At 52.5% G+C, this 60,948-nt stretch overlaps 3 protein-coding genes across 8 annotated transcripts; 1 reads left to right on the top strand and 2 right to left on the bottom strand.

The window, feature by feature from the left end:
- Positions 1-287: 287 nt before the first annotated feature.
- UFD1 (ubiquitin recognition factor in ER associated degradation 1) lies at positions 288-20,391 on the bottom strand. 2 transcript variants are annotated; one of them, XM_032653870.1, is made up of 12 exons: positions 20,237-20,391; positions 17,575-17,707; positions 17,176-17,208; positions 14,395-14,516; positions 11,900-12,030; positions 9,852-9,924; positions 6,785-6,853; positions 5,988-6,053; positions 5,666-5,713; positions 4,969-5,057; positions 4,161-4,242; positions 288-1,094 (listed from the first exon to the last, which is right to left on the bottom strand). In XM_032653870.1, exons 1-12 carry the CDS (start codon positions 20,237-20,239, stop codon positions 1,020-1,022), a joined length of 924 nt encoding a protein of 307 aa, XP_032509761.1. In that variant the 5' UTR covers positions 20,240-20,391; the 3' UTR covers positions 288-1,019. The 2 variants fall into 2 exon arrangements, with proteins under 2 accessions (XP_032509761.1, XP_032509762.1); XM_032653871.1 differs by having other exon boundaries at positions 295-1,094; positions 17,601-17,707; positions 20,237-20,374.
- A 613-nt stretch (positions 20,392-21,004) lies between these two features.
- Positions 21,005-44,995, top strand: CDC45 (cell division cycle 45). Of its 5 annotated transcripts, XM_032653864.1 has the most exons (20): positions 21,021-21,145; positions 21,259-21,318; positions 21,972-22,064; positions 23,169-23,306; positions 24,114-24,260; positions 27,664-27,719; positions 28,837-28,885; positions 29,920-29,981; positions 30,819-30,869; positions 31,893-32,012; positions 33,253-33,384; positions 33,554-33,652; positions 34,299-34,460; positions 39,601-39,739; positions 39,814-39,897; positions 40,392-40,510; positions 41,830-41,906; positions 43,431-43,496; positions 44,479-44,533; positions 44,810-44,939. In XM_032653864.1, exons 1-18 carry the CDS (start codon positions 21,095-21,097, stop codon positions 43,493-43,495), a joined length of 1,704 nt encoding a protein of 567 aa, XP_032509755.1. In that variant the 5' UTR covers positions 21,021-21,094; the 3' UTR covers position 43,496; positions 44,479-44,533; positions 44,810-44,939. The 5 variants fall into 5 exon arrangements, with proteins under 5 accessions (XP_032509756.1, XP_032509757.1, XP_032509755.1 ...); XM_032653865.1 differs by lacking the exon at positions 44,479-44,533 and having other exon boundaries at positions 21,005-21,145; positions 44,810-44,995; XM_032653866.1 differs by lacking the exon at positions 29,920-29,981 and having other exon boundaries at positions 21,020-21,145; positions 28,814-28,885.
- A 2,433-nt stretch (positions 44,996-47,428) lies between these two features.
- CLDN5 (claudin 5) lies at positions 47,429-48,826 on the bottom strand. Its single transcript, XM_032653878.1, has one exon. The coding sequence runs from the start codon at positions 48,689-48,691 to the stop codon at positions 48,035-48,037; it is 657 nt and encodes a 218-aa protein (XP_032509769.1). The 5' UTR covers positions 48,692-48,826; the 3' UTR covers positions 47,429-48,034.
- Between the last annotated feature and the right edge of the window lie 12,122 nt (positions 48,827-60,948).

Here is a 60,948-nt window from a genome sequence, read left to right as displayed (position 1 = left end):
CTCCCTACGCTCCCCAGAAGCCCCCAGAGGAGCGCTTTCCTAAGGGCAGGGTGGAACGAGGGGCCCCTGCCAGCAGGCCTTCCTCCTGCCCAACTGTCAATCCATGTTGGAACCTAATCAAACACTTAGAGGCAATTCAGGTTTTAGTCACTGCCTGTTTTTATTTGAAATTCTTGATTTAGAATTGTTTTCAAAGAGAGGAAAATAATTGAATTAACATGTCGAAAGAGCTCGTATTATAGAAATTGAAGACCTGAAACTAAATTAATACTAGTAAAAAAAATAAAGACAGGCCAGCAGAACTTTGGAAAATTTAATACATTAAAACTGGGAGTGGGGGGTAGGAAAGGAGAAAGAACATATCTTTAGCTTTCATTTATTCTAATAGTCACATTTGTGCTTCACCACAAAGTTGTTTTACAGTAGAACAGATTCATTAAGGAGCCAGTTATTTCCAAATGAAATCAAAGTTAGAAATGCTTTCAGGTCGAGTTTTCCTTCTGAGGAATGGTTTCTTGGGGGGAAAAAAATCAATATGGAAAATAAAAATGGAAACACCCTTCCTCAAATACTTAAATTGCAGCCAGAGTAATGGGATGACCACTATAGAGCACTTATCTGTTTAAACCACTTTTTTCCAGGTCAAAGGCAACAGCTAAGCTATGACCTGGAGAAAGAAAAGATAAATGAAAAAAAGAGAAAGACCACCACAACTTAGAGCAATTCAATCCCTTCACTGGTTTTTAGCAGGAATCAGGGAACTCTGCTCCAGCTGAGGCTGTGGGCATGCCCCAAGGGCTGAAAGCAAGGACCGTGAGTAAGGGATCTCAGAGACGGCCTCCTCTTTCCCCAAATCACGTACACAAACTGCTGTCCTGCTGTCCACTTGCAGGTGAAACCTGGTAATTCTTAGGTAACTCTAAACAGACCTAAAGTGACAGAGTGTCCCTGTCAGAGCCAGTAACTAAAAGCCAGCATGTTGCAATTATTTTATTTTCCAATCAGCCAACGGTCCCAACCTATGGCTTTCTTCCCTTTTTACGCAGAGACTGTCCTTCTCCAGAGAAAGCGACGAATCTGCCTCCAGCTTCATCCTGAGTGTGAAGAGAAAATACCATTTTCAGAAACTCCTTGGAAGTTTAATAAGAAATGCTTTATTCTGTTGACTCATGTACCATCTGCCCATTTTCCTTACTCCCACATTCATAATAAGAAATGTCTTTGAAATAGAAATGCAAGTTATAATCTACTGAATTGAAAACAAAACCATGGAATCACAACTGTCTACCATAGCCTTTTTTCTCAGGTTGAGTATATATCCTTTTGCAACGGTATTACATTTTCAATGTAAAAAATACAAAATACACCTCCTAAAAGAAAAACCACGCCAAAGAACATTTCCAGTCACTGTTCTGTATATGCTTACATAAACTATTTTCCTACTTAATTCCCCAATCTCAAGGCAGTGCGCTGCTCTCGTTCCCTCTAATTCCATTCCGTGGACAGGCAGGTCTGCCATCAGCTGTTACTTCCAAGTCTGCAGTATTCAAGCTGCCCTGACAGGCAACTGAATGTCTCTACATACAACTTTGATTTTCCCTAGAGGTTGAACTCCTCGTTAGAAGGCTGCTCTTATTTTTGAGGCTTTTTAAAATGGTGACTTAGCAGCTCTCACTCTACCAAACTATCCTCCCACCAGCAGAAAGACGGCTTGTTTTTTCTGAACCCTCGAAAACAGCAGGCATCTTTCCACGAGCTTTGCTGCTAGTCAGGGGAAGCGTTTGTGGAAGAGGATCCCGAGCTCCCCAGCACACCCTCCCCCTACACCCGGCCCACCGCCTAATGCAGCTGGTGTTTCCAGTGGGGCCCATACAAGGTTCACATGGTGGTGACCACGCAAAGGTGAGTCGTGGCTGAGCCAGGCAGCCTTCCCTTCCTTCAGGGCCCTCCGTCTGTCCTGCTGTCAACACCGGAGCCTGCTTTTTCTCTTGTGAACACTTCACCCGCTTGAGGAAGGTGTGTCTTCTGGGAACTTCAGTCTGTCCCACCTGGATGGGCTGCTGCCCCAGGGCTGCACATTGCTGTGGGGATGCCCTGCTTCCTGGGTCTAAGGCTTTCTGACTTCTTTTTTTTTTTTTGGATTTTCTGACTTCTTATTCCTTCTATTCAGTGGGTATGTCTTCAGTAGCTTCCTGAGAAAGGGTGCGTGAAGAGATCTTCAGGGACTGAGAATACCTACCTCTCCTCTAATATGGCTCACTGACAGGGTGGTTGGTGTTAGATTGCTGGGACCACCGGAACAAATCACCACAAGCTGGGGGCCTGGGGAGACATTCACCTCCTCACAGCCTGGAGGCTCGGAGCCAGAGATCCAGGTGCCGGCAGTGTGGTCTCTCCTGAGGCCCCTCTCTGGGGCCTGCAGGGGCTGCCTTCTCGTTGTGTCCTCAGGCCTTTCCTCTGTGTCCACGTCTCCTCAGAGGGGAACGTGGCCCATCTTAGTGCCCTCCTTTTAACACACTTCTGTAAAGGCCTTATCTCCAAATATAAGCACATTTTGAGGTGCTGGGGTTAGGGCTTCAACACAGGAATTTGGGGGACACAATTCAGCTCATATAATTGGGCAAAGAATTCTGAGGACCCTGCTCCACTATGTCCTGGCTTGTGTCTGGCTAAGATGGTGCCATTCGTGACCCGTGGTAGAATCTCCACCTCCTGGAGACTTTAGCGTCTTTCCTTTGCCCCAATTTGGAGTTGTTTCCATCCACTGCGCTGGATGCTCAGTGGCCCCTTCTGACCTGCCAACGGGGCGTGGGCCCCTCCGTTTGGAGCAATTATTTCCCTGGTGGTTTCTGCCCCTCTGGTGTCTCTGATCTCCCATGACTGGGGCGTTGGTACTGGAAACCTGCCTCTGGCCTTCACTCTGGGGTGAGCAGGCTGGGGCCTTGCCTGGGCTCGAATGGCCAGAGAAAGCACCTCCAGCTGCAGCCAGCCCACCCGCTGCCAGTGTGTGGGAGCCAAGTGGGGAGGGGACGCCAAGTGTGGCGGACTGTTACCGCCGTGCTGAGGGCTGTCTGGGGACTCTGTGATGCCATCCCTTCTCCTGGGGGTGAGGCCAAGTGCTCTGGGACAGATGCTCAACCTTCACCCCAGGTCCTGCCCCCTGGCTGCCCCAGCCAGCTTGGGACGGGACATGGCTTTCCGTGGTCTATCAAGTCAGGTGCCCTTGGCCTCCTGCTCCAGGGCTCCCAGAACTCTGCCTCATTGTCACCATCACCTTGTCACCTGTTCCCCAGGACAGGCAGCGTGAGCGCACCTGAAGGCCCACCTCAGTCACACATCTCTCCCTGGACATCTATTCACGGACACCCCAGCCTCCCCATCCCTGCAACAATCAAGGACGAGGGGGCCCGAGGACACAGGCCTGAGCCAGCAGACAGGCTGGGGGCAAGCAAAGGCCTGGTGGGGACCACGTCAGCTCCTGAGACTGGAAAGGTGCCAACACGGTGTCAACTTGAGGAACGTTAAAGCCAAGAGGGGCTGTGAGTCTCTGAACCGCCCCCTCTTGGTCCCTGAGGCACCGAGCATCGAGAAAAGCAACCAGGAGAGCGAGGATTTTAGGTGGGGTGTTCTAGAACCACCAACAGAGTTACAGCTGCCAGCGTGGGCGGTCTAATGGCAGGCTGTGCCAGGTCTTTCGAGCAAGTTTCCAGCACCTGGGAGAAGTGCCCACAAGACGGAAGCTCCCCTCCCTGCCCCCCGGGCCGCAGGAGGCCGTTTCTGGAGTGCGGAGGCACTGAGATGGCCGTGCAGTGGCCAGGAGCTCTGCCCCTGACCTTCATGCACTCTCAGGCTCACTCCTGGGAAATGCAAACAATCACAGCAGCTGCCCCAGGAGACTGTCCTGGGGATTAAATATTTCAGTATAGAACACATGGCCTGGGGCCTGACACCCAGCAAGGGCTCAGGGAGCTGAAACCTTGCTGGTCACTACCGCAAGGGGACACCAGAGCCCTCACAGTCTCGACAGTTGGACCACTGGGGAGAGGAGGGGCCCCAGAACAGAGAAAAATATGACAGAAACACCCTCATTCAGAATGGAAAGACTCTCCTCAGTCACCAGTAGCCAATGAAACTTGTCATGACCCATGAAACATACTCACCTCTTCAACCTTTTTGACCAGTGGACGTGAATTTCTGATGAACGTGATCTTACCAAGTTTAAATTCATAGTTGGGAATTCCTCTATAAAGAAGACAGAGCAGAAGAAATGTTAGTGTCAGGAGAAGAGACTAAAATCCATTTGTGACCATCTGGTCCGTGGCTGTACCCGCCACCCCCCAGCCTCAGGCCAGCCCACGGGTGCCCCCTAGCACCCCCCCAGGAGGGAACGGAAGGCAGCTGGGGCAGGGTCTGCAGGCTCAGGGCCTCACCATCTGTGTCCTTCAGCCTCACATGCCCCCCTGCAAGGGCTACACATGCACTGAACTCACTTCACTCCCTAAGAGGCTGCGTGCAAACCCGTTTCTGGCATTCTCCGTGTGCTCTCACATGGTCAACAGGGGACAGATCTCATCCCTGCCACACCCATGCAGGCCACCAGAGGAGGGACTCTGCTGAGAGTCCCTGGACCAAACAATACAAATACAACTAAGTGAGGCAGCTTCTGCCTCCTCCTGAGGGAAGCGGATCAGTTATTTGAAGTCACAAAGGAGGAAAATGGGCATATTACTAAGTCGGAACCAGAAAGGTCAGAAGTAGGAGAGAGATCCAATCAGGGGCCGGTGGGGCTGGACTGTGGGGGTCTTGGAGAGAAGGCTGGCAATGATGGGGGGGCACCGAAGCACTTCTGCCACGCTGTGTTCCAGCCCACCGAGGAGGGCGGCGGGGCACCCACACCCCCACAGAGCTGAGTGAGGCTGCCCCAGTGTGGGGCCTGGGTCGGGTGGAGCAGAGCCAGGGCAGACCTACCTCTTGATGTCTCCGGGCTTGATTGGGGAGGGGCTGGGCTCTACACCCTTCTTCTTCCCGTCCAGTCTATTCCCGGAGCCGGAGAAGGCCTAGACAAGCAGGCAGGGGGGCCATGAGCTAAGCCCCAAGGGTAGGAGAGAACCACCTCGGGACTGCAGCACCCACGGCCTCTGGGGGTTGCCGGGAGCTGAGGGGAGCTTCCTGGCCCAAGGACGGTGCCTCCACCTGCCTCAACCCCCGGACGTCAGCTGCCAAGGAGGGGTGACAGGTCCAGCTGGGCCCACGGCTCAGCTCTGCAGACCTGCCTCCCGGCAGTAGGTTGAGCCATGCCCACCGGCCCCTCTCCGTTTCCAGGGAGGACAGCAGTGCTGGAGCGTCAACATGCAACTGACTTTCCAACAGTGCAGGACACGGCTTAGAGAGAAAGCAAGAGTGATTACATCTGGTGAATCTACGTGAAGAGTATACGTGTCTGTTGTACTAGTTCAGCTCTCCGGTAGGCTATAAATTTTTAAAAGAAGTTGGGGCTGCCTGGCAGTTGTTGGGAGGATCCAGGAGAAAGCGGATGGAAAAGGGTGTGGAAACTGAGAAGGCGCCGGGTACACGTGTGCGGGGTCCCCCAGGCCTGCTCCCAGCTGAGGTTCCCAGGGTGTCACAGACATAGCAGGAGGACAGACAGTTGCATGGCGGCACTCACGCGGAAGCCCAGCTCCCCAGCATAGCTGCTGTGGTCAGCTTCGCCTTCCTGGAAGGGACAGAAAAACGGGGATGAGCTTCTCAGTGGGGCCCCCAGCTCCTCCCTTGGGCTCCCTCACTGCTCCTGCTGTGCCCGCACCCCAACAGCTGGTACACACTGGGCCCCGGGAGCGGGGCTGGGAGGGAAGCAGAACGTGGCTGCCTCGGTACTAGTGGAGGCCAAACACCGCCGGGAGGCCAAGACACTGGGATGCGCTCCAAAGACCAATACCGGCAGTGGGGAGCTATGCAGAGCTCGGGAGGGACGCGGAGGAGCGACTTACGGCTGCCTCCTCATGCTGGGCTTGTCTCTCCGGCTCCTTGTAGCCCAGTGGAGCATCGAAGTCCACCTGTGTCCCCAAGAAGAAAGCACGATGAGACAGGGCCACACTCAGCCTCCGTGGCTTTTCTGTTCTAAGTTGGGACAACTGTGGGTCCACGTGCAGTTGTTGGAGCCGATACAGAAGGGGCCTTGTACAGTCCGCCCATTTCCCCAATGGTCATGTTTTACAAAATCACAGCAGAACATCGGCAAAGACAACCCAGCCCTCGTCCAGACGTCCCCAGTTTACACGCACACGCGGGTTTGTGTTTTGTTCTCACAATTTGTCATCACTGCAGGTCAGTGCACCCCCTCCCCCCAACCCCCGGGTCAAGATCCTGAGCAGTTCAATTACCACAGGGACCCCTCCTGCTGCCCTTTCATAACCACACCCTCTCCCTCCAGGCAACCTCATTGCCCTGGACCCTGGCAACCACTCCTCTGAACAGACCCAGACGGAATGGAACCCTTCTGCTGGGCATCCTTCCCTGAAGACCCAGCATGCTGGGCTGTTGTGCCCACTACTCGGAGCTGAGCAACCTTCCTCAGCCTCCGAGAAGACTCAGCCCCTCGCAGGGCTGAGATGCTGATGGATCTAGCCATCTCAGAACCAGCAGCAACCCTGCCACCAATCACAAGGTCAGCGGCTTCCTCACAATGTTCCGGCACCATCTTCCTCCCCGTTCCCCCAAAGAATCCCAGGGGTTGCATGACACCTGCCCAGGGCCCCCAGCCGCCCTTCCTCCCGCGGCCACTCACGTTCATGTCACACTCGATGATGGACACAGCCCTGTCAGGCTTAGTCTCCATCACCCGCAGCTCATAGATCTGGGGAGAGAGAAATCAGTCAGTTTTGTGGCAGCACTGGGCCCATCCATCACATGTGTAGCTGCAGCCCCCTACCCGGCTCCTGCACACACACGTCATTCACCTCCACGACACCCTCCCCAGCCACACCTCTTGCTGTGGAAAAGCAGCTGTGGGTGGCTGCCTTGATGCCTGTCACTTAGCTGACCACCTCTCATAAGCGATTCAAATCAGACAAGGCAGTTATGCAGCAAATTGCAAAAGATTCAGTGTTTGCCCCAGGGAAGTTCACTTCTAAGAATTAACCCTAAGTAAATAACTAGCTAAATACTGAAAGAGAAAGTGCTCTAAGAACGCCTGCTCCAGCACTGCTCGTGGCAACGTAGGCCGAAGACGCCCATCACTAAAATGGTTACATGAGTGGGGTGTATTCACGTGGGATCCCAGGCAGCCAGCATTCAGGAAAAGATGCTGAAAACCAGTTATGCTGCTGTGTGTCGAGGATGATCTCATGCATGTAAAACACACACAAAGTCAAAAGGATAGGAACTAAAGGTGGCAGAATGGACTTTTTCCTGCATTGTTTTAGGTTCTTTCTCTCTACCTAGAGTATGTCTTGCTTTTATAATGAATGGTCGGGACAGTCCCACCATTGAAAAAACTGAATATGAGGGAGATGGTCCCCCAAGTACAGTGAGAAGGCTTGATGTCCCCCGTCTGGCTTTACGTTTACTCACTAGTGACTAACAGAAATGAATGTGTGTCACTGTGTGGATGCCCCACCACCTCTCCACACAACACAGGCTGCTTCCAGTGGTTCTGCTGCCACGGACAAGGCGGCATGAATATCCGTGTCTGTGGCTCCTGGGCATGTGGTCACCTTTACCAGTCAGCGTGTTTTCAAACTGCAGGCCGCAGCTAACTAGTGAGTCATAAAACCAACTATGCTGCAAGCAGAACTAGAAAAGAAAAATACTGGAAAACAGTACAGTAGAAATACTAGGCTATGTTGCACGCAGTTAAGGCTAAGGATTTTTGTGATATTTATGGTATACTAGGTGTTGTCATGCTGTATCTAAAATAGTAATCTTAAGCTTTTACACATTCAACATGTATTTTTACTGATTTACCTTTATTGAAGTGTAGAGAACACCTGAATTCTGAATAACCCTCAAGACTTATTCTTTTCCAGTGTTTCAGGTGTCATCTTTTAAACTGCATTTATTAAACACTGTTATGGATTTAAATGGCAATATTTACCACAATTTACCTCACATTTGCTGGTTTACTGGTTCTTCCCACACCTTACTCTTTCCTTCTAGGCTAATGCTTATTCCTAAAGCACATGCTTGTGAAGTTTCACTGGTAAATAAATTCTCTCAGATTTTATCTGAATACATTTTGATTTTACCCTATTCTTTAAAGAAGGTTTGACAACAGTTACTTTCTTGCAGCCTCTGGAGCTCCTCTGCCGCGGGGGGAGGCAACGTTTGCTATTGACAGGCCTGCCATGTGCTGTTCTTCTCTAAGTGCTGGATTTTCTCTGCTCATCTCTTCACGTCTGGTGCTCGGCACCTGTAACTACCTGGCCTGGTGGACACTAAACTCCCTATAAGCGTGGGCTGTAGGCCAATTCTGGAACAACTCCACTCATCTCCTCACAGTAGTTCCGCCCTCCGTTCTCTCCCACTGGGGATTTCACTGGGCACGTTTGGTTTTCTCAGGATCTCCCAAACCTCAGCTGCTCACGTTGCTGCCGTGCTTCTCTGTGCAGACACCTAAGTTACTCCTGCAGATTCAACTTCCCCTTCGCTAATCCTTTGTTGGCTGTTGTTTAACCCTCTGACTGCTTTTCAAATAATCCTGGATATTTTGGATAGACTTTTGCTGCTTGCTAAATTTTATGATTCCACTAAAAATTTTTTACATAGTTATTTTATCTTTGCACCTGAAGGTCCCAATTGTGATTTCTTAAAGGCCTAAATCTGCTTTTGCTGTCTTTGCTTTGGGTGTCTGGTGGTCTTATAAGGAGTTCCTGTTTGCTGGTTCAATCTATAGCAACCCTGAGGGCTCAACGAAACTGGGGGTGCTGTTTTCAGAAAGCCTGGGATGAGGACAGCACCCACCTCTGCATCTATTTTGGCCCCTTTAAGGGCCCCAGTTTCATGTGGATGCCTTGATCCAGACCTTCCACCATGCACTGATGTGGTCATTTGCCCTCAGCACATGCCTGCTGAGTCTTCTCAGAAGGGCCCTTCAGAGCGTCTAGTCTTCCGTACTTCCAAAAGCAGAAGCCCAGACGTGCATTTCAATTCTATGTATACCTGAGTAACTCACCTTCCCTTTAAGTGCAAAAAGGTCAACGATATCTTTCATCATCAATTTTTGTTTCAGCATTTTTTACTGCCTTGATATTTTAAGAACAATGACATTAAGGCTGCCTGTAATTAATCAAGAAAACTTGGGATTCCCTGGTGGCACAGAGGTTAAGAATCTGCCTGTCAATGCAGGGGACACGAGTTTGAGCCCTGGTCCAGGAAGATCCCACATGCCGCGGAGCAACTAAGCCCATGCTCTGCAACAAGAGAAGCCACCACAATGAGCAGCAAGCACACCGCAACAAAGAGTAGCCCCTGCTCGCCGCAACTAGAGAAAGCCTGCGCCCAGCAATGAAGACCCAATGCAGCCAAAAAAAAAAAAAAAAAAAAAAAAAAGAAAAGAAAAGTTTAACGTATTCAGCTAAGTTAGACAATACCTAAAACATCCCCACGAAGGTAAAGGGAACAAGATTATTAGTTTACAAAAAGATATAAAAGTGTGTTTCAAAATCCACAAAATTGAACAGTAGGGTTCTTAGTATCGGATGCTTCAAACAGAAGGAAACTGTCAGAGAACACGATGGATCCCTACATGACACCGGGGAGTAACTGGCGTCTGATCCTGTGTGTGAGAGAGAGAGCGCATAGGCTCCTGTTCACAGCTGTGAGGGCCCTGGCATCTGAAAGGCTGAGACACTCACCTTCTCATTGTAGTTGATGGCAATCACATCCCCGGTGGTCAGACACGCAAAGTTTCTCAATGCGTTTTCTAACCTGCAGACACACACTGTCAAGGCAACATAGCAAGATGGAGCCCTCAAATCTGAAACAAGTTTCCACAAGGCATTTAGAGGACTGGGTCACACTGTGTAACGGACAAACATGTGCCCAGCTGGGGCTCAAAGACACGTGGCCATTACTCAGCAACGAGAAGGAAGCAGCTCTAACACACGGTAATGGGGTGAACCTCACTCTGGGGAAGAACCAGCCACAGAGCAGTGAGACCCCCGCCAAACCCCGAGAAAGGCAGATTTCTGAGGTGGGAGGCAGCCGAGGCTGTTGGGGCTGAGGGTTGGCTGAGGATGGGCATAAAGGGGCACAAAGGCCCTTCTGGGAGGACAGCCAAGCTCTGAATACACAGGGGATGCATCTGTCAAACTCGCTCAAGTGTACGTTTTACTGCATGTAAATTACACCTCAACAAGTTGATTTTAAAAATCCTATGGGAGCACAGGGGGAAAAAAAATTGAAAAACAGATAAGTCCCCTCAAAAGTCCCCCAAAGCAAAGATGTTTTCATTTACACTTTTTTTTGTTTCTATCTTCTGGGTGATAACCCATATTTAGTGGTATGTTTCAAATAAAAATATTTAATAATAAAAATTTTAAAGAAAAAGTAGCCTGTAAGCCCTTTTTATAATAGTAAATAATAAAAAATTCTTAAAAACTGAGTAACCCAAATGCCCAGACAAGGGAATAATGCCCAATCAAATGGAATATTTTAATCATGTCATCCTCGTCAATTTACAGAATTGTTTTAAATACAAAGGTCAAACACAAAACATGGCTCCAGATGTGCCACTGAGACGCAGCACACCTGGGTGAGAGGCTGAGGGCAGAGGAGCCCGTGTCTACATTCACTTCTCTTTGTCAAAGGGCCTCCCAGGCTGCTGGCAGCTTCGTGAAGAGTCTGGGGTACACGCCCTCTTTGCCCCCCTGTGTGCAATGCCAGCTGCAGGGGTGCCCTTCCCTCGACTCCTCCTGGTGACCCTGAGCTGCTGGACGTGGCCCCCAGGGCCCGAGGGCGGAGCCAGCTCTGCACTGCCTGGACTCAGACCCTGAGCAGAGCCTGGCGCACTGCGTCCCATGGAAGGGGCACCCTTTCTCTGCAGTCACGAGTAACTGTGCCAAGAGACACTGTCTCTGAAAGCAACCTGGTATGTGTGTGCTCCAGCACAAGCAAAAGGACTCCATACCGGAGAACATACAAGGGGCTGCAGTGCAGAGGCTGGCAGGCCCCAGTCCCGGGCATGGGCACTGTCCACACCTGCTGTGAGCAGAGCGCCCAGTACCCTGTATGCCCAACACAGGGGGCTCGACATGCCCGTCCACAGACACGGCCAGCGGAGGCCTCCACACAGTCAAGTGGCATCTGGGACATGGCTAGCAGCAGCAGCATGTTCCTGGCTCTGGCTGGGGACAGGGTGCAGGTGGGGAGGGTGGAAGTAGCTTTTTTTTATTAAAAACAATCTGTGTTGTTCAACTGAGTTTTTTACAAGCATGCCTTTTTAATAATAAATAGGTTGAGTGACCACACACACGGGTGGCTTACATTCAGAGAACAGACAAAAAAATCACTAAGACCTGATGCCTTTGCTTTCCTCTGCTGAGAGACAGAAAACGTACTAAGACAGGGCTCCCCATGCCTGAGCACAGGGGAGCTGAGAAACAGACGAGCTGCCCTCCGACCAGAACACACTGGGCTTTTTGCCAGCGTCATCGGCCACCCAGAGGAAGGGCTCCACCTGCCCTCCAGGAAGTGTCCAGAGAGAGCTCAGTATGCTCATGAGGCCCCTGAGCCATGTAGACGGGCTGGCCCCACGCCATTGTTCTCATGTCACAATGTCAATCACGACAAGTGTGTGGTCCCCAAAGCAGGCACAGACCCAACCAAGGGCTCACTGTCGCCCGCCACCAGCTGGCACAGCCCTCCCCAGCTCAGAGGAACACGTTCCACTTCAGAAGGATACACAGCCTTGGGGTTGGTGATGTCCAGGAAGTCGGGGCTCTGGGGCTGGAACTTGGAGTACGTGGCTACCTGCAGGTTGACGCTCTCTACCTGAACCAGGCCCCCCTCCTCCAGCAGCAGGTTCTGCATCATCTGGAAGGGGAAGAAGACAGGAGGCAGTAGGGGTGCGGCCGGGGCCACCACAGTGGGAACGCCTGAAGAAACCACTTGCTGGAAGGGTGCCAGGTACAGGCTCATCCACCAGCTTTAGGCCTCCCAGGGCTGGAGCATTTCCACAGGGACACCTCCCCCCACCCCCACTCCCGCAACTTCACCTGACTCCCAAGGCCCCAGGGCCAGCTGGGCTACACTGGAGGTGGGAGGATGACAGCCCCAGGCAGGCTGGCCTTGCCAGGGACAGCCCACAGCCTAGGCCTTGGGTGTCTGCTCCAGCCTAGGCCTTGGGCATCTGTGGAGCCACCCTACCAGGTAGAGGTCGGATGAGAAATGAGACAGAGAGACAAACATGGGCCCGAGGTCCTGGGGCACAGGGAGCCAGGACCTAGCAAGGACCTGAAGCTCGGGATCCGAGAAATGAGCACCCCTGCGCATCCTGGAATGTGTTTTTGCTTTTCTTATTTCAAACCTTCTTAAAAAAAGCTTCAAACGTACACAGCTAGCAAGAGCCACGTGGGGAGCTCCACGCACCCACCCAGGTTCCACGGCTTTCAGGTCATAGCTGACCTCGTCCGTCCACCAGCGTCTGCTCCCTGCCCATCCACCAGGGCTGCCTGGAGTTCTGGGTAGGATGGAGCCTGCCACTCAGCTGACAGAAAGAAAGCACCTGCTCAAACACTCACTGGGGTCGGGAGACCCTCGAGCCGGCTCTGCAGCAGCAACTGGGAAATCCCAGGCACCACCTGCTCCTGGCAAGAGCTGCAAGGCCAGCCCAGGAAGAGGATGGCAGGCAGCTCCATGCTACCTAGAGAGGCTTCCCCGGGGATGGGATGTTTCCAGGCAAAAGGATCCAATTAGCCTTCTGGCCCAAAGTGGTCTGAGAGCCTGGACACGGGTCCAGCCAAACTCCAAATCTGCAGGTTGGAGGAAAAGCCTTACAGGAACAGTGTCCCCCAGTGTCCCCCCTTCTCTTTCACTAAGGACGGGCCACAGAGGGGCCTGGGGAAGCTTACACTGCCCAACACTTCAGCCACCCATGGCGCTCCACAGATAATGGGACAAGGCCTGGTGCCTGTGACGTGAGGTGCGGGCACGTGAGCAGGGAACCGGGTTGGGTCTGGGCTTTGAGGAGTGACTAAGAGTTCCCCTGTAGTCAAGGAAGCAGCACAGGACACCAGCTGGGCTTAGCACTCAGGAAGGACCCAGGCTCAGGAGGGGCAATGGCCCAGGGGAAATGGGCAAGGGCAAGGTCACCACTGCAGGAGAGGAGGAACCTTCAAACTTCTATTCGTATTTAATCTCAAAATATGAGTTAAGGCCACTCCTTTAGAAGGTTAGCCATTGCTGCGGCGGGGACCCTTGGCTGTGCAGGAGAGATGGGACGCTCTTCAGAGCATCTCCCTAGCGGCAGGGAGGCTTTGGGGTGCGTTCCCAACTCTGCCCGCAGACTGAGGGGTCTCTGAGCACCCCGACATAAATGAGTATGAAGAGAAGGACATAAAGTCCCCTCTGTAGGTTTCCCAATGCTGAGCGTGCCAGAGCTGGGAGAGTGGGGGCTGGGCTGAGGGGGGAGGGAAGGAAAGAGCCAAGCCAGCCTTTGCCTGGAGACCCTCCTCCCTACACGGTCTAGAACACTGGGTTTCCGCATAAGACCGTATAAAGACAAGGGCCCTCAGGCACCTTCGAAGCACTTACAACACTGACTGTGGCCAGCTGTCACAGAAGACAGTGCTTAAGGTCAAAGGGACACGCCCAGGCCCAGGATGGAGCAGGGCAGCCGTGGGGCCCACACACTGGGGGTGGTGGGGCCCAGGCCCCCCCAGCCCCGCCCCCGCAGACTTCCGGCTGCTGCAGGCCCCACTCTACAGTGCAGGCGCGCCGGCCTCTGGACATGGATGGCATCGGACTAGCCTAAGTGCAGAGAGCCTTCATTCCCATGGCAATGAGGCTGAGTGCTTTAGACAGACTCAGGTACAGACAAGTGTCTACATGCACATGCGCGCGCACACACACACACACACACAGTAACAGAACTGGGCAGACAAACTACTAAAGGGGTGAGAAAACTTGTAAAAATCTAAAACTCTGTAATCAAGACCACATGAAAAATACTCCTGCTCCATGGTTTTAAAGAAAGCCTGACACAGAAAATGGCAGTTAAAAACAGCATGGCTGTGGGTTCCAGGCCACCAGGTGAGCAGCCATTCCCAGCTCCGGGCGCACCGTGTCCAAGCTGCACGTGATGTTTGCGGCGAGGCGCGTCCCTCTGCTGCGGGGGCAAGATTGTGCACAGGCGGAGGGTGTCCCTGCCACCCCACGTGGCAGCCAGGGGCCACTCACCCAGTGCGGGAGGTAGCAGATGCCCTCGTCAGCCACAAACTCCAGCACGCCACAGTGCGTCATGCGGTCTGAGTTCTTGTTGGTCAGTTTGAACAGCATGGGGTAGGTGATGTTAAGTCGGCCTGAAAAGGAGAGCAAGGCATGAGGCTCGGCTTCTTCCAGGGAGAGAAACCCTGTCCCCAGACCCTCCCCGGGGAAGTGCCTCCCTCCCCAAGCAGGCACTGGGACCTACGTGGTACTGAGTCCCTGAGTGTCTAACCACCCAGCAGACCCCGCACTCCTGCCAGACCTCAGAAACGTTCGCTGAGTCAGGAACGCAGCACCAGCTTGTACTTTTGAATGTCGGAAATCCCACTTTTAAAAAGTGACGTGTTCGTTTATTCATGAACAGTTTAAGTGCCAACCAGGTGCTGAGCAAAATCCCTCCTTCAGAGGTTTCCAGTTAGAAGACCAGAGCATGCCCAGATGCTCGTGCCGGGGAAGGGTGGGGCCGGAGGCAGCGCAGCCAGGATAGATGCTGGGGGATGTCCTCCAGGGGAGGAAGTCCAGGCAGAGAAAGCAGCCCAAGCAAAGGCATAGAGGGAGGGGAGCCAGGCTGGTTCAGGAACTGCTGGCAACCAGGCGAGACTGGGCACAGGGACCGGGTGTGCGAGCAGTTGGGGGGGAGCAGGAGGGCAGGACCGGTCAGCAGTGTGGGCCTGCAGCAGGGACCCAGTGTGTCCCCTCCCGCCAGGGGTCCTGAGGTGGGGGCCCTGAGGTGGGGGCCATGTGTGGGGTTGGAGGCCTGCTGACTCAGGAGTGCAGGGGGTGCAGAAAGGAGGGGCTGGCGCTGTAAGGCAGGAGGACCCAGGAGAGTCAGTAATCTGGGGGAGCGGTCCGGGACAGACCGACAGGACTGTGTTGCCTTGTGCCAGGCCCTTGCTCAGCCTTCACAGGACAGTGAGGTGGGTACTGTCCTCGCCCCTTTATCTATGGGGGACTAAGGCACACAGGTCTGGCAACGTGCCCCAGGATCACACAGCCCAAGAATGGCCATGCTGGGGGCCAACCTAGGCCGCTGGCCCAGGTCTGGAGCTTGACCACTGAGACCAACTTTAGCCTGTAGATTTAGGCAAACGTGGCAACAAAAGTTGACTCAGTGGCAGGAGGTACGGTAGACTCCATTTGGGATCTCCCGAAAAATTTGGAGAAGCAAACTGGATAATGAGTCTGGGTGGGAGGCTATCCCCCCATCACCAAGGGTGACTGGGATACTGGCAGTGGTGGCCAAGGTCCTGGACGTCAGGCCCTCCGTCACCAGGGCACCTCCCGGCTGTGGAGCCGTGGAGTGGACTGAGGTGGGTCAGGGTGAATGGATTGATCAGGCTCCAACCAAGGGTCCGAGAGTCTTGCCATTTGAAGAGAGCCCCATGTTCCTCAGTCCAGTAGTTTTCAAACTGCATTTTTTTGATTTAGAGAAGTGCCTTGGGGAGTCCGAGTCTTCCACACACCCTCACCTCCTCCGCCCTGAGCAGCGACCCTTTTTACAAACCAGGACTCCCCGTGACATCTCATCTGGACAGCTCCTTCCATGACTTACGAGGTCTGCACAGCACTGAACTAAGCTCCACTGTCCCAATCCCCCAGTCTCCTCTCATACCCACATGCCAACACACCTGGTCTTAGTCCTGGGTCAGCTCCACCCATGAGGCAGACTCTCAGGGCCCTGCTCCCCGCTCTGGGACGACAGAGGGGACGACAGGGGCCTGCCTGAGGGCTGTGCCCCCCGCTCTACCCACACTCTGGCAGAGCTAAAGGCCTCCCTCTGCGGGTGCAGCCACTGCTGCCGTCAGTTAGGCCCTGCTGGCTAAGGGCCACCTCCTGCCCCTGCCTGGTGCCACAGGGCCCTGGCTGTTTACACACACACCACAGGTACCATCCAGGAGGCACTCCTGCCGCAGAGCAGTCCCCACAGATGGCGTCATGCCCCCATTTAAAGGTGAGGACACCAAGGTCCAGAAAGGCCCAGTCACTAGCCTGGAGTCAGGCTGGGCAAGGTGCAGAGCCCAAGCTGGAGCCACACCAGAGCTGGCACCGGGTCCTTACCGAGCTGCCCAATGTGCACCCGACACAGAGCGTGGACCCTCCCGGCCCAGAAGCCACCACATCTCCTGCCTCAGAACCCACACCAAAAAGACCCCCAAGTCTCAAAAGGCAATGACTGTGCCCATGGTCGGGGCATCCTAGTCCGGGTGGAGTGGGGCCAGGGGTGTGAGGTCTCCGAGCTGCTCCCATGGGAGTGGGGAGTCGGGGAAAGGGGGAAAAACATGGCCAATCTCCCAACCCTGGCCCTTTCTTGCTCCTGGTAAGAGGAGGGACGGGGCAAGGGGAGCAGCTCCTGGGGAAGAGGGGTTAGAACTGTGGCTGGAGCTGAGGCAAGAGGCTTGGGGAAATGAAAGACCTGCGCGTGGCGTCCTCTTGGGGGCCGCCACCATCCTTTAGGGGAAAATTTAGTGCGTCCAGCCAAGGACATCGGCTGCCCCATCAGCGTGAAGAGCACCAGTGCTCACACATTCCTTTAGTCCTAATAGGACCCGGGGTGGGGTGGGGGTGCCAGAGGAGTGGACCCAGAGCCGAGCACCCACTGGCCCTGGCCTCCCAGCCCAGCTAGCACCCTCCAGGGACAATTCCCAACCAGCCTCGCCGAAAGATGCCTCTGCCTGGGCGGCGAGGGGTCTGTGCCTGGTCCCAGTGCCCACGTTCACATCACCTCCGTTCTCAAGTCAGGTAGAAAGTACTTACTGAGTTGGTCGAGGGCTGAGGGTGGCATAATTACTGTGGAAAGAACATTTAGGAGATATTAAGAAATGAAAAATTAAAACAATAGAACAAAAGTCAAAATGCACTTCCTGTTATAGCTTAATGAAAGTATTAAACAATACCTGTGAGGCAGCCAGAATTTCATGATTGTTCACAACAAGTTTTACTAGCTATAATTTATTTGGTGAAACCAAATGGCTATCAGCCATAAATCTAATCATAATTAGGACCCCTCCCCGCACCCCTTAGCCAGGACACCTTGACAACATCTTGACGGTAACTAGCCTCCGTCACACATGCAAAATGAGAGCTGCCAAGGACTATGAGCACTGCAGGCCTAGGGCAGGAAAGGTTACGATTCAAAATAAAAACAGCACATACTCTTCCCTCCTTTCTCCACATCTGACCTGTCATTAGGCCCCGCGAGCATGGACACGGAGAAGCAGCGGTACTGCGTGGAGAAGCGGTTCTGGAAGACCCGGGGAATCGGGTGGTCAAACATGTTGAAGGAGAACTGGAAGGAGGGAAGAGATGCTGCAGTTAACACAGAACGAAGGCACGTTTCTTCTGTCAACAGCTAGAGTGGGTCAGGGTGTCAACGCTCAAGAGCAAGACAAACCTGCACCCAGTGAGCACCTCCTGGGAGCAGGACGCACCTCACAGCGGCTTCTGCCAGCTGGCGCGTCCAGTCTGTCCCGGCAACCTCTTCCCCACCATTTTCAGACGGTGCATCTTACTAAAGTATAAAACTGCCCCCAGCAAGCCTGTCCTTCACCTCTTTCACTCCCCGCCCCCCATCCCCCAGGCCTCCCGTCCCCCAGGTCTCCTATGACGGCCACGACCCTGCCGGGCTGCTCCCTTAGCCTGGACCACTTTTCCTCTCCTCACCCCGTTTAGGAGTGCCACTATCTGCCAGGTTCTGGTCTCCAAGCACCAGGTAAACATCACCAACAAAAGAGCTACAACCTCTGCCCCGGCAGAGCTGACATTCAAGACAAGGGAAACAAGAACAGAAAACCATCTGTGTGTCAGTATTCTGAGCACAAGAGAGGGTAAAGGACCAAGAGCTCCTGGGAACGCTGTTTTAAGTGGGTGGTCAGGAAGCACTTCTCTGCAGAGACCTGAAGCCAGGAGAGGGAGCAGGCAGAAAACAGTGATAAGAGCAGGTGCACAGGTCTGCACCCCTCCCCCTTCCCCTGGCTTCCAGGACCACCCTTTACTTGCTCTGGGAACCTTCCCTGCTCTGCCCAGGGCCAGGGCTAGCACCTCTCCAAAGTGCTCTCACGTGGCGCCACACCATGGCACTCCCTCCATGCCTTTCATAAGTAAAGCCTAGACATGGTGCCATCACAAAAGTAAGATCCCAGCTCTTACATTGTAGATTATGATGAGGCTCAGAACACATGCTGCCAACAATCTAGGGTCTTTTCAAAGCACTGCAACTACTGTGACGTGTCAAAAAGAAAGGATATAAAATTGCACAATAGGATATATACCCAAAAGAATTGGAAGTAGGGTCTTGAAGGTATATTTGTACACCCAGGTTCACAGCAGCGCTCTTCACAATAGCCAAGAGTTGGAAACTACCCAAATGCCCATCAACAAATGAGTGAATAAAGAAAATGTCCATCCATACAATGAAATATTGTTCAGCCCTAAAAAGGAAGGAAATTCCAACACATGCTACAACGGTGATGAACTCAGTGGAATAATAACTCAGGACATAATGCTCAGTGAAATAAGACAGACACAGAAGAACAAACACTGTAGGATTCCACTTATATGAGGTACTTAGAGTAACTAGTCAAGTTCAAAGACAAAAAGAATGGTGGTTGCCAGGGGCTAGGGGGAGGGGGAATTGTTTAATGGGAAGAGAGTTTCAGTTTTTCAAGACCAAAAAGTTCCGGACATCCATTACACAACAACGTGAATATACTTAACACCACTAAACTGTACACTTATAAATGCTAAATTTATGGTACATGTTTTTTTACAAGCTAAAAAACTTTTAAACAGACGAGTATTTCCTGACTTGATTCTAACTGTTCACTAAGTAGAGGAAAAATCAGGTACTGATGAGACAGTTTACTAGCAATTCCAAAATCAGCAAGCTGAGCCAGCTGTCTTCCACAGATGCAGATGCAGCTCCTGCTTAAACTCTCCAATGGTTCTCCACTCCCTGGAGCGCCAGCAAAGTAGTTTTCACACCCGTGCCTCTCCTTTTAACCAGAATTCTGTTCGACAAAATCTTGGCCAGAAGCAGCGTTCTGGACGAAAAGAAGGGAGAGGAGTAGGGGCCTCCTCACTACATCCCCCCCATCTAAGCCCTGTCTTCTCTTTGCAACACGAAAGAGGGAAATGGACACAAAGTACTGAACACCGGGTGCCAACCTGCCCCGCATCCACCCACGGACCTGACCTCCCGCCCCGGTCCCACTTCCCTCTACAGCCCCGGCGCCAGCACACTGCCCGGCGCACGGCTGGTGTTCAGCTGTTAGGTGGCTAAACCTGAGGAGAGAGAGGGGACCCGACACTGACACACTAAGGATAAACTCGCATGCGATAAACTCGTGACACCGGCAGCGCCCGGCGCGGTGCTGACACAGCTCTGCAGGCATACCCGGCTTCAAGTCCCCACTGCCCGCGTTCGTGGCCTACACTACGCGCCTCCCTAAACCTCGTGGTTCTCGCGCCGACGCGGCGGCCACCACCCTCCCTCCAGGGGCGCCGCCGGGGCCCAAAGTATGAGCGGTCTCGGGGCCGCGGTGCCCAGGACGGCGGGGCAGGGCCGCAGGCCGGCAGGACCGAGCTCGCGGGACTGGCCCGTGAGCTCTCCTCTCCCCGCTACAGCCCCCCAGCCGATCCGGGGCTTGTTCGCGGGAAGCCATCTCGGGTCTACACAAGCAAAACTGCGTTCAGTTCGGCCCGAGCGGCGGCGGGCTCAGGCCGGTGACTCGGCACCTCTGCGGCCGCCACGTCCGTCCGCCCGGCCCCGACCCCGGCCCCGGCCCGCCCTGCCCGCCCTGCTCGCCCGGCCGCTCACCATGGTGGACGCCTCCGCCTCGTAGATGCGCTTCGTCAGGGAACGTTACGGTGGGAGCCGCCACCGCCTCCTCACAGCAGCCGCCGCCGCCGCCGCCTCGCGCGGACGCCCGGAGCCCACCGGAAGTCCGGACCTGCACTTCCGGGAGGGGGCGCGAGTGCAGGCTGCTGCGAATGAAAGCCAGGCAAAGGCGCGAAGGTCCAAAATTCCCGGAGAGTGAGCGCTCAGATACCCCTTCCTAACGTGTGCACTCTAGAGCACCTTACGTGATTATTTTAAATTACAGTTTGATAGTGTCCCCCTCCTGACGAACTTGGTGCGGCCCACTCCCCTTACTGCCTACACTACCCAGAAGGCACGCAGACCTTCCGGCCTCTGCTGCGGCCATCGAGGACTCGGGCGGAAGTAAGCCACACTTCCGCCCTTGAACTAGGCCGAGAGCCCATTGAAATCCTAAACTGACGCCCTTGTCTGACGTATACATGAATTTAATTTGTGGCGAGAAGGTTTCTTTTCCCTACAGGTCCCAGTTTGGGGGAGTAGTCTTCTCTTCCCAAAGTAAAGATGTCCGCCGAGCGTAGGTAACGGAGTCAGAGTTGAATTGCGCAACCGCGAGTGCGTCCGGCCCGTGGATGACGCTTCTTTGGGGGCGGGCTGGACTATTCCAGCCGTAAATGGCGGAGCGCTAGTGCCCGCCCCTAGCGTGGACCGATCAGAAAGGAGGAAAGGCTGGGAACGGAGTCCCTGTTGGTTGGACCCCGGGCCAATCGGAAGAGCGGTGATTTGGCGGGAGTCTTGACCGTCGCCGGGCTCGCGGGGTTTCTGCGCGAGCTAGGGTGGTGTCTCGCCGCGGTAGCCATGTTCGTGTCAGATTTCCGCAAGGAGTTCTACGAGGTGCTCCAGAGCCAGGTGAAGCCTTTTTTGAGCCCCGAAGCTTGGGGGAAGGGACGAGGACCCGCGGCCGTGGGGGAGGGAGGGGCCGGGCTTCGGGGCGCCGCGCTCAGCCCTTTCTCCCCCGACAGAGGGTCCTTCTTTTCGTGGCCTCGGACGTGGACGCTCTGTGCGCTTGCAAGATCCTTCAGGTGAGGCCCGCGGGCTGGGCGGGCGCGGGGCGCGGGGGAGGAGCGGGGCGAGGACCCCATTCCGGGCGAGAGCTCGTCCTGGGGCGGGGACTCAAGAAGGCTGCTTCCCTGGCGGGACGGCGTTGGGTGGGTTAGAGGAGAACTAGGTAAAAGGCAGGGAGACTAGTTAGTATCTCTGTAGCAACCTGGGCACAGAATGGTTGCATTCGAGAGACCCGTAGACCTGTGGCGGCTTCTCACGTGAGGGGTTTGAAGCGGAGGAATCTGACAGCCGAGGGCACAGTGGTGTCATAAGCGATTCTGGAGATACTCGATTCTTTAGCCTGTTAGGGAAGATCGTTGGTTCGGTTTTGAATATGGTGCAAGGTTTACATGGGCTTTGGTCAGAGGTCCTTGGGTCAGGAACTACTTCTCAGAAGACATAGAAAAACCATCACCTTTTCAGTTTTCTTTTGGTGATTTTCAGCAAAGTTGACCAGATGATTCAGTGGACATTCATGTCCCCATCACCTACTTGCTGACATAAATATTTCACTAACCTTAGGTTATCACGTGTTGCTTGTCTCTCATCTTTTTTTTTTTTTTAAGTGCATTTCAAGGTAGATTGCAGACATCCTAACTGCAATAGGTTTTGAAAAAAAATCTCTCTCCAGGCCCTGTTCCAGTGTGACCACGTGCAGTATACGCTGGTTCCAGTTTCTGGGTGGCAAGAACTTGAAACTGCATTTCTTGAGCATAAAGAACAGGTATGAGAGATGCATTTGAGAATACTTGGCTTTTTTTTACTCAATTACAACTTCTTAACACTGAGCATTCTTTCTATGTATACAATAGGTTGCATGTATTTCTAACTACCGACTTTCTTCAGAAGAGAAAAGTGAGCTATATGTCCAGGTGACTTACTCTCAAATTGTGGAGACAAAATTGACAACAAAATAGAGATAGTGAATATGGACAGCCTCTAACTTTGAACTTGTGTTGCAGATACATTTCATCGTAAGGTGCTTGGAATTTGGCAGGTTGTTTTTTATATGGCCTTGTAAAAATTACTTTAGATTAGACTACTGTTTCATATTTATCTCTCCAAGAAAACGTATCCAGGTTTCCAGCTTGAAATTCAGGAATATACTGTCTCCTTTTGAAATTTAAGCAGTAGAGGCCAGGCCTCCTCCCACCTCTGCATGGAGCTATAATGAGAGATGGGACATCTGAGACCCCACAGCCCCACAGGGAGAGAGTAGAGTCTGGAAGAGGGTCCCTAGAGTTTCTGGCCACATCTAGGACTGTCTGGCAGAGATAAGTCCTCACCCGGTTCTCCTGTCATCATGAGAGGGACCTCTGCCAGTTCAATATTTATAAGGAAAGGGTTTTCTATAGTGATAGAATGTAATTAAAGGGTTAACTTAATATTTAGGTGCTTGGTAAGTGTGGGCTACCTAAGACTTGCTAGAAATTTAACCCTGTGCCATGCTACTAGCACAGAAAGGCAATTTGTCACAGTAGAGTGACAGATCAGAAGAGACTCGGTTATGCATTTGAACTCTTGGTCCATCCACATCACCTTCTTGACCCCAAGCCTGAGACTCGGGCACACTCATCCTCTGCCTGCTCCTCGTTGAAGCCAGGACAGGCATGGAACCCTCCTTACAATGTCGCGGTGGAAATGAAATTGTATATGGGGTTGTTAAAGCACTTGCACAGGCCAGCTATGGCCGTGTTTGGAGCCCCTCACTGTCAGCGCCTCGCCGTGCGTCATGGGCTGCGTGTGTCTCAGCAGGACTCGGGCCTAGTGCTGAAGACAAACAGCCTCCCCCACGCGCTTACTCACAGGGTCCTTGTCCTTTTCTCAGTTCCACTATTTTATCCTCATAAACTGTGGTGCTAACGTGGACCTGTTGGATATCCTTCAACCCGATGAAGACACCGTATTTTTCGTGTGTGACACTCACAGGCCAGTCAATGTCGTGAACGTGTACAACGATGCCCAGGTAAGCCGGCCTTCGGGGCCCACGTCTCCCCTGAGTTCTCCTGTCTGTCTGTCTGTTCCCTTTTATGCTGCGGACAATGTGATGCCTGGTGTTCTTGACAAGGCCCGTGTCCACCTCCCCTATAAGAGCTGGAGCAGCCTGAGGACAGAACCTGGTCTTGTCCATCTTTGATGAGAAACATGACACCTAACCTTGGAGGTGCTCAGAGGGTGTGTATGGAATTCGCTTGTCCTGGAAGGTGTAGGGACCAGAACCTGCCCTGAGTCTGCACTCCAAGCTCAGGCCAGCCCAGCCTTATTGAATATTGGGGGACCTCAGAGGTACCTCCCCTATAAATGGAGCTAGGATGCACCCTGCCCATCCAGGGTGGTGTGGGGACCAGCAGGACAGTGGTGTGAGGCTGCTGTGAGCCTGCCATGGCTCTGTCACACGTGCTCTTTGACCCGTCAGCAGTGGGCATGCATCCACAGTAACAAAGCATCAGCCCTGAAACTCTCACGTGAAGGGCCTCTTTTAGAGACAGGAGCTTTGCTTGCTTCAAGGTCACCGATCTCCGTGTCCTCTGTCAAAGGCTGAGGTACAAGGCATTCGTTTTGTTGGCTGAGAATGTGGCCTAAGAGGAAGCTTTTTTCCAAACTTAATGACTGTAGGTAGTTTTCAAATTCCCGTAGTTTCTATGCACCGAATAGCATGCAGATTCCAGCGACTCACTGTGGCCAATCGAGAAATAAGACTGCGAGAGAAAACGTGATGGATAGTTTTCCATGAATGACAGAGGAGATTGATTGCTTTTTGTTTTAATCTTAGATCAAACTGCTCATTAAACAAGATGATGACCTTGAAGTTCCCGCCTATGACGACATTTTTAGGGATGAAGAGGAGGATAAAGAACATTCGGGAAACGAAAGTGACGAGGGGTCAGAGCCTTCCGAGAAGCGCACACGGGTGGAGGAGGTGGGTTTGGGCCTCTCAACACGGTCTTGAGGAAATGACCACTCCCTGAGGTCAGGGGTCAGCCCGGAGCCTGTGGGCCCAGGCAGAGATGGGAGGCAGCAGGTGTGGGTGCCAACTCTGTGCTCTGCCATCCCGTGGCTGTGTGGCCTCAGGCAGGTTTCTGGACTTCTCTGAGCTGTAGCATCCAGCACTGGTGGCTTCTGCGAGATGTGGAATTACAGGCGGGAGGCGCTGCTCCCCCCACACAAGGGATGAGATTATTCTAGTGCTCGGTGTTGTAAGGAAGCTAATGCCCTCTGGCCCCTGGTCCTTGGTGTGCAGGCTGAGATTTGCCTCTGGAATGTTTGGGGTCCTCCCTTCATCCTTGGCCTGACCAGAGCCTTGGGAGGAGCCCTTCAGGGCCATGTTTGGGATGTTCTGGACACTGTCCATCTGGGGGATGTGTCCTGCTTCCTCACCTGCCTGCTATTTCTAGAGTCTTGGGTCATCCGATTGGGACCTCTCAGACCCACTCTGAGATTTCTTTCCTCTTGCCTGGCTCTTTATCTGTTCTATTTTCCAGCCAACTTTTGGTCTTTATCTTCTAATCTTTGATTTTTTAGAGCTCTTTCTTTTTATTATATAGGTTCCAGGTGTACAGCATTATAATCCAACATCTGTGTACACTGCAAAGTGCTCACCACCATGAGCCTAGTTATCATCTACCACCATATGCTGGATCCTGATCCCCTTCACCCATGTCCTCCACCCCCCAAGCCCCCTCCCCTCTGGTAACAAATCTCTGTATCTATGAGTTTATTTTTGTTTGTTCATTTATTTTGTTTTGTTAGATTCCGTGTGTGAGTGAAATAATATGGTATTTTATTTTATGTTTTATCTTTCTCCATCTCAGTTCACTTAGCATAATACTTCAAGGTCTATCTATGTTGTCACAGTGGCCGAATTCCATTTTTTTTCTTTTTTTATGGCTGAGTGGTATTCTATTGTATATACACACCACATCTTCTTTATTCATTCATCTGTCGACGGACACTGAAGTTGCTTCCATGTCTTGGGTATTGTAAACAGTGCTGCAATGAACATTGGGGTACATGTATCTTTTTGAATTAGTGTTTTTGTTTTTTTCAGATATATGCCCAGGAGTGGAGTTGTTGGGTCATATGGTAGCTCTATTTTTAGTTTTTGAGGAACCTCCATACTGTTCTCCATAGTGGCTGCACCAACTTAGTTCCCAACGACAGTGTTGGAGGGTTACCTTTTCTCCACATCCTAACAACATGTGTTATTTGTGGTCTTTTTGATACTAACCATTCTGACAGCCGTGGGGTGATATCTCATTGTGGTTTTGAATTGCATTTCCCTGATGATTAGTGCTGTTGAGCATCTTTTCGTGTGCCTGTTGGCCATCTGTATGTTTTCTTTGGAGAAATGTCTATTTAGGTCTTCTGCCCATTTTTTGATTGGATTGTTTGGTTTTTTTTGATACTGAGCTGTCTGAGCCCTCCTGATCAGCCCTGGAGTTCCGCAGCCACGAGGGGAGGGGACAGGACTCCACTGTGCGTCCTGGGGAGGGTCAAAGAATTCTTGGGCCCTGGGGGTTTTGTTAGTCAACTTTACTAAGGTATAACTTCTACTCAATAAAATTCACCGGGTATACAGTTCAATGAGATTTGACAAATGTATAAAGCCATGTGACCCCCACCACATCATAATAGAGAACAGTTCTATCATCCCCAAGAAGTTCCCTCATCAGGACCATGACTTGCCTTTTTAAATTAAACTTTGAACTTTGAGATCATTGTAGATTCACATGCAGATGTAAGAAATGAGTTGAAATCACTTACATACATTGCCCAGTTTCCCCCAGTGGTGACATATTGCAACACTATGGCACAACATCACAACCACTGAAATAGTCAAGACACAGGACATTTCCGTCACCACAGGGACCCCTCCTGTGGCCCTTTTATAGCCACACCACTTCCCTCCTGCCCCCACCCCCTCCTTAGCTCCTGGCCACCAGTATACTCTTCTTCATTTCTATAATTTTGTCCTTTTAAGAATTATATAAATGGAATCATATAGTAAATAACCTTTGGGGATTGGCTTTTTCACTCAGCATAATTCCCTGGAGGTTCAGCCAGGTCTTGGGGTGTATCAGGTTGGTTCCCTTTAGTTACTGAGTATGTTCCATGGTGTGGACTGGCCTCAGTTTAGCCAGTTACTCACTGACAGACATCTGGGCTGTCTCCAGTCTCTGGCTATTGTGAATAGAGCTGCTATAAATATTTGTGTGCAGATTTGTATGTATGAACACGAGTCTTCGTTTCCCTGGAATGAATGACCAAGCGTGCATTTGCTAGGTTGTGTGGTAGTTGTGTGTTCAGTTTTTTAAGAAGCTGCCAACCTTTCCCGGAGCGGCTGTACCATTTTACATTCCAACCAACAATCTACAAGTGACCCAGCTTCTCGCGTTACCACTAGGTAAGGAAGCTCCAGGCTCCCTGCCTGGCCTCTGACTCTACCCTGGCGAGGGTGTAGGGAGAGCACAGGTAGAAGGAGGAGGTGTTACAGATGGGAGGTGTTCATCGGGGGAGGCTGGGCTCCACGTGGCCTGCGCTGGGCTGGAGGGGGTGGTCCTGGAGTCAAGCACTTATCCTCTAAAAGTTTCTTGTCTTCCGAGGCTGTTCCTTCGTGGTTCTTTGGCTTTTGTTGGGGATTTTTTTCTTCGTACCTGTTGGTGTTTCCAAGTGGCCGGCTTCTTCAGCTCCAAGTCTGGGATGTATGAACAAAAAAGAAAACCCAGGGAACTCATGCTGTGACATCCCTCAGGTCCCAGGATCCCTGGCTAGTCAGCCTTCCTCTCCACCTTTCAGAATCTTTTTTTTTTATAATATGTGATATTGGGGTTTCTAAGTATATTTAATGAATGTATAGAGAAAAATACACGTACACCATCTTTCCAGAAGCGAGTTTTTAAAACTGCCGTCCCCCCACCCCCTTGCCTTTGTTGTGGGAACTGAATGAGGTTGTGCCTGTGAGATCAGAATAGTCGCTGGAAACGGTGGGGTCTGGATGTACAAGTGTGAGCTCTTTTTAATCTGGTGGGAAAGCCAGCAGGAGGCAGTGGCGGGCTCTTGGTGGATTGCTCGGTGCTGGGATGAAGGACTCGGGGTGTGGCCTGAGCAGGTGCCGGCGGGGTGGGTGGGGGGCAGCAGCGGCCAACCACATCCACGCACCCGCAGTGCTGATGGGCCAGAGGGCCCAGCTGCCCCCTCTGCGCCTCCCTCCCCAGGAGCAGGCTTCGTGCCCTGTGCCTTCTGCCAGATCAGAACCTTCTCCGGCTGTGGGGTGAGTTCCTGGCTCCTTTGCTCAACCCTTTGTTCTCTTTGTCGTGGATCAGGAGATCGCAGAGCGAACCTTGAAGAGGAGGAAGCGAAGAGAATGGGAGGCTCGGAGGTGAGGCTGCGTCCAGCAGCGGGATAGCGGGTCAGCGATGCCCCTTTCTTTTCTATTTGAGGATCACATGTTCGGTTTAGAGCCTCTGCGCCAGTGTCTGCAGGATTGAGCGGGTGGCCCTGCACTGGGGAGGAGCTCAGGGCCCCTCTGCCTCGCCCTCTGGTCCCACAAAGGCCGGGCCTGGCCTGAAGGTCTCCCAAGCACATGCCATCCATTAGCGGTGAGGGCCCTGGTCCTTTGTTTTCATAGTTTTCTAAATGTAGATACTTTTATTTACAAATTCAAGAGATGGCAATTGTGTAAAACTTTTCATAGGAAAAAAGTATGAAAAGGAAACTAAGTTGCACATACCTTCTCTTCCTGTTGCAAGTTAAAAAACAGAAGTGCTTTAAAATGAAAACATTGGAGAGGTTATTCTAGCTTGAGGCAAACCGTGGAGCAGTGCTCTAGAGCTGGGAATTCCTTGCTAAACACAGTCCTTGGAGGTCTAACAGGGTCTGAGTACCCAGCCCCCGTCCTGCTGTGCCCCCAGCCAACCCCCGTGGAAGGACAGTGTAAAACCATTTCAGGAAGTGTAAGGAAAGAAAACTGAATATAACCCACTTTCTCTAATAGGAAGAGATTCTGGCTTTGGGTTGATTTTCCTGGGTTATCTGTACTTGTGCACATTTTACATAATCACACCTAATTCTGCATTTTTCCTCTTAATAGGATCATAGTTCTGGTGGTTCCAAAAGCCTTTATCAACTGCCCAGTGCTCAACTGGCCGGTTCCCCTTCTTTGTGAACTGGAGGCTGGGTCCAGCATCCTCCTGTGACACATAGGCTGCACGCAGAGCCCGTCTTGTCTTGCTTGTTCCGTGAATTCCCTTCTGGGGATCATTTCTTGGCGGGGGATTCTGGGGCTGTCCCATTTCACATATTCTGCAGCCACACGAGGTTTGAGCCCGTTTACTCCCTTCCCAGCCGTTGTATGTCTACACTCCTTGAAGAGTCAATAAGTGAAAACAAACTATTTCAGTTGCGTTTCTTGGGTACCGTCCAGTTTTAGCATTTTCCCCAACATTTGTCTTCCTTTTCTGCTTCCTGTTGAAGACCCGCGTTTTGTGTCATTACAGAAGAGACATACTCTTTGACTACGAGCAGTACGAATATCATGGGACATCGGTAAGTACAGATAGGCGGGATCATGGTCACGTTTGGACTCTAGGGGTCACTGTCCTAAAATAGGAGGAATGAGCACAGGTTTTAGAGCCACGAAGGCCTGGTATGAATTCCAGCCCCACAGCTTCCTCTTTGTGATCTTGGGCAGGGAATGCAGCTTCTCTGAGCCTCTCCTCTTCAGTAAAAGGAAGAGAGCAGCCCTCACTCCAGAGGCAGTTGTTGGGACGGTTCCTTTTACCTAGAGGTACTCAAGGAACAGCAGCTATTATTTCTGTTCATGATCAAAAGTACAAAACAAGGGAGTTTCCTGGCGGTCCAGTGGTTAGGACTTGGCGCTCTCACTGCCAGGGGTCTGGGTTTGAACAAACATCCTGCATGCTGCATGGCCAAAAAAAAAAAAAAGTGCAGAACAGGTCTGTTAGTCTCTGTGCAAGAAGGTAGAACTCTGGACTTACACAGGCCCACCAGCATATATGTATAGGAAGAGTTTCGTACAGAAAACCCAGTGTGTCGACTCTGGCATCACTGAGCAGAGCTCAGGGCCTTGAGGACCCCTAGAAAATAAGTTTCCAGTAAAGCATCCTGTGTTTAGCCTTAGAATTTGGCTCTGGGGCCTTGGACCCTGAGCACAGATCTCCAGAGCCCCTTTTCTGGTCAAGGCCCCGTTGCCCTTTGTGGGATCATCTCTCTGCCCTGGCAAGTGGAGGATCCTAAGCCACAGGAGGGGTGGGTGGTGTGGGCAGGAACGGACGCCCAGCTCCTCAGATGCTGGAAATTCCCACGGAAACCAGTCTCCTTGGCGCTGTTGAAGGAAGCCCAACGTCTCAGGGCAAACAGGATTTAGAGTCTTCTGGTCAGACCCTGATCCTCCCATCTCCTGCCAGGACCCAGCCTGTCTGCTCACGGGAGCTGGATACTTCATCCACAGACAGCCCTGTGGGAAAGACCCTTCTCGCATGGTCCCAGGGCCCCGGGCAGCACGATCCTGACCCTGCCGTGAGCACGGCTGCCCGACCTTAAGCCTGTCTCTCTTGCAGTCGGCCATGGTGATGTTTGACCTGGCGTGGATGATGTCCAAGGACCTGAGCGACATGCTGTGGTGCGTGAGGCCCTCCTATGAGCAGCTGCATCCTCACAGCCAGGGCGGGTCCCCACTGCCAGGGGAGTGCCGGGTGCGGCCCCTTTCTGCACACGTGCAGGCCCTGGTCGTCTTCCTGACTGGGGCCCCCGGCTGCACAAAGACTCCTGGGGGGACTGGGGAGTGTCATGGGGTGCCGAGGGTCTGAGGGAGGGGCCTGGGCCTCTCCACCCTTCCCAGCTGACCCACCCAGCCTTGCTGCCCAAATCAGTTTGAGCGTGAGGTTTGAACAAGGCTGCTGTCGCCAAGCATCTTTGCAACCCTGGCGGGGGGGTAGTTCCGGGACAGGAGTAGCCGCTGGCCTGCCTCTGAGCCTGCTGCTGGGGCTTCCGGCGGGGGTGCTTGGCCCACTGCGCTCCTGAACGCGGGTTGATTTGGGGACTAAAGGCTCAGAGTCTAGCAAGGAGTGTGTTGCTTCACCCTCAGCATTCTGCTCTAGGTCCCGGTTTTCTCCTCTGCAAGGTGACGGTCTGTGCTGAGTCAGAGCCTCAGGACGGCTGGGCAGGGCCAGGCACTGGCCACATCAAGGCCCAGAGGTGCCCTGTCGCCCTGAGCTGGCATGGCGTGCGGCCAGGCGAGCTGGGACACAGGCGGTGTGGGGCCTGCCGCTCTTGTCATAGGGCATCCCTGCTGGGAACCGAGAGCCCCACAGCGGTGACACCGCAATGGGAGCCTTGGAACCTCTTCACCCGCAGGGCGGGACCACTGGTCCAGGGGAGTGTCTGGGTCAGGCCACGCTGGCAGGACGTGCCTGTGAGTGCCGCCCACCCATTCACGGCTCCATTCCTCTCCTTCCAGGTGGGCCATTGTTGGACTAACGGACCAGTGGGTGCAAGACAAGATCACCCAGTAAGGATGCGCTCCCCCGGGCTGTCTGAGGTCGACCGCAGCCGGGTTTGCAGTGGTGGGCTGGGGGCAGCGTCCCTATGGCGCCCTTTGAGGATGGGCTGCCTTGGGCCTGGGTCCTTGTCAGGACTGGACCTCTGGTGCAGTCATGTGTGGCCTTGTGTGGATGCTTCATCCACCTCGGGGGCCCAGCAGGTGGAGCCTGAGATGAGCGGAGGGGCCCGGTCTCCCGGCTCTCATGTTGTCTGTTGACCCCTGTGCCCAGTGGACACAGGGCTGGGAGGAGGGGCCAGGGCCCTGAGGCCTGCCAGGGCGGGCAGGCATGATCTCAAAGGTTGGGGGAAGGCTGGACAGGCCTGCAAGGAGGGCTGGTGTGGACCCGAACCCTTTTTGCCCTTGGTGGGTGGGCTTTGCTGTTCCTGTCTGTCCAACTCCAGGATGTAGACACCTGGGAGGGGCGGAGGAGCTGGTGCCCCTCTCATTCCTGCTGCTCTGGTGCCATCAGGTGGGAACTGTAACCCCGTCCTAGGGCCCCGTGCCTGCCTCCTGGCACAGCCTCCGGCTGCACTGGTTGCAGAGGCCCCTGTGCCCCGGTAGCTGCCCCTCCCACCCTGCCCACTGGAGGGTCCCGAGTCTCACGGCCTGGGCCTAGCCTGCTCCCCTCCTGTGTTGCCGATGGTGTCAGGTGCACAACGCTGGACACCATGCTGGCCTGGGTGGCCCCTCAAGTGGACCTGGATGGGGTCTGCCTTCTCCTGCTCTCCTCGCCAACACTTCCTGTGCTGGGCGTCTTGTCACTATGGGGTCTGTCCACTGACCATGGCTGGCAGGTGGGCCATGGCACCCTCTGTGCCCACCCTAGGGGGCCTCAAATAAATGACGCGGGGCAGCTGCTGCCCAGGAGAGATTGCACGGGGGTGGCAGATGAGGCTAGAGCCTGGCCCTCGATTGCCTGCAGAGGCAGCAGGGGTCCTGGGCCCTGGACAGGAGGGGCGGAGGGGGCCCAGGCTGCGTGCTGTCTTCCAGGATGAAGTACGTGACCGACGTGGGCATCCTGCAGCGGCACGTGTCCCGGCACAACCACCGGCATGAGGACAAGGAACATGCGCTCTCTGTCGACTGCATGCGCATCTCCTTCGAGTACGAGTATCCTCACGGCTCAACCCTGCGTCCCCGGGACGAGAGGCTCTGGGCAGAGGGCCCAGTGGGTGCAGCAGGAGTCCTGGACGTGGGCCCTGCCTGGCTCGTCCATGGCTTTGCCATGTTCAGGAGCATCACGTGTATCAGGGTGCATGGGTGCTGGGCACACACAGGCAAGTGCACATGGGGCCACGGTGGTTCAGGCAGTTGAGAGGGTTCGCAGACTCCTGCCGAGTGGGCTGGGAAGCAGCAAGCGGATGCAATTAGAGAGTGACACTTCACGAGGAGGATGTGGCGCCTCGAGGGGGCGACCCGGGCCAACGGGCCGGCCGCAGGGCTCAGGACAGGCTTGGTGAGGCCATGTCAGAGGGGAGACTCAGCTACCCTCAGGAGAGGGAGGGCTGCCTGGGCAATCCCATGGCCTTGCAAAAGTCCTGGGGTGAGCTCCAGGGAGGGGCTGGAGCTATGGACGGGTGCAGGTGGAGGAGCTGGTTCCTGGTGCTTGAATGTCCCGGGGCTGCCGAATGGGGGGGATAGGCTGTGGCAGCTGTGACGGGGGTCTCGCTGCTTTGGTGGCGGGTAGAGCGATGGTAGGAGTGGGGCCAGCCTGTGCCTTCCCTGGGACAGCTGGGGACCAGTGAACACGGCTTGGACAGGTCAGGTGGGGATGCCCACGACAAGTCTAGGAAGAGGTGCCGGGTGTGGGGCAGCCAAGCTCCGGGAGGGGGCAACCACCAGGAGCTGGGTCCTGACACGTGACATCCAGGGACCGGGGTGCGCCGGGGGTGTGGGCAGGGAGGACAGTGGCCCCAGGGCCCAACCAGCAGGAGGGACATCACAGAGGACAGAGGCCGCCGTGTGCCCAGAGACCCTCGGCGTGGGTGAGGACCATCCTCTTAGCCACACTTGTGGCCCCAGGAGTGAGGAAGAGCCTGTCAAGGAGTGGAGCGAGGATGAGGCTTTGTTGAGGGGATCCCAGCACAGGCCCAGGCAGGTGGAGCCCGCGGGGAGCGGGTGGGAGGCCAGCCTGAACTGGCGACGCCCAGTGGGGCCTCCCAAGTCCTGTGTGGCCACAGGGGCCCCCGGATAATGCTGTGCGTCCACATCTTCCAAGCTGTCTGGGTCATGTTAAACTAAGATCGAAGAGCTCCAGGTCCCTGGGGGGGCTGACTGGTTATGCAGGTGGTGGTCCCAGGGTGGGGGCCTGGGTCACTATGCAGCCACAGCTCCTTGACCGCGGGCCCAGCCTCCGCCTGGCGCTCTATCAGCACTGGTCCCTTCACGACAGCCTGTGTAACACGTGCTACACCGCAGCCAGATTCAAGCTCTGGTCTCTTCACGGGCAGAAGCGGCTGCAGGAGTTCCTCGCGGATGTGGGGTGAGTGAGCGCCGAGGCCTGCCCCCCACGGCCCCCCTCCCCTGGGGGAAAGCCCCCACTCCTGCTCTATCCCACATTCCTCACTCGATCCCAGAATCTGGTCTGAAGGCCAGGCCGGGGCATCAGCCGTGGCATCATGCCTCCTATGACCGGTGCTCCTCCTTCCCAGTCTCCCCCTGAAACAGGTGAAGCAGAAGTTTCAGTCCATGGACGTCTCCTTGAAGGAGAATTTGCGGGAGATGATTGAAGAGTCTGCCAATAAATTTGGGTAAACACATGTTTCTCTGGATTAAGCTTTGTCAAGGTTTCAGCTTTAATCACATTCTAAAAATAATGCAGAAAACAAGAACACATAGATGATTGTGACCTGACTAGCCTTCCCTGAAGTTTTTAGTTCTCTTTGGGTTAAAATTAGGACTTAAGGTGCCTGAAAAGTGTAGAATCCTTACATCCTGGGGCCGAGGTGCAGACCTTTGAGATCAACCTGGACTGTCCATCACTGGACCCTGGAAGGGCCCACTGGGGCCAGGTTCAGGCGAGCTCTGCCCAACCGGGTCTTCTGACGCTGCTGGAGGGACACGGGCCTGACTGCTCCTGGCGCGCTGGGGCGCAGGCAGGAGAGGACCACACCCACATCCCCGTACCCACCCCCCTACACACACACACACAGCTAGCTCCTGCCCTGCCCTGACGGGCTGACAGCTTTGTACCAGGTGCTCAGCACCCTGGTTGAAGGCTGGTGTGTCGGCCTCCTGACTCCGTCCATTCTCTGACTGGAATGGCTAGCTGCAAGCATCATTGGGGGCTGGGGAGGGAGCATTAGTGGTGGCCTGGCCTGTGTGAGAGCTCACCCCAACTCAAGGACACTCCGGCCACGCGCAGAACGACAGCCGTGTCACTTCCTCCCGTTGCAGCATGAAGGACATGCGCATCCAGACTTTCAGCATCCATTTTGGCTTCAAGCATAAGTTCCTGGCCAGTGATGTGGTCTTTGCCACCATGTCGCTAATGGAGAGCCCCGAGAAAGACGGCTCTGGGACGGATAACTTCATCCAGGCTCTGGACAGTCTCTCCAGGTAGTGGGTGTAGCCATGGGCCCCCATCCCCACCGGCCACTCGGCCCTCAGCCCCACACTGCCAGGGAGGCAGGTCACAGGGCCCCGAGGCATGGGGGTGACTGTGTCTTTGCAGGAATCCAGATCACAGTCCACCTGAGCTGGGGGCGCATGAGACACGTGCCCGTTTTCAGTATGTGTCATGTTCTTTGGAATCCTTCTTTCTTTTTGATTTAAAAATTTTTCTTCTTTCTCACCTCCCATACCCCTTCAGGCATTATTGTTTATTCATTCCTGTGTTTCTTCTAGTTTAGTTTTCATTTCTCAATTATTTTTCTTCTAATTTTTTCTTATCTCACTTCCTGAGATGTACTATTTTTTTTAATGTCTTTCAGCTTGTTTTGAAATAGAATTTTATAGTTTTGGTCTTTTGGGGGCGTTTCTTTCTAATTAACCTTCATTGTTGAGAGGGAGACTATCCTCCTTGTTCTTTTCCCTGATGATAACTGAGAGGATTTGATCGTTGCTCATTTTTTTGTGAGTTTAGTCTTCCTAACTTTTTCGGGGGAGGTATGGTTCACACAGCTTTTCCAGCTTCAGAGTGTTAGAAATGGAGGCACCTGCTTTCTGGGGTTTCCTGGTGCATTCCCAAGCACACTTTTTTAAACAGATTTGCTGAGCTATTATTCACATACTCTATGGCTCACCTATTGTAAGTGTACAATTTAATGGCTTTTAGTATATTCACAAGGTTGTGCAAACATCACCACTATCTAATTTTACGACATTTTTATTGCTCCAAAAAGAAACCCTGCTCCCCTCAGCCATCGCCTCCCAAATCTCCCATCTCCCCCAGCTCCTGGCAATCAATAACCTACTTTCTGTATACATAGATTTGCTTTTCTGGACATTTCATATCCATGGACTCAGACATTAAGTGATCATTTACGGCCTGGCCTCTTCTGCTTAGAATAATGTCCTCAAGTTTTATCCGTGTCGTAGCATGTGTCAGAATTTCCTTTCTTTTTATTGCAAATAATAGTCTATCATAGGGATAGACCACATTTTATTTATCTATCATCAGTTGATGGACATTTGGGTAGTTTCCACCTTTTAACGGTGATGAAAAATGATGTGAACACACGTGTGAGTTTTTGTGTGGACATGTTTTCCTCTCTCTTGGGTATATACCTGCGAGTGGAATTGCCTGCTCATGTGGTGATTCTGTGTGTCACCTTTTGTATAACTGCTGGACTGTTTTCCAAAACGTGATTTCACCATTGTACATCCCCACCTGCAGTGTATGAGAGTTTGAATTTCTCCATATCCTCACCAACATGTGTCACTGTCTGACTTTTTGATCGCAGCCATCCTAGGGGTATGACGTGGTCTCACTGTGGCCTTGATTTGCATTTCCCTAATGGTTAATGACGTTGAGCAGTTTTTCATGTGCTTATTGGTCATTTGCATATCCTGTTTGGAGAAATGTATGTCCTTTGTCTCTTGAAATTGGGTTGTCTTTTTTTTTTTTTTTTTTTTTTTTTTTTTGCGGTACGCGGGCCTCTCACTGTTGTGGCCTCTCCCATTGCGGAACACAGGCTCCAGACGCACAGGCTCAGCGGCCATGGCTCACGGGCCTAGCTGCTCGGCGGCATGCGGGATCTTCCTGGACCGGGGCACGAACCCGTGTACCCTGCATCAGCAGGCGGACTCTCAACCACTGCGCCACCTGGGAAGCCCAAATTGGGTTGTCCTTTAATGATTGAGTTGTAGGAACTGTTTTGTATATTCTAAATATGTCTCTCAACAGATACATGATTTGCTAGTATTTTCTCCCATCCTGTGGGTTGTCTTTTTACTTTCTTGATGTTCTTTGAAGCACATTTTTAATTTTGATGATGTTTGGGTTATCTATTTTTTCTTTTGTTTCTTTTATTGTTGGTGTCATAGCTAAGAAACCATTGTCTAATCCAAGGTCACAAAGATTTACACCTCTGTTTTCTGTAAGAGTTTTATAGTTTTAGCCTTTATATTAGGTGTATGATTCACTTGAGGTTAATTTTTGTATCTGATGTGAGGAAGGGATCAGCTTAATTATTTTGCATATGGGCATCTGACTGTTCTAGCACCATTTGTTGAAGAGACTTCTTCTACCATTGAATTAATTTGGCACCCATGTTGAAAATCAGTTGACCATACATGTGGGAATTTATTTCTGGATCCTCACTTCTCTCCCACTGATCCATGTGTCTAACCTTATGCCAGTACCACACTGCTTTGATTATTGTAGTTTTGTAGCAGGTTTCGGCTATGCTGTGTTCCTTGAATTTTCACGTGAATTTTAGGATTAGTTTATTAATATCTGCAAAGAAGTCAGATTGCATTGAATCTATAGGTCAATTTGGGGAGTGTTGCCATATTAACAATATTAAGTCTTCTAATCCATGAACATGGATGTTTTTCCATAGACTTAGATCCTCTTTAATTTCTTTCAGCAGTGTTTTATAGTTCAGAGAATAAACTGTACACTTTTTATTAGATTTATTTCTAAATATTTTATTCTTTTTGATGCTATTTTCATTTTTGGTTTGCTCATTGCTACTGCATAGAACCACAATCAATTTTTGTATACTGATCTTGTCCTGCAAACTTGCAGAACTTGTTTATTAGTTCTGACAGTTTTTTAGTGGATTCTTCAGGATTTTCTATATATAGGATCATGTCACCTGCAGACGAAGATGGTTTTACTTCTTCTTTCCCAATCTAACTGCCTTTTATTTCATTTTCTTACTAATTGCCTGGCTAGAACCTCCATGACAATCCCGGCGTGTTTGATCAGTGCCTTTGCCTTCCTTTTCTGAATTGTCCTTCTCTTGCCCAGTTTCAGTTCCACTTGTAGCCATCTCTCCTCAGCAAGGGGCCCAGAGTGGAAAGGAGCTCTGGCTGGTACGGGGAGCCAGCCTGCTCCAGCCCCCTGGTGATTGCTGTGGCCCTCACACTCACCTTCTCTTGCGTGGTGCAAAAATCTTAAGTTTTGGCCACTGTCCCCAGTTGCCTGGAGTTTCACCTTTCTTAGGTCTCTGCTTCTCTGCTCCCTCCCACACTTCTGGTAGCCAGTTGAGGGTCTCTTCCCACCTGCCTATATTTTGAGGTCTGTGGTGTTCCGCATTCTTTGTGTTGTAAATGTGGGTCCTAGGTCTTTGGTTTTGTAATGTAGTTGCTCTGTTTTTACCTAGAAATATGGAGAAATCAAAAAACTATACTGCCGACTGTTTCCGCCTCCTCTCAGAATTGATGGGCCAGTCTTAGCCATTGTCTGCTGACTTCCTGCTGTGACAAAAGAGCATTCATCCAATTTCTGTGCGCCTTCCCCTCCTGTTGGTACAGTTGTGCCACTATTTTTAGCTCCTTTGTAACCTGAACATACTTCGGTCTTGTTCTTTCACCAGCATCTCTTGTCTCCCTAGTTGGTAAGAAAAGGGTGTTGGCATCCTTCGTTTTCTCCTCCCCCATACTACTTTCGCATGTTCAAGGTTAACAATAGTGGGGTAGAGGACAGAATGTGAGTCGTCTCATCTTTGGCTGTAGGTTGATTCTCAAAGATGAAGATCAATAAATAGTGTTACTTGGTTGCTCTAATAAAATATTCCAGAGTCACTAATGTGCGGTGATCCCATTCCTTTCTGGCTCAGCTCTTTGTTTTCCTGGGAGCTCTTCATTGCCTCCTTTATCATATCCGGTTTTCCCAGCTCTCATTCCCTGAGCCCCTTCTGTCCAGGAGAGCCTGGGGCTCTGTTCTCAGCTCCAGCTCCCTAGTCCTGCCACCCGCCGCCACCACTGGCGGCCCAGACTGTGCCGCTGGGGTGGACCCAGCACATCTTGGGATCCTCATCTGTTTTTTTTACTCCCCCATTTTGCTAGAACATAATTCTTAAGCAACTTTTAAAGAAAGGGCACATGTAAGGTAAACATTCTGAGCTCTTGCACATCTGATAGTATCTTCTGCCCTCATCTGATTGCTGGTTTAGCTTGTGCAGAATTCAGGGTTGCTGCCTGTCTCCCAGCAGCCAGTGGTGTTGATGAGAAGTCTGAGCCATTTTGGTTTTTGTTTCTCTGTAAATGCACCCTCACCCCCACCAGAAGCTTTCGGAATCTTTTTTGATTCTCAGTGTTCCAGAATGTCTAGTGATGTGTGGGGTGGATCTTGTTTCATGCATTAGACTGAGGTTTTGGGTGAGCCCTTTTAGTCTGAGGAAATGCTTTCATACTCTGCCTTTACTGTTCCCCCACACATATGTCTGTTTCTTAATCTTTCTAGACTTCCTGGAATGATTCTCTGTCTCTGATTTTTGCCTTACATTTTCCATGTGTTTGTCTTATCTGTGGTAAGGAAGGTTTTCTTGACTTGGAGTGAATTTTTTATTTGTTGCAACCATTTTACTTTCCACAAATACTTCCTGGTTTCTGATCATTTTTCATAGCATCCTGTTCTTGGTTTACAAATGTGTTGCCCAAATCTCTCTGAAGATACTAATTAGACTTCATTTTAAGCTTTCTTTTGGTCTCCAAATTATGTTTCCACTAGGGCTGGTTTTTCAGGCCACAGGCATTTCTCAAATGTCTGGTGGTCCTCCACATTCAAGGGGTTGGGGGGGGTGGGGAAGGCTGTGGAAGCCTGGCAAGCCTGCTGGCTGGAAGGCATCACTTCATCTTGGTGGTGGGAAGCCCATGTGACACTTTGGGACCCTTACCTCCTGGGTGCAGAGGCTTTGCTCAAAGACCTGACTTCTCCATAGAGGGCTCATTTTAATGTGTTCAGAACGGAACCCTCCTTTGTGTGGGGGAAGGGTAAAAATCCATCTGTCTGGTGGCAGGATCCCTAGTGCCCCCCAAGCCTCTCCAGTCAGAGCCCTGCAGCACCTTCTAGGAGGCACCTCTGCTGGCTTCCAGTCTCTGGTCTTCTGATGCCAGCAGGAACCCACCCCCCCCGCACCTCTCCTGTCCATCGCTGTGGGTTTAGACACTTTTTATTCCTTCCTGTCACCGGAAAGGGAGCTGGGGAGGGAGGGAAGTGAACTGTTGGCTCCACAGCCCCTCTGACCCAGAAACCAGGTGTCCGGTCTGCGGCCAGTGATGGAGCCGTGCGCCTGCCATGTTTCAGGGGGAACCTGGACAAGCTGTATCGCGGCCTGGAGCTCGCCAAGCAGCAGCTGCGCGCCACACAGCAGACCATCGCCAGCTGCCTCTGCACCAACCTCATCATTTCCCAGGGGCCCTTCCTCTACTGCTCCCTCATGGAGGTCAGCTCCCCACAGACACATCCCCAGCCCCGCCTGCTGGCTGCCCCCTGACCACCTACCCCCACTCCCTGCAGGGCACGCCAGACGTTGTGCTGTTCTCCAGGCCAGCTGCCCTGAGCCTGCTCAGCAAGCACCTGCTGAAGTCCTTCGTGTGCTCGGTGAGGGTGGAAACACAGCAGCCGGGGGTTGGGGGGCAGTGGCTGGTGCCAGACACTGGCCTTGGGGTGCGGGGGCTGTTCACCTGCCAGGGGCTGGCAGGTGCCTCCCTTTTCCTGAGCTGTGTTCCTCCGCTGAGCCCTGAACCCTCCACTTCCCACCAGCCCTCGTGCCATCACTCACCACCCAGGTCACTTGGACAAGTGGTGGGGCGGGGTGGGGCCTCACAGAGCACGCAGGGCTGGGGCTCATGTTCAGCGGAGGCGGTGGGGGGCAAGGGCGGGGGGGGGTGGCTGGGGAGGGCCTCCTGGAGGAGGTGACAACTGTGTTAGGACCTAAAGGAGGTGAGGGAGGGAACAGCCAGGGGCACAGGAGGCTGGGGGCAAGCTGCGTGGGGACTTGAGTGTCTCTGGGAAGAGGGAGTCCCTGGAGGCTTTTGGGGAGTGAGGGACTGGGGCTCCTGGGCACTGTGACCGAGGTGCACTTCCCTCCGCAGACGAAGAACCGGCGCTGCAAGCTACTGCCCTTGGTGATGGCCGCCCCCCTGAGCGCGGAGCAGGGCACTGTAACCGTGGTGGGCATCCCCCCAGAGACCGACAGCTCCGACAGAAAGAAGTGAGTCCTGGGGCCTGGGGCTATGGGGGGTCGGCCTCAATGCCAGGCCAGGGATGGCCTTTTCCACCATGAAGCAGGGTGGTGGGGCTTACACACGTGGGCTGCAGGGTGGGACAGCATCAAGCATGCACTGAGCGGGGTCAGAGTGCAGGGAGGTGCAGCAGGCAGGCAAGCCTGAGGGTGGCAGGGCAGTTGGGGCCTCATGCTGAAAGCCCAGGACAGACACCAGTGCACAGGGCTCACCGGTGAGGGCACGTCTCTGGGCTCCAGGTAACCTGGGTTCCTCCCTGTGAGTAGTCTGAGGCCTACTTGGGAGCTCCCACCCCAGCATGGGGTGGGGGGTGCAGGTGTGTGGACATCCAGCTTCCAGGCAAGGGCATCCGGCTCCCTGAGGAGGGCCGGCCGGGGTCAGACGCACGCAGGATGGGCGGCGAGGTGTGTGGCCCTGCGGCCGCGGCGAAACCCTCAGCCCTCCCTGGGCCTGAACGCTCCTCTGAGGAGCAAACAGTTTGCACTGAAAATCTGGATCAGGTCTGGGTCTTACCCTGGGTCTGGATCGGTCCCAGCTCTGCCACTGTGAGCTTTGACCACCTTCTGCGTCTGCAAAGGTCATTGAGCCGTGAGTGGGGAGACAATGGCCTCTGAGACAAGTGCTTCCCTGCTGCCGGGCTGCCTTCCAAAGCTCCCTCGAGGGTCTCAGATCCAAAGTTACATGGGTGGGAGCCGGCCAGGGTTCCCGAGGCAGCACTGCAGCCGCCTGTGTCCTCACTCGGGCTGCCAGTCTGTGCATGGCTGGGCCGGTTGGCGGTGAGCTCGGTGGCCATGCACAGTCTCCTGTGAGGGCGGCCGTGGAGGCTGGGAGCACTCGCCCTCCTCTGCCCGCCTTCTGCCCTCTGCTTTCCACAACAGGCACTGGAGCCCCTTCCCCACACTCCTGCTGTCTCCACCAAACCTCCCTCGAGGCAGCTCCATCCAGGCTGCTCCCCAAGGAGCTCCTGTTCCCCCACCGCCCTGCGGGCCCCTCATCCCTGGTCCCACCTGCTGTGTGTGTCTAGGACCCCATCCCCACACGGCTCCACGGAACCTCTGCCTCTCACCTGCCCCAGCTGCCAGCACGGTGCCTGGGGGGGGGCGGGCACCAGGGGACACGCCCACCTGAGGGCTGAGAAGGGCTCACATGGGAGCAGTAGTGAGAGGCAGTGGCTGTCCAGAGAGTGGGCTGAGGCCTCGGGGCTGTGGCCAGTGAGGAGTCTGGTGTGTCCCTGGTGGGGAGGGTCCACTGCAGGGACAGCCCCCAATGTGCCTCTGTGTGTCCCCAGCTTTTTTGGCCGGGCGTTTGAGAAGGCGGCGGAGGGCACCAACTCCCGGACACTGCACAACCATTTCGATCTCTCAGGTAAGAGTCCGCCGCACTGAGGCCCTTTCAAGGTCAGTGCTGGCCTTGGAACCAGGGAAGTGCCGGGGTGCCCTGCCAGCAGTCCTCTGGCCTCGGGCCCTGTACCCCATCTGGGCCCTGACAGGCATACCTGGCTCTGGCCTTAGGATCCAGCCCCTGAGATCACTTTACCAAGGAGCTTGGGGGTCTGGCCACCACTATGCCCTGACGTTGCCGCATGGTGGCTTTGGGGGGCCACACCTGTAGGCCACCGGATGCCAGTGTGGAACATGGCATGTTTGGCCATATTTACTTTCTGGTCTTCAGATGTGTGGCGCTTTACCCCTGTGTTAGTGAGCCCCAGCTGCTGTAATAAAGCACCACAGAGTGGGGGGCTGAAATAACAGAAATGCATTTCTCACTGTTCTGGGGTCTGGAAGGTCAAGTGTCAGCAGGGCTGGTTCCTCCCAAGGCCTCTCCCCTAGGCATGTAGATGCCGTCGTCTCCCTGTGTCTCCACATGGTCGACCCTCTGTATGTCTATGTCCTGATCTCTTCCTATAAGGTTACCAGTCAGACCGAATCAGGTCGCACCCTAGTGACCTCATGTGACCTGATCACCTCTGTAAAAGCCCACTGCCAGGTACACTCACGTTCTGAGGTGCCGGGGTTAGGCTGTCACCATAGCAAGGTGGGCACCTTCAGCCCATAGCGCCCACCTCTCAGAAAGGACCTCTCACATCACCACTGATGCCTTAACGAGGACCAGTCTCTGAGTCCGAGACCCGCCTTCACCCCATTGCTCTGGAGTCTAGAGCTGGCGTCTTCCTGCCGGGCACACTCAGGCTGTGGCTCCATGGTGGGGGGTCCCCTCCAGCAGCAGCCCCCCACTTCCTGTTTCATGCCTGAGACTGCAGACAGGCAGTGCTGGCCAGCCTGCAGGATGCCCCGGCTTCCCACATGGGGAAGACTAGAGGGCCGGGAGCTGCTGGGCTTCCCCCAGGGGTGGGCGGCTTGCAGGGGGTGTGGAGGAAGTCGAGGCCTGAGGTACCCACAGCTTGCAGGGCCAGGCTGGCTGGTTTTGTCCTGTCTGATGAGGCCCCATGCTTGTCTGAGGCTGATGGCCCCCAGAGATGGGTCAATTTGCACCATGTCCCCTTCTACGGAAGGGACACCAAAGCTGAGAGACTGGCCAGAACAGGATGGAAGGCCGCCTCCTGCCTGACCGCTCGGGTGGGAGGGAGGCCTCTCTGCCAGGGCTATGGTGTTCAGAGTGTCACCGCTGGTCCCCTGGCTGCCCCGAGGGTCCTGCCCACAGACCACAGCCGCAGCTGCACCGACAGGGCAGCCAGCGAGGCCGGTTAAATAGGCCTCATGATCCAGAGCACCCCAGGCCACCAGAGAGCCAAGTGTGCCTTTGGAATGTGGTAGGGGGTTGTTGCCACTGGGGCGCCGGGCAGCGGGAGTCAACTTGGTACTTGGTGGCCTCCCCCAGCTCTGTCCCTGCTCCTCCCGTCCCAGTGATGTTTTCCTTTCATTACTTCAGTGATTGAGCTGAAAGCCGAGGACCGCAGCAAGTTCCTGGATGCACTCGTGTCCCTCCTGTCCTAGGGTGAGTCATGGGGGAGGGGTGCTGGTGGGTTCCCGTGGCCCTGCCACAAAGCCCGGCTTCTACCTGGGTTTGAGGCCGGAGATGGGGTCCAGCGCCTGTTCCCAGGGACGCCTGTCCCCAGGCTGGTGGCAGGACCACAATGGGCCACTTTGAGGGATCTAATTTCATTAAGCTCCTGGGATCCCTTCAGAAGGAGCTGTGTTTACCCTCCTCTTATCACAAGGCGCCGGGTGTGGCCGGGAACGGGGGCTGCCCTTGCCCCAGCGTCAGGCCCAGGGCTGGAGCCCACAGGGTGTCTATCTGGGCTCTCATGTGCTAGACTTCTGAGAAGGCCAAGCTGGTAGCAGCTGCTCAGTGGGGAATTATAAATCATGGGCCCTGTGTGAGCCTGGATGCCTGCGGCTGTCACTGTGACAGTGCAGCGCAACACTCCCGCCAGCACTGTCCCCTGTGCCTCACACACCACCTCTTTCTCAAGGGCCCTCGGGAAATGGGCCGGGGACCTGCTCTGTCTAGTGACCCCTTCTCAGCCCAGGCCACCAACAGCGGATGCCCTGCCCGGCATCTCCCTGAGCCCCGGCTGGAGTCACGGCTGTGTCACACGGGCCCCGTCCAGGCTCCGGTGTGGGGGGTCCCTCCTGCCTGCCCAGGGTCCTTCCTCCATCCCCCGTCCCTGGTGAGCTGGGAGTGTGAGAGCCCTGGTGGGCTCTTCTGAGAATGGCCTAGGAGCCTCAGGGACCTCCCCCAGCCCCTCTATTGGGGGGCACAGGGCTCTGGGGGCAGATTGGGTCTTATGTGACGTCTGTGGGGAGCCTCACCAGGCTGCCCCCATGTCCTCATCTGAACTGGGGCTGACACCCCTTGAGTCTCAAGGGCTGGGCCTCAGCAAGGGCCTTTGTGGGGGGGGGAGGGTTAAATCAAAGGTTACAAATGGGGGTCTCAGGCAGTGGGGCTGGCATCTGAGGCAGACCCCTCCCTGCAGCCTGCTTGGTGATGATCCCAGGGCCATGTGCGAGCTGCCACCAAGACGGCACCAGGTGAGCCAGCGTGGGAGGGTGAGGGGCAGCGTGCTGGGGGCAGTGCCAAGGCTGGACAATCTGCCAGGCAGGGTCTGTAAGGGGAGGAGGTGCCAGGAGCCGTGTGGCCTAAGGTACTCAAGCAGACAGGACGGCGGGTGCTACCCCCCACCTGTCAGTGGTGGGGCTGCTCAGAAGCAGCCACTCAGCACAGCAGTGGGAAGGCCTGGGCAGTTTGTTTGATTTGGGGAACCATCAGAATTGTTTGAAATGTATTTTTTCTTTTCTCTTTTCCAGAGTTTGATTTCCTCAGAAGTGACCTCCTTCTCCTTATTTATGTTAACTGGCTTTTATTTAGATTGTAAGTTATGGACATAGTTTTAGATGCAGGGACAGTGTTTTTAATGGAATAAAATGATTATTTTAGGTTTGGTGCCCCAATCTTGGCTCTGGTCACAGGGCCAGGGCTTGGTTGTTCTCTGAGCCTTGTATGTCCAGAGGGACCTTGATCCTGTGCCCTGGGCACCCCGATGCCCAGCAGGAAATCAGCATGGGGGGCAGCTTCCAGGCTCCCTGGACAGCAGTGGGCAGAGGCCAGGCCCCTCAGCACCTCCACTGACCACTTTGATGCCAGCCAGGACCTGGCTCGGTTCGCCCTCCCACCACTTCCTCCTGTCCACTGGCCTTGGCAGCATCTCAGGTCCACCCTCTTGACCATGTACTCCTCCCAGGCCCACCCACCACATCCATCATCTTACCCCCAGCACCTGCCTGTCCAGGCACCCCCACCTCTGGGCACATGGCAGACACCACCAGGCGAGTCAGGCAGGGATAGCAAGGGCGGGCCCCCAATTCAGGAAGGGAGGGGCTTGCTCAGGGGCCTCGGGGTCAGCTTCGCCCACGTCCTATCGCAGACGGTCCAAGCTGGACCGGCCTCAGCAACCTCCAAAGCCTTCGGAGCAGCAAGAGTTCTCTGTCAGGGAAGCCGTGGGATCAGCTGGCCCCACCCTCCCAGTTGTCCCCAGGACACCTGCAAGGGTTGAGGGGATCTGGAGGCAAGGAGGATGCTATTTCTGTCCTTTGGTGAGGAGAGAGCCATTCACGCAAGTGGCTGAGGCCATCTGTGACCACTGCACAGAGCTCAGGTGCCAGGGGAGCAGGCAGGCTGGAGGGCCATGGCCACCTAGGTGTGGCACCTGGGGCCACAGGCAAGAGTTGGCAGAGTGGTTTGGGCAGCAGTTATGTTGGTGGGAAAAGCCCAGAAATCATGTTCAGGAACTGAGGACACGGGTTAGGGGGGCTAGGTCTCAGGGTGGGCCTTGGGGAGGGGTAGTGGGCAGTGGGGTCAGCTGCATTGGAGCTGCATTGTTCCTCCCACCTGACCTCTGGCAGTGGAGTTTTCCCCTGCCCTTCCCAGCATGGGTTGGGGACAGCAGCCTGCCCGCCAGGGCCCTCAAGCTGCCCACCCTGGCCATCTGCAGAAGCTGAGGGCTGGGCAGCTACCATTCAGAATCCCAGCTGACACCTGGGGCCCTGGAGTCAAGAGAGCTCTGGGCTGTGGAGGAGGCAGCCTTAGGCCTGCGCCTGGGCCAGACACCCTGTACCCGACACTGCCTGGACCCTGTGGCCAGAGCAGAAGTGGAAGGACCTTTGTTCCTACCCCACCAAGAGCCAAGGCTCCAGGATCACACACTTGCTCGCTTGGGAGCTGTTCTAGGTTAGGCTCAGGCAGGGCAGCCATAAAGGCTAAGGACCTCTGTGCCATGGGGCCCATCCCTCTATAGTCATCCCACTGTTGGGAGCTAAGGCCCCCAGATAGTTCAGCCTCCCTAGAAGTTCTGGGATTCAGGGCCATGTTCACAGTAGCTGCCCTGAGCCTATGTCCTTGGGTTCTGCCCCTCCCTACAATGAGGAACCTGGCCAGGCCTGGGAGACTCCTTGCCATTGGACCCAGCCCAGGCATTTCTGGACATGGCCCTCAGGGAGGAGTTTGGGGGCATTTGCCAAGCCCTCCGCACTGGCTGGGCTTGGAACTTCTCCCAGCAGCCCCTGATCCTGTCCACTGTTCTCTTCTGCCCTGGAAGCAACGAGTTCTTGGTGGCTGTGACAACTCTGGTCTGCTTTGCCCTCCAGGAATCCCACCCAAAGGAGGAAGGTCACATGGTGCTCCCAGCAGGGGTTGACACAGAGGTGCTGATGGTTGGCCTAAGTCTGGGCTGGCCGCCAGACCACCAAGATGGGCACAGGCCCTGTGCAGAGAGCTAGGATGGAGGGGCTGAAGCTGAATCTGGGCAGCTGGCCGCGGGTGCCTCCTCCCCATGGCAACGCGCTTCTCAACCTGCAGCCAGCTCTGCTGGAGCCCAGCACACATCCTGGATTTGCCCCTGTTCCCACTGCACTATTGGCGGAAAGGACGGAGTCAGTGTTGTATAGATGTCTAGCCATGTGAGGCGACCCAGAGATGGCCAAACCCTGGGGGGGCAGGTGGAAAACGCCCGTCCGGTGGTGCCTGGGGACCAGCCTCTTCTAGGCAAAGCCAGCAGCCTGGCAGCCCACCCTTAGCCCTACCTGCATCCCAAGACCCACACACACTGGCTAGGGTCAACCTGCATCTTCTGCTGGGGTCTGCATCACAGCCCCTGCTCTCCACCCCCACCCCCACCCCCAGGCTCTATGGCTCAGCAGTGGCCCTTCTGACTACATATCTCACCTCCCTGGGTTGCAGTGAGCTGTGGCTGTTTCCCACCCAACGGGAAGGTGACCAGATGGCAGGAGGGACCTGAGAAATGGCCATGGGATCTTCGGGATCCCTGGAAGGTCCCCCCAGGAGCTTTTTGGGGAAAATTTGGTGGGTAGGTGGATGAATGGGGGCTGCAAAGCACAGGCGGTGACTGGACAAAGAACAGGACACAGATGGGAGGGTATCCAAACCATTTACTAAGCGGACTCTTGCCCCAACCCCCCAAGCTGTGAAGGAGGGCAGGGCCCCGGCCCCACACCCAGAATCCGGTGCCCGTAAGCCTTGCCTGGCGAGCTGCAGGGGTGAGACAGGGAGGTCCAGACCAAGTCTCTTGCCCCCACCCGGAGGCCAGCCTGCTGATGGAGTGAAGGCCAGCTATAAACGTCCCTCCGGCAGCCGAGGCTGGGGCCCCTGGGCTCTCGGTCTGCCCCTCTGGAATCAGCAGGAGCCACTAGGGAGTGGGTGGCATCCAAGACCCTGACGGTAAGAGAGGGAGCGGCATCTCCAGTCCAGTGCCCACACAGCCGAAGGAACGCGCGCCCTACCCACGTCGGAGCCAGCACTGCACACAAACAGAGCGAGTCTTCCCAAGTGCGCGTCGCCTTGCGGGGCAGGGCGCAGCCCGGGACCGGCTAGGAGGCCGGAGAGGACGGGCTGCGGACAGAGTCCGGTCCGTGCGTAGGACCCAGAGTTCCGCAGAGCCTGTGCGCCGCGGAGGCCGCCGTCCATGCGGGGCTCCCCTGGCCGGTCCTCCCGCTCGCGGCCCTGCCGCGCAAGCGCACTCAAACATAGTTCTTCTTGTCGTAGTCGCCGCTGGCCGTAGGCCGCCGCGGCGCCGAGTACTTGACCGGGAAGCCGAAGTCGGGGCGGCCGGCGCAGACCCAGGCGCCGCAGCACACGAGGCCGCCGCCGCACATGAGCAGCGCCGAGGCGGCCCAGCCGATGTAAAGCGCGGCGCCCAGCTCGTACTTCTGCGACATGGGCACGGTCGGGTCGTAGAACTCCCGGACCACGATGTTGGCGAACCAGCAGAGCGGCACGAGTGCCAGCAGCCCGCAGAGCGCGTAAAGCGCGCCGCCCGTGAGGGCCACGCGTGCCTTACCCGGGCCGGGGGCCACGCAGGTGGTGCACTGCGCGCCCGCCAGGGTCACGAAGAGCGCGACAAGCGCCAGGAGCACGGCGCCCACGGTGAGCGCCCGCGCCGCCTGCACCTCTGTGCTCAGCGCCAGCACCGAGTCGTACACCTTGCACTGCATGTGCCCTGTGCTCTGCACCACGCACGACATCCACAGCCCCTTCCAGGTGGTCTGCGCCGTCACGATGTTGTGGTCCAGGAAAGCGGTCACCTGCCACATGGGCAGCCCGCACGCCAGGATCAGGCCCACCCAGCCCACCAGGCACAACACCAGGCCGAGAATCTCCAGCGCCGCCGACCCCATGGCTGGAGACAAGACGGGCGCCCGACGGCCCGGGGCCTCCGGGCGCGCACAGCTTACTCCCTCCGATCCCGGGCCCAGCGGCACCACAGCACAGCCTCGGGTCTGCTGGCGCCTCTAGGGGGGCTTCCCATTTGAAGGTTCGTGGGGCGGACTATGACCCGCGGGCCCAGCCCCCCGCCCTGAGCAGCCAATCCACGCCCAGGCCATCCGCCCGCAGCCAATCGCAGGCGCCCCCGGCAGCAGGAGTTAGGAAAACAACTGCGCGTGGGGGTAGCGGGTGGCGGGCGGCGGGAGGCGGGCGGCGCGGGGAACCGCGGGGCATCCGGTGGCGGCCCCGGACCCTCATCCGCTGTTGTCCTGGTCGCTGCAGAGCCCGTTCCAAGCTGACCACGCTCCACGAACTACCTCCCTGTGCGCCCCCACCTCGCCGTTTCAGGAGCTGCATGACCCTGGGTCTGCACCGATTTCCCCGACACATCCTCGAACGAGCCAGTTGGTCCCTACCTCCCAGGCCAGCTCCACTCTTCCCTGGCCCCGGTCGGCGGGAGCCACTGCGCCGAGGGCCCCCGGGTTAGCCAAACACAGCTCGGCCTGTTCCTCCAGGAAGCTCTCCCTGGAGTCCAAGCCCAACACAGCCCCCTTCTCTGCACCCCGACCACTGTGGCCCTTCGAGTGCTAACACTGTCTCCCTCACAGGCCGAGAAGCCAGGAAGGCCTGTGCGGGTCAGGCTGAGGTTCCTGCTTCGTCCAAGGCCCTGCCCAGCGCCACCACGTCCCTGGGGCTTGCGGCTCCAGCACGAAGCAGAAAGAACGGGGCCTTCTCATGGCCTCCGGAGACCCCCACTCTGCCCCTGCTGCGGGGGCTTCCCATACTTCCCAACCTTTGCACCGACTGCTCCTCTTCCGGAGATGCTGCCCATCCCCCATCCTTTGAGGCCCAGCTGAGGCGACACCGCGTCAGTAAATCCCCAGTGACCCAGCATACAGGCAATCCTCCCAGGAGCAGCCCGTGGCCTCAGGCTCTGCCACCTACTCCCTGCTCCAGGCCTCAGACAAGAGACAGAGAGAGAAACGCAGGGGCTGTACTCTGCCCTCCCACCAGCTGCAGTGCTACCCTGGCACCCCAGCCCCCAGGCCACCCTCCGGAAGCCAACATGGAGTTTCCTGACTGGGAGGAAGAGCCCCCATCCTCGCTGGAGGCGGGAGGCGAGGGATTTCCGGGCATTCTTCTGCACAATGGCCCAGCCATTTCTCCAAGGCCCACTGGAATGGACAGTGGGGCCCCCTGAGGCTCAGGTAGGGTCACTAGTCCCTTTCTGGCAGCCCCCTCCCCACTCCCTGTCAGCCCCTCTGTCTAAAGCAAAGTCTGTATTCTGCCCTGGAGTGGGGCTACCAGGACCCCCACTCCTTCCTCAGGTCCCAGGTGCCTGACTTGCTAGCAGGGCCTCCCCAGAGAAGGCCTGCCTTTGAGGCTGGCCAAAGCCTAGGCGCCTCAACAGATCGGTCCTTCCTGGGCCTGGTTCCTTCTCCTCAGGTGGCTGAGATAATACCCTGTCGTCCAGCACGGGGAGGCACCCAAGGCAAGTTTGCTGGGCCCTGTGGGATTGGGGAGGACAATTTTACCCCTTCTTTCACCCCAGCCCCCTCACTTCCTGTATAGATGGCGCTCCAAGGACCACTGCCTCCTCCCAGACACCCCTCACTCGCTGCTTCCCTCCTGTTGCAGACCTTTCTGGACGTCCCCTCCCCCATCCACTCCAGGGGGCCCAGCCCTACCACCCACCCACCCTTTCAATCCCGCTTCCCTGTGGCCCAAGTCCAAGGACCTTGCCCAGGGTCCCTCCATGACACTCCACGCTGCTGTCTTCCCAGGTCGACTGCTGTGGCCTCCTCAGGCCGTCCAGGCCCCACCCTTGGCCACTGGGGCTGTTCTCCTCAGGGCAGCTGGGCATCGCAGCAGGCCCTGCTCCTGGGTCACACTCTGCCTGAAACCCTCTGTGGCTCGCACTGCCCATGGACGAAGCACTGACTCCTGGGAGCGGCCCAGGTGACATGGGCCAGCTGCACTGGGTCTGGCCAGTCCAGCAGCATACTCCACGTTCCATTCAGACTTGCCTCCCTCTGGGCCCTCAGACTGGTCTGTCTACACCCACGCCTCTTCTGCGTGCAGTATGTATCCCTTGGGCAGGGCCTGCATCTACTAGGTTGTGTTACCAAGGTCACTTCCTCTTGGATGCCTTCCTGCTCCCATCCCTCAGCCTTGCTCTCGAGGCCCAAGCTGGAGCTGCCCGTCTGCTCGCTGGTTGATCCCACCAGTATCCAGGAACAAGCCCCAGCACAGTGGCCGTCTTCATGCATCTGTCCTGGGCAGGGGGCTGCCTGTGACCCATGCTGACCTCTGGCCACCTGCCACTCCTCCAGCACCTCAGAGCTGCAGCCAGCACAAGGTTCTCCCCATTCGCCTGCCCACCTGCCTCCCTCTCTCTGCCACTTTGGGCCCATCCTGGCCTGGCACCCTGGAGCAGCCCCTGTGAGTCCACGTCTCTTTGGGGACAGCCGCACAGTATCTCGGGGACTTGGCAGAAGGGCCTCAGTCCCCACCTCTCACAATCTGATTTCTACCCCGACACCACTGTGTTGGTTGTAGGCCTGGCCGCAGTTGAATCAGAGCTGCCACAGAGAGGCCCAGCCCCGACCTGCGGGGGCGTGAAGACTTGCCTGCCCTTCCTTCCACTCTCTAGAATCTCCTGGCCACCTACTATACGCGGAGCATCGTGTCCGGGTAGAACACCCAGGGGGCTCCTGCCCTCAACCAGGGACTGGGAAGGGCTTTCAGGTATGCCCTTGGCTGTGAGGGAAAGAGACGGCAGAGTGACACCAAGTGATGAAGGCCTCTCTGAGGCGGTGATAGTTCAGCCCAAAACCAGGAAGAGGTTCCACACAAGAGCCCAGAGGCGGGAAAGGGCAGGAGGAGACCGGCGGGGCTGGGGTGACATGGTGGGCGCAGGCATGCAGGCCAAGGGTCCAGGCTGGGCAGGGTGTGGATCCCTGATTTCTGGCGAGGAGCTCTTGGGCCAGCACGCCAGCCAAGGCCACCTGCTCATCTGCTGCTATTGTTCTGCTTTCCCAGGGGAAGTACGGCAGGATCTCATTAATTGTGTGGGGGAAAGGCCTGAGTCGGCAGAAATCAGTTTATCTTGAGCAGCTGCCAGCTGACCCTGCACCACGGTGATCCGGTGACCTTCCAGGGACAATCTAAATTTAGGCTCCAGATTTCTGAGGACTGGGGTTTGGGAAGCTCCTAGTTAAGGGATTTCATTTTGGGGGAAGTGAGAAATAATGTCCCTTCTGTCTTTTGGCTTTGAAATAGTTAAGGATGTTTTCCTCAGGGTAGCAGCTGTTTGTGGAGCCTCTGAGCACAGAGCACTGCCTGTGCCCTTTCTTGGTGCAACCGGTGCCCCAGAGGCAGCTCCTCCAACATCGCCAGGCCTGCCCTGGGGCCCGAGGCGCCCTGCGTGGGAGGGGCATGGGTGCCTGTGCCGATGCCCAGAGTGCCCTTTGACAAAGAGCTGGTGAGTTCACAGTTCAGATGAGGGAACTGGGCTCTCCTTGCCTTTGTCCCACCATTGATGCAAAGCCCTCCGTGGTGGAGACTGCAAGGTTCAAGGGGAGGCAGTCATCAATCCTGAGTCCTGTGCTGCCATTCCTGAGTGCCCTCCAGGTTCCTGAGACAGCCTCCCTGGCTCCCTTGACCTTCACAGCTCATCTGATGTCAGTTTGGTCCTCAGAGCGGGCACCACTGGCTGGCTGGCAGAACAGGAGGGCACTGTTGCTTAACCTTCCCCAGTGGGTAGGGGAGTGTGGGGGGCAGAGGGCTCTGGTTGACAAGAAACCCAGGGTCTTATAGACCCCTGTGCCCTCACGGATCGCACCAGATGGTGGTCTCTGTGTGATCTCCTGGAGGCCAGCAAAGGCTCTGTGTAATGGCAATAGTGGCCCCAGGAGCCCAAGGCAGCCCTGACCCCACACCCTCCACCCCTCATACCTGCACTGCCTCTGTGGCCTCTCTGTCCACCTTCTCTCCCCGACCCGTCCCTTCACAGATTCAGTCCTTCTCTGCATGCTGCATTTTGCAACAATTTTATACTTTCACTTAAAATCAGTAGAGTCATTCTGGATCCTCCTTTTTCATTTAGCATCATATTGTAAACATGTCCCTACTCTGTTAAAAAACACCCTCATGATTATCATTGTTTCTAACTGCCTTGGGAGCTGGAGAGCCAGGATGGAATCATCTATCTCCCCGACTCCTGAGAGTGGGTGGTGACCAAGGCAATCTGTTCCAAGGTTCCGTAAAATGGGGATGGTAATGGGCTCAACATCAAAGGGCTGCCAAGGAGCTTAGTGGACAGCACTTCCTGGCTCAAGGTGGATGCTGGATTAACATTTACAGTGATGATCATCCTGGTAATTATGCAACCATCCCTCAAGACATAGTTTCATAAATGATAATTTTCTATTATAAATAATGCTGCTGTGAATGGCATTATTCATGAGCCTTGGTATTTCGGGTAATTTCCTCAGGAAAAACTCCTCAAAGTAGCATTTCTGGCTCACACCCTAGAGGGTGTGTCCCTTAGACGCCTTATCTGAGTACGCATTTTCACTGCCTGTCATTAGCTCTAGGTAGTCACAGTTTTTAAAGTTTACTAATTGGATAGGTAGAAGATGGCACCTTACTTTAATTGGCATTTCTTCACAAGTAATGAAGTTAAAGTTTTTTTCCAATTAATACTGCTCATTTTCATTTCCTCTTTGGTGAACTATGTATCCACATAGAGCCTTGGTGTTTTCTCACTTTATATGTTAGAAACATTACTTGCTATCATATATATGGCATATACTTTTTGCTGTTTCCTACTTAACCTATTAACAATTTTTTTCAAAATGTTATAGAAGTTTGAATTTTTGAGTATTCAAATCTATTAAGGTTTTCCCTATGAGATTTCAATCTTTATCTTTAGCCATCAAAAAGTCCTTCTATAACCAGAAAATACAAATTAAGTTATGATTTCTTATAGTTTTCTTCTCTGTCTCCTCATGCCAAAGAGGGTTTCTGATTCTGACCAAGATGAATAGGACCAACTGCAGATAGAGTTTTGCTCAAGAGCAAAAAGCGGGGGAGGGCATAGGAAAGAATCAATAAATTTAAAGATGGGGGCTTCCCTGGTGGCGCAGTGGTTGAGAGTCCACCTGCCGATGCAGGGGATGCGGGTTCGTGCCCCGGTCCGGGAGGATCCCACATACCGCAGAGCAGCTGGGCCCGTGAGCCATGGCGGCTAAGCCTGCGTGTCCGGAGCCTGTGCTCCGCAATGGGAGAGGCCACAACAGTGAGAGGCCCGCGTACCGCAAAAAAAAAAAAAAAAAAAAAAAAAAAAAATTAAAGATAGGACAATAGGATTATTCCATCTGAACAAGATTAAAAAAAAAAAAAGAACAGAACTTCAGGAAATGTGGGATCATAACAAAAGGTCTGACATCTATGTCATTGGAGTACCAAAAGAAGAGAAGAAAAAGGCTGGGGATAAAAAAGTACCCAAAGAAACAATAACTGGAAATTTCCTAGGTTTAGGAAGAAGAAAAGAAAAAACATACAGATTCAAGATGTTGCCAGAACCCCAAACAGAATAAATCCTAAGAAATCCAAACCAAGACACATTGTAATTAAACTTTTGAAAACCAAAGACAAAGAAAAATACTGAAAGGAGCCAGAAAATAAGGTAAGGACATCTCACCAATAGGGGAAAAACAAAACAAATGACAGAATTTCTCATCAGAAACCATGGAAACCAGAGAACGTAGCACATTTTTTTAAGCACTAGAAGGAAAAGAAAATGTCAACCCAGAATTCTGTATCTAGTGAATATATTCTTCAGGGATGAAGTGGAAATAAATATATTCTCAGATGAAGGAAAACTAAGAGAATGTCACCAGCAGATGTACCCTAAAAGAATGGCTAAAGGATGTTATTTAAACAGAAAGGAAATGATAAAAGGAGGAATCTTTGGACATCAAAAAGGAAGAAAGAATATGACAAGCAAAATGTTGGTAAATACAGAAGAAGGAGACTTTCCTTCTCCTTTTGAGTTTTCTAACTTATGTTTGATGGTTGGAGCAAAAATGATTACACTGCCTAAAGTGGTTCTCAGGGTGTGTAGAGGAAATATCTAAGATAATTGTATTATAAATAGGAAAGGGTAATGGGACATAAAGGGAGGTAAGGTTTCTATACTTCATTCCAACTGGTAAAGTGTTGACATCAGTAGACTTTGATGAGTTATCTGTATAAAGTGTAATCCTAGAGCAACCACTAAAAACTTTACAAAGAGATACACTCAAAAACACTATAGATAATTCAAACAGAACTCTGAAAGATGTTCAAGTAAGCCATAGGAAGGCAGGAAAAGGTAAACAGAGAAACAGAGAGAAAGAGAATACACAGAAAACAAAGTGGCAGACTTAAACCTTACCGTATCAATAATTACATTAAATGTAAGTGGTCTAAATACAGCAGTTAAACAACAAAGGTTGGTAGAGTGCACCAAAAAAATTACCCAAATATATTCTATTTAAAAGAAACTCAGTTCAAATCGAATGACATATGTAGGCTGAAAGCAAAAGTATAGAAAAAGATATACTATGCAAACATTAATCAAATAAATACAGCAGTGGCTATATTAATATCAGATAAAGTACACTTCATTAAGAAAATTACCAGGGACAGAGACCTACATAATGATAGAAGGGCCAATCCACCAAGAAGGCATAGCAATCCTAAATGTGTACACACCAAGCGACAGAGCTGCAAAATATGGGAAGCAAGACCTCATAAAATTGAATGCAGAAATAGACAAATTGACAATTATAGTTGAGGCTTCAACACTCTTCTCTCAACAACTGAGAGAATAAATAGACAAAAAATCACCAAGAAGCTAGAACTCAACAACACCATCAAACAACAGGATCTAATCAAAATTTATATAACACTACCCAACAGCAGCAGAATACACATTCTTTTCATGTGCCCAGAGAACCTATACCAGATAGACCATATCCTGAGCCACAAAAAACCCTCAAAATCAGTCAAAGTAAAAGTTGCTTCTTTAAAAACTCAACAATATTAACATGCTTTTACCTAAACTGACCTTAAAAACCGTTACTAAAATCAGAAATGAAAGAAGAGGTATCGGTAATAATATCTCACTAACAGTAAAAGTGATTTTAAGGGAATACAATGAACAATTGTATGCCAACAAAGTAGATAACCAAGATGAAATGGGCAAATTCCTACAAACAAAAACTACCAAACGTGACTTAAGAAGAAATAAATCTGAATAGATCTATAACAAGTAAAGAGATTGAGTTAGTAATTTTAAAGATTTCCAACAAAGAAAAGTCCAGGACCAGATGGCCTCACTGGTAAACTATACCAAATGTTTAAAGTAAAGAAAAACTAATACCAATCAATCTTAAACTCTTACAAAAAAATAGAAGAGGGCAGCACACTTCCTAACTCACTCTATGAGGCCAGAACTGCCCTGATCCAAAGTCAGACAAAGACTTCACAAGAAAACTAAAACCAATAATGCCTGTGAATACAGATGCAAAAATACTCAACAATATACTAGCAAACCAAATCCAGCAACACATATAAAAAATACATGACCAAATGGGATTTATTCCAGGAATGCAAAATCAGTTTAATAAGCAAAAATCAATCAATGTAGCATAACAAAATACTTAGATGTAAATCTAACAAAATATGTACAGGAGTTATATGCTGAAAACTATAAAACACTGATGAAAGGAATCAAAAAACATCTAAATAAACGGAGAGGCATTCCATGTTCATGGATTGGAAGACGTTATGTGATAAAGAATAATGAATAATGCACTTATTCATTATTCATTATAATAATGTATAGTGAATAATGCACTTCCCTTCAAAATCCCAGGAAGATTTCTTATAGGTATAAACTAGATTATTCTGAAATGTATATGGAGAGGAAAAGGAATTAGAATAGCTAAAACAATTCTGAAAAAGAAGAATAAAGTGGGAAGAATCACACTATCTGATTTTAAAACTTATGTAGATATTAATACTGCTTACAGGGGACAGAGACATTGTTCAATGGTGCTGAGAACCCAGAAACAGCCCCACACAAGTACAACTGATTTTTGACAAGCATGCAAAAGCAAGTCAATGACCCAAAAGAAAATTGAAAGCAGGGACTGAAACAGATATTTGTACACCAATATTCATAGCAGCATTATTCACAACAGCCAAAAGGTGGAAACAACCCAAATATCCGCTGATGGATGAATGATAAACAGGTTGTATATCCATACAATGGAATATTAGTCTTAAATAGGAAGCAAATTCTAACACATGCTACAACATGGATCAACCTTGAAGACATTATGTTAAGTGAAATAAGCCAGACACAAAAGCACAAGTACTGTATGATTCCACTAACATGAAGTTCCTAGAGGAGTCAAATTCATACAGACAGAAAGTAGAATAGTGGGTGCCAGGGGGCTGGAGGAGGAGGGGATGGGGAGTTATTGTTTAATGGGTACAAAGTTTCAGTTTGGGATAATGAAAATATTCTGAAGATGGATGGTAGTGATAGATGCACAATAATATGACACACTTAATGCCACCGAATTGTAAAAATGGCTGAAATGCTAAATTCTATGGGATGCACATTTTACCACAAAAAAGACAACTCAATGGAGGAAGGATAACTTTTTCAACAAATACACTAAAGCAATTAGATATCAATAGAAAAAAAATCAACCTCAACCAAAACCTCACATCATTAAAAAAAAATCTCAAAATGAATCCTAGATTTAAACGTAAAATGTAAAACTATAGAACTTTTAGAAGATAACTTGGAAGAAAGTCTTCAGGACATAGACATGACACCAAAAGCATGATCATAAAAGGAGAAAATCATCAATTTAACCTTATCAAAATTAATTTTTGCTTTGTAAAAGACACTTTTTAAAGGATGAAAGGGTACACACTGGGAGAAAATATTTGCTCATGGATTAAAATGCCTAGAGTAGTAATGGCCCATAAGAAGTGCCACAGATACTATTTTTACTATATTACCAGGTTGCAGTTCTTTTATTAGATTTATTCCTGGATTCTTTATATTTTTGTTGCTATTTTAAAATCTTTTTAAAATTGCATTTTCTAACTGATTTTTGCTATTGTATAGAAATGCAAATGAATTTTGCTTTAAATCCAGCAACCTTATCTAATTCTAATAGTTTATTTGCAGATGCCTTTGGGGTTTGCACATAGATTATCATTATCATGTGTAAATAATGAGTCTGTGTTTTTCTTTCTAACTCTTCATATTTTTATTTCATTTTCTCATTTCACTGCACTGGTTAGGATATCCAGTAGCACATCATATAGAAGCCTTCATCATGGGCATCATGTAAAGTTTCTGATCTCACAGAGAATGCTTTCACTGTTAATGTTGTTTACTATATATTAGTAGAGGTACTTTATTAGCTTCAATTCCTATTTTTGTTTTTTATTTTTTATTACGAAAGTTTAATTTCATCACGTTTTTTTTTTTGGCTACATCTATTGAAATAATTCTGTGGTTTTTCTCTTTTAATCTGTTAATATGGTGATTTACTTCAAGTAATTTTATAATGTTACACCAATCATGCTTTTTTTTTTTTTTTTTTGGCTGTGTTGGGTCTTTTTTGCTGCATGCAGGCTTTCTCTAGTTATGGCGAGCAGGAGCTACTCTTTGTTGCGGTGCGCAGGCTTCTCATTGCGGTGGTTTCTCTTTTTGCGGAGCATGGGCTCTAGGCGTGCAGGCTTCAGTAGTTGTGGCTCGTGGGTTCTAGAGCACAGACTCAGTAGTTGTGGCGCACGGGCTTAGCTGCTCCCCGGCATGTGGGATCTTCCTGGACCAGGGCTCGAACCCATGTCCCCTGCATTGGCAGGAGGATTCTTAACCACTGCACCACCAGGGAAACCCAATCATGCGTTTTTGAGATAAACCCAACTTGGCCATGAGAAATTATCTTTTGGATCCATTATTGGATTCAGTTTGCATCAGTGTTTATGAGTGAGATTTACTGGTAATTTTATTCTTGTTCTACTCTTGTTCAGTTTGCATATCAAGGTTATATCAGCCTTGTAGAAATGAGGTGCGAGTTTCCTATTTTTCTATTCTCCAAAATAATTTGTACAAGATTGGAATCATCTGTTTCTTGAAAGGTAGAATTTGCTTGCAAAGCCTTTTATTTCTTTTTCCATGTTTAAAAACATTTTAAAAATTGAATTATAGTTGATTCACAATGTTGTGTTGAATTATAGCTGATTTACAATGTTGATTTACAATGCTAGTGTACAGCAAAGTGATTTAGATACACACACGTATATAATCTTTTTCATATTCTTTTTCCACCATGGTTTATTACAGGATATTCAATATAGTTCCCTGTGCTATACAGTAGGACCTCATTGTTTATCTAGTTTATGTATAGTAGTTTGTATCCACTAATCCCAAACTCCTAATTTATCCCTCCCCCACCCCTTTTCCCCTTTGGTAACCATCAATTTGTTTTCTATGTCTGTGAGTCTGTTTCTGTTTTGTGAATAAGATCATTTGTATCGTATTTTAGATACCACATATAAGTGGTACCATATGGTATTTGTCTTCCTCTGTCTTACTTCACTTAGTATGATAATATCTAGGTCCATCCATGTTTCTGCAAATGCCATTATTTCATTCTTTTTATGGCTGAGTAGTATTCCATTGTGTATCTAGGCACCACATCTTCTTTATTCATTCATCTGTCGATTGACATTTATGCTGCTTCCATGTCTTGGCTACTGTAAATAATGCTTGCAAAGCTTTTAAAACATTTGTGAGGGGAGGGGCAGATTTTTAATCACTGATTACATTTCTTTAATTGTAAGACAATCCAGGTTTTTAAAATTTCTTTTGGATTCCATTCTGGAAAACTGTTTTCCCAAGAAATTACTCATTTCATCTGTTTTCAAATTTGTTGCCATGAGGTTGATAAATAGCCTCTTATATTTCTGTTCACTTACTGGGGCATCTATGGTGAGATCTCCCTTCCTAGTGTTTTGTTTGTGCCTCCTCTTTTTCTTGTGAATATTACCAGAGCCTGGCTTTGTTTTTGTATTCCCCACAAGCCACCTTTGGTCTTTTCTGTCTTAAACTGTACTGCACCTGATGTTGACATAACCCACAAGTTAACTCTTGGTTAGTCTTTTCTCCCTTGACCTTCAATGTTGTGTTTTTGTTTTAGGAGGGTTTCTTGTAATTGCAGAAACGTGGGTTATTTTTCATACAATGTGACAATCTTTTTAGCTAGAGTGTTTGGTCCCTTTACATTTTTTGTGATTACAAGTATGCTTGTATTTATTTGTAACAGCTATGTCCAGCTCCCCCTGCCCACTCTCCTCCTTCCTTTCCGTTTTCTTTTGGATTAACTTTTTAATTAATTAATTTATTTATCTATTTATTTTTGGCTGCATTGGGTCTTCGCTGCTGTGTGCAGGCTTTCTCTAGTTGTGGCGAGCAAGGGCTACTTACTCTTGGTTGCAATGTGCGGGCTTCTCATTGCGGTGGCTTCTCTTGTCGCGGAGTACAGACTCTAGGTGTGCGGGCTTCAGTAGTTGTGGCATATGGGCTTAGTTGCTCCGCGGTATGTGGGATCTTCCTGGACCAGGGCTCAAACCCATGTCCTCTGCACTGGCAGGCAGATTCTTAACCACTGTGCCACCAGGGAAGTCCCTGGATTAACTTTTGTCTTTTTCTTAATTCCTTTTTACCTTTTCAGAAATTATACCTTCTGGACCTATTTAGGCAGTCACCTTCTAAAAGTAATAACCTCTAAAGTTAATATCTTTGCCCTTCTCCCCACAACACTGAAACCTTAGAATGTTTAACCTGTCACCTGCTGCCAGCTCCCATGCTATTGTTATTGGTGCCCTGCGGTTATTTCAAACACTCAGTACTGGTGTGCAGGGCCCACCCCAGAGGATGCCCCCACCTCTTGCCTCCTCAGGCAGTGGCCGCACCCAGCTTGCTAGGTGGAAAGCCAAGGGCAGGAAGCGGCCGTGAACATAGGCCGGCACCCCTGCTGCTCCCAGGAGCCAGTCCTCAGATCCTATCTCAAGCTCACGCTGG

Source organism: Phocoena sinus, chromosome 14 (genome assembly GCF_008692025.1).
Source record: "Phocoena sinus isolate mPhoSin1 chromosome 14, mPhoSin1.pri, whole genome shotgun sequence".
NCBI classification, from domain to species: Eukaryota; Metazoa; Chordata; class Mammalia; order Artiodactyla; family Phocoenidae; genus Phocoena; species Phocoena sinus.
This window is presented reverse-complemented; position numbering and strand designations above follow the sequence as displayed.

Excerpts from the sequence above, each read along its gene's own strand:
- CLDN5 (XM_032653878.1), bottom strand. The coding sequence starts at position 48,691 with ATGGGGTCGGCGGCGCTGGAGATTCTCGGCCTGGTGTTGTGCCTGGTG.
- CDC45 (XM_032653865.1), top strand. The coding sequence starts at position 21,095 with ATGTTCGTGTCAGATTTCCGCAAGGAGTTCTACGAGGTGCTCCAGAGC. Across the intron at positions 23,307-24,113 it reads ACGTGTACAACGATGCCCAG|ATCAAACTGCTCATTAAACA; the intron begins GTAAGCCGGCCT and ends TTTTAATCTTAG. Across the intron at positions 41,907-43,430 it reads CAACCATTTCGATCTCTCAG|TGATTGAGCTGAAAGCCGAG; the intron begins GTAAGAGTCCGC and ends TCATTACTTCAG.
- UFD1 (XM_032653870.1), bottom strand. Across the intron at positions 17,209-17,574 it reads TGTGGAGAAAGGAGGGAAGA|TAATTATGCCACCCTCAGCC; the intron begins GTATGTGCTGTT and ends TTCTTTCCACAG. Across the intron at positions 6,854-9,851 it reads CCATCAACTACAATGAGAAG|ATCTATGAGCTGCGGGTGAT; the intron begins GTGAGTGTCTCA and ends CTCTCTCCCCAG.